The sequence below is a fragment of the Protopterus annectens genome, chromosome 13.part0 (genome assembly GCF_019279795.1).
Source record: "Protopterus annectens isolate FY-2018-M chromosome 13.part0, PAN1.0, whole genome shotgun sequence".
Taxonomy (NCBI): domain Eukaryota; kingdom Metazoa; phylum Chordata; order Ceratodontiformes; family Protopteridae; genus Protopterus; species Protopterus annectens.
This window is the reverse complement of record NC_056747.1, coordinates 995,305,785-995,377,873: the sequence shown is the minus strand read 5'-3', so window position 1 is coordinate 995,377,873 and position 72,089 is coordinate 995,305,785.

Here is a 72,089-nt window from a genome sequence, read left to right as displayed (position 1 = left end):
CCAGCTGCTGTATGTGTGTGTAGAGTTACATACAAAAGAGAGCATTATACTGTATTACTGCTGTAATGAGCTTTGACTACAGTGCTGTGTTATAATACTAAGATCTGAATATGATGGCATAACTTATGATGTGCACCATACATTTGTCCTGGAAGATTATTGAAGAGCGAAGTTAGAAAGTAATGATACGCATTGCAGTTTCTGACATCAACACCCTTACAAGAGCATTCACTACAACATAGTGAAATTTTGATGTTATCAACTGTGTACCTTTCAAAGGCCAATATAAGTCAAAGGTGCAATGACCAGTTCAACAACACAAATTCAGATATACTAAGCACAAAGTTAGCTATGCACCGTGAGCATCAGACACAGCTTTTGTATCCCTGAATCCAAAAGATAGAAAACAGGGATATGGCACAGTTATCATCACTTGCACACAGTATTGTGGTGGTGGGGGGGGGGGCAGGAAGCCTAAGCTGACACAAGTCAGTGAGTGTTTGCAAGTAGGAAGGGAAGAAGGCAGACATTGGAATAAAACAAGAAAGTGTCAGGGAGACTAACTGAGTAACAGTTGTGTGTGTGTGTGTGTGTGTGTGTGTGTGTGTGTGTGTGTGTGTGTGTGTGTGTGTGTGTGTCTGTAGGAGTCCTCCAGGTGAAACTGGTGTGTAAGTGTCAGCATGAACACAGCCAAGCTCTGTGCTAGCTCTATGTCTTGGTCTGTCAGACAGATGTGAGCCATGCATAGTAGAGGTGGCAAGTCATTGCTCTCATCCCTGACCATGACAACTGGCTTAGCCAGGAGTTTCAATGCCATGTCCACACCCATGGACAGATACAGTGCTGCTATCTGAAAGTGACTGATGCCTGCTGGATAAATTCCTTAAACAGGGATGCCCAGGATCATGACCTCATGACCTGCCACTTCTAGATGTCTAGTAGACTCACTGATGGAGCAGTGGACCTACTGCCACTATGGCAGTGTGATCGGTCACTGTCACATTGGCCAACAGCAGATGATGAGGCTGACCTACTCCCATGAGGATGTTGTTACCCTCCCAGCAGATTTGCCATCAAAGACATTGCTCATTCTATGACAGACATCCCTCAGTCTATCACAGACTCTCTTCATTCCAACGTGTCATTCATCCAAGCAGGTGAATTGGCAACACAGTGGAGTTGGTTACGCATGTCACACTGTGCCACATCCACAGCCCTGAGCATTTGTCTGGAGCACTTATGGGAAAGTGCCTGTGCCTTTCCTACATGATGGGCCTAAATATGCACTAAGTGGTACAGGAGGTGACACCTGCACCAGGTGGTGGAGGGACAGCAGGCACCCTGCAAACACCCTTATCAATCCTCCTGTGTGGCACCTCACCCACACTTTGGCTATGGGCAGACTCAACAGGCATTGAAGCCACAGTAGCCATGCTTCCCTGATCAATGTCAATCTCTCCACCTGTGCAATATCTGTGGGCTCAATGGACTAGGAAGGTGTAGACCTACTGGCTGTGACCGATGGAAATGCAGGGGATGGCTGTATGTCAACCTCTGTGTTAGATTCAACCTCTGTACTCCCTGACTGTGTCTCAGTTTGGCCACCATCATCATCAGAGTCTGCAGATCCACTAACATCATGTGGCACAGGGCTCAAACTCCCACTCTCATGATCACCTGTAATAAAAAACATGAAACACAGGAATACATTAATACTTGCAAAACTATAGCGCAATATATGCTAACAAACTAACCGTGCTGCCACTATTGCAAATAGTACAGCAATACACACAAGAGGCCTGAAATCAAAATCACAAAACTACAATATTTCTTTAAATTGCTCAGCTCTGCTGGCATAAAAATATTTGGCTTATCATCTGCAGAAGATATATAGTGTTGGGAATACATTAAGCAAGAGGCAAGGGCAGCATCACCACAATTAATAGTAACACAGGGGGAATACATTTATCCCTGCATATGTGCATTAACAGTACTTTGAACAACTCCAAATTAAGTTTATAACTGTAGCAATCTTCAATACCCCCCAAAAAAGACATGTTGATACAGAATTAACTTATTAATTTCAATTGTTTTACCATACAACAGTATTGTTGAGACATCAAAGCTTACCTGGAAGCTCCTCCTGGGATGTGCTTGCTGTCATGGAAAGTGTTGCTTCCACATTCAGGACATGCTGTACTGCACTCTCTGTGGAGCTGTCTGAATCTCTCAGATTGGCCAGGAACACTTCATTGGGGGCTAGTGGTGGTTCCATAGCACGTTCTACACAGGAACCATTTGGTCATGGACCATTCAGCTGCTTGCCTCTTTGCATATGTTATAATGTCAGTGGCCCTGTGGCACACCAGTTTGTATGTGCTGCCATGGCCACCCACGGCACTGACATCATGAACAATCTACTTCCATATTTGCATCCTACAGACCATATCTCCCTGTGCATTTTCTAGGAGAAAAACTGCATGTTGCCAAAACCCATCAACTATGAAATGATTTTCAGCATCAGTGAAGGGGGGGTCTCCATGGATTGACACACCTGAGTGGCATACTTATCTGTGTCCTAAAAGACAACAGAAATATAATACACATAAGTATCATATAACTACAAAATAACCGTTTCCAGATAAAGCAGAAAAGGTAGACAGTCAGTATTACCCACTGGAGAAACATAAAACAGTCTGGAGATGTGAAATACTGACAACAGGCAGGATGCAAATCAAGGAGAGTAACAAGAGCAACATATCCTTGTTCGTGCCATAGCAGTAAGTCACCTTTGCTCCCCCTGCCAAAAGAACAGTCCATTCTTGTTTGTGCCATAACAGTAACTCATCCTTGCTACCCCACCCCCCACAAAAGAGCAGGCAAATGACCCATTTTGCTAACAAAACATCTTTGAAATGCTACAACTGATATCAAAGGAACTCCCTGACACATTTGTACATATTTATCACACAGCATTTAATTTTCATGTATTGTCAATCATGTGTACTTCTGAAATGACATGACAAACACTTTTAACTAATGCACAGCACACAGATAAAAGTGTAATAGCCTTTGCTTCACACTATTCTTAAATACATTCCAACATATACAGTATGTAGGTGACAAAATGGGAGCATATCTGCTGAAGTTTAGTACTCCAGTGTACAGATATATCACAAAGAAAAAGCATTTTTGTAGTCTTCCAAACATGTACAACTCTTCCCACCATCAGTTTGGCTAGCTACACATTGGCCTTTTTATAATGGCGTATATTATTAATGGATTGTATATGCCTTTGTCTGTGTTTCATAGATGCAAATTACAGCATAAGTAGCAGAATTGCATGCTAATCAACCAATCCAACACTGTGGAGCTATTCAACAAGCTATAAAGCATGCACATAGACTCCATGCTGGTTTTTCCTGCAGATTTCAAAACTTTTGGAGTACAGACATGGAAAGTCTACACAGACAGGCTGTTAGGGGCTGCTGCTACTTTAACCCATTTGTATGTGCTAGAGGCTGAAGTCAGTGCAATTGCTACTGCCAATAGGCCTAGGCTGAGAAGTAGAAGAGTTTGCAGTCCACATTTAGTTTATCACAACCTACATGACATGGAAATTGTAGAGTGCTACAGGGAGGACAAGGACGCACTACAGGAACTCTGTGACCTCTGATGCCCTTAACTCAGAGCCAGAGCCAACTGAGGGGAACCCATCCCACTGGAAACTAAGGCATGTGTAGCCCTTAGAATATTAGCTACAGGTACCTTTCAGAGACCCAAAGGGGACATGCTGGGGTATCACAGCCATCAGCATCCTGGATCCTCCACTAATTCCTGGATACTATGCTCCAACATGCCAGTGAGAAAATATATTTTCCCCATAGTTCTGAGGAGAGGGCCAGAAATATGCAGTAGTTCTACCAGGTATCACACTTCCCTATAGTACTGGGTGCCACAGATTGCACTCATGTAGAAATAAAGGCACCGCCTGGGAAACAGGGTTGGCTGTACACTAACAGAAAGGGCTACCACTCCACCAACTGCTAAGTCAAGTATAATTCCAAGGGAATCATCTTGAAAGTGTGTGCTAGCAACCCTCTGGCAGTTACCATGCCTCACATATCTGGTTCACCTCCCAGCTGTACCAGATGTTTTCTGGGGGGATATCCCACAAGGTCATTTACTGGGGGATGCAGGTTATGCACTGAAACCATGGCTGATGACACCCATCATAAATGCACACACACCCATGGAAGAATGCCATAATGAGGCACACACTCAGACCAGAAATGTCGTAGAGCTTGTATTTGGCATGCTGAATCACAGTTCTGGTGTCTACATACATCTGGTGAAGCCCTGCAGTGCAGTCAATGGACAGGTACAGAAATCATCACAGTATGTGCCATGCTACACAACATAAGCCTTAGGAAACAGCTGCAGCAGAGACAGCAAATGGAAGGGGCACACAACATACCAGCAATGCCAAGGCCATCACAGCCACAGGCAGACAAGGAGTCAGAGGGGGAGCCACTGGCTGATGTGGGTGTAGGCAGACAGAACCATACCTGGTATGCCCTTGCATTGGCTAAGAGGCAATGCATAGCACACTCACGCACCACCTAGGGAACTAAAACCTTCTTCCTACTCACATACATATAGTAATATGGATGTCAGGCAACTCACACAGCCTTTACCTTCCTATGTATTGGCTGTGTACTGTTTGCATCAGACAGAGTCAGCCCTGGACTAACACTGTGGCAATGCTGCATTTACAAGGTAAGTCCTGAACCTGGAGTGTATTGTTTAATAATATTAAGGCATATCCTTGTATTTCATCACTTGTTACAGTAAGAAAGTAGAAGGCGGGAGATTTGTACAAACATTACCGTAACATGTGCAGAAACTTATTTGACTTATATATGTCCATTAATAAATAGTAGTAAGGCATCAAAGATTCACACAGTCACACCTCTCGAAAGTATTGATGATCACTGCATGCCCTTGGTTTAGCACCATAGTTTTTACTGCAAAATCATTGAAGACAGAAGTTAGAAAGTAATGATACACATTGCAATTTCTGACTTTACAACCCTCACAAGGTCAAACAGCAGACAGGATGCAAAAAAAGGAGAGTAACAAGAGCAACATATCCTTGTTTGTGCCATAACAGTAACTCATCTTTGCTCACTCCAGAAGAACAGTCTATGCTTATATGTTTCATTGCAGTAATTCAACTTTGTTCCCCCTTCAACAGAACAGTTGTACCCTTGTATATGCCATAACAGTAACTCACCTTTGCTCCCCCCCAAAAACCCATTCTATGCTTTTTTGTGCCATTCAACCTCCCATTCATTTGTTAGTAAATGCATATGATATTATTGCCAGTTAATATCCTCATGCACTTTAAGGCTAATGATATAGCATGACTTACAGACCTCATGTCTTGGAGTACTGGTCAGATAACTGACAAATGACCAGGAAACACAGAAAGGTAAGACAGAGATGTATAGTTGCAAGAAATAATCATAACAGATTATGTGATTACTAAGTGCACTACATCCAAATACAATAATAAATAGGCTTATATATTAGGACTAGGCTAACTGTCCTTGTGGGCTATTTTAAGCCTAGCCAATTAACCCATTTGAAAATCAAACCCTGTACCTTGTGTTTTTAAGGCAAATATCTTAACCATTATGCCAACCTCTGTTGGGTGGTTTGTGATTTAATATCAGTGTACATTCTGTTGCAATTGTTTGTGTGATGAGCAACTTCAATTCTTTGCTGCAAAGCTGTTTGTGTGGCAAAGAGGGATAATGCACCCCTCCTGTTTTCTGAAGGTGAATTGGCATGAGATAAAATCCAGACCTATGTAGATGTATCACATGTGTACTAACATTTTCTACTATGTTATGTCTATAGACGGCTTTTCCTCCTTTCAAGTATTGCCTGTTTTTTTTTTCTTTTCATTTCTTTTATACTGAATAATACTAAAAACCTGACAGAGAAAACACAATTTGCAAACAAATGAAGAGGAGGTTGTATGTTAATGAAAGAAAACCTGAGAAGTGTGCACTGCTTACTTGCATTTCCAACTTTGACCTACATGTAACACTTACACCCACCTAATGATGTAAGCAATCTCAGTTGCCATCCCATAAATACAAACCACTGAGGAAGTGCCTACATGATGTGAACATCCCTGCGCAGATTCAACTTGTGATTCAGGAATTCTAATGAGTTCAAACCTCATTTGCATATTCACTGTGTTGACAGCCCTGAATCTATAGAGTTAGCAACTGTGGAAGGAAACTGAAGGGGACCAGAATGTTGAACAAAGATGGGAGGTTATTGCATTTAAAAAATGTTCCTATTTTGAACCTTTGTCCCTTGTTTATGTTAAGCTTATCCAGATACCTTGATCTAGCATACCTCTCAACTGTATGGATTTTTGCAGAATGTCCAGTTTTTGCCTCTTATTTTTGGTCTGTTCCTCATAAAATTTTTTTTTTTATAAATCACTGGGATGATCTAAAGATTAAAGCCACTAAATAATGACATGGCATTTGAGTTTCAGACTTCATAACCTTCAGATAATGCATGCTAACAGAAATTCAGTTATTCTATCAACTTTCTAAGTTAATAAGAGCAATATTTAAAAGGTGTCCCTATTTCTGGCCCTTTTCCCTCATTATTTATGGCTTTGTCCAGATGTCTTGCCCTAAGAGGATGAGAGGTATGGTCTGCATTACTGTGCTGTTCTTTTGGCGGCAGACCAGCAAAGCTGCATTTCTGTTCTTAACACAAGCCCTGTTACTTCAGCAAGTTTCTAAGTTAATGAGCAATATTTAAAACCTGTCCCTATTTTTGGACCTTTGCCCCCCCCCCCCATTATTGATGGCTTTGTCCAGATTTTTTGCTCTAACAGGTTGAGAGCTATGCTGTGTAGAATCCTTTCCATTACTGTATTTGAAATGTTTTTGAATACAGATGGAACACCAGCATGGAGTCTACACAGTTGCTTCTAACCTTGTTGAGTCACTCCACCATGTTTCCTGGGTTCATTAGCATGCTATTTGACTGCTAATGCAGCTAATTAGTATGCCACTGTGTTAAACGTTTTCCACTGGGGTGAGCACCTCTACACAGTGCTTACCGAATTCAAACCTTCCCACAGCCATGTTCACATCATGCCATAACATGGACACAGTGAAAAAAAACACTGTGTATAGTTTATTGAATCTCCACCAATATTTCCTTCTTTATGTGATTGGCTAAACTCCAGGGTACCATTTTATTTAACTCCATAGTTTAATGCTCAGTGCTTAAACTCTCAACAAATCAGCTATGAACTTGCATGTAGTCCTGGGCATTGAAAAAGAAAACAATAATTTAACAAAGATGAACAGTTTAATGCTGTTGCTGTTTGGCAGTGTAACTACACCCATAGTTTGTATTCAGTTTAAAAATGTTTCAGCTTAAAATTTGTTAATGAACTACCTAAAACTGCCCATGTGTATTACATGTGACCATGATCTTCTAACCTGAGACAAAAAAAGGAGTTGCAGGAAAACCACTTACTTTGCTAACAGATGTGTAAAATAAAAGAAGGAAGAAACAGATGCAACAGATGTATATTACATTTATTTGGAACTGTAATTATAATTTTTTGTTGTGAAAACCACAAAAGGGTTTAAAACACAGTATCTAGTATCAGCACTAAAATAAAGAAGTGTATTGTAGGCCTGGGTGTATGTGTAGGATGTTGGTAAATGACAGCTTTGAGCAATGTTAATCCTGTTTATGAAGTACTCCATTTGAAAAGAAAACAAACCAAAATTGCCCTATTGTTTCCAATCTACCTGTCTTCTGTAACAAAAAGTTCACTTATCAAAACATCTACAAATCCATATACAAGACCACACCTGCTGAGTGCAAGCATGCCAACCCTGAACAATGATATATATTTTTATTGTTAAGTACCTGAAGCTCAGACAAGTAGCAAGTACTGAGCCATCAATGTAAATGTGTGAAAGTAAAGATGTTTTATGTTTTATTCTGAACAGTACAGCAATAATATTAAACTCTTTAAACAAAATATTTATTTGTTTGAGGCCATCTATCCTTGTTGGGCCTACTCCTGTTTAGCATCTACGTCTTGGAAGTAAAGGCTAATGTCAAAGGCCTCTGGCTCACTAAGTTTGCAGATGACTATAAATAGACAGCTATTATAGATTTCCTCTCATGACACTGGCATCTTACAAGTGGGTATAATGCAAATGAATGACTGGTACTAAAGCCATGGATTAAAACTCAATGTGAAGAAATGCAATACAGTGTCCTTTGGGAAACTGTCCACCCAAGCTAAATATTCCATCAGTAAAATACCCTTAAGAGTTGACCCAGTAGTTAGGGATCTGGGAGCATATTTAGAAAGTAATACAGCCTTTGACCAACATGTAGCCAAGATAGTAAGAAAATCATTCAATTTCACCTAACTCATTAGTAAGGTTATGTCATCCAGGTCAAAGGAAGTTATAGTACCACTCTGCTCAGCCCTTATCTGACGCATCTTTGAGTATAATGCTCCCTTTGATATGTACCCAACAAGACACTTGCAACAACTGGAATGCCCCAAAGGTTCCTCATCAAGAGAATCCAGGGTATGAATACTCTGACCTTCACAGATCACCTTAAGGCCGTATCTCTGTATTCAGTCTCCTACATGTTACTGAGAGGCGATCTATGCCTGGCATATAAGGCATCCTCAGATCCTGCTCTGATGGATCTTTTGCACATCTGCAAAACTAACAGTACCAGAACCATTAGATCCAAGGACCTGAACTTTGCCTGCGGCTGCAACATAAATAAAACATGCTGTAGAGACCAATAAGTGTCTCAAAGGATCCCCTCAGTATGGAATAAGCTCCCCATCCTTGTGAAGCAGAGTTCATCTCTGACCCCATTTGATCATTGGGTGGGAAATCACAAATTCACACCCAGTCTGCCCCATATGTTTCTGATGAACAGATGTCAACAGTATTTAAATTAATCCCCAAATAACATACCCCTACACCATAACCCTCATCTGTCTCATTACTAATATACCCTGCCATATAGGTGTCCAAGGTACTCGGGGATAAAACTGAGTTTGGTTGCACATCTAGGCTTATAAAGACCTTGGTGATCATTTTCTATTATAAACATGTGAACCTCCAAATCTGTACTACTTAACCAACATGCAATAGCTAGACTAGTGTATAGAACTCTGTCACTGACACAGCTGCTTTCTATCCTATACTGCCATCACATGCCCACTGTTAACTGTTATTCTCCATCTTATGTTAGCCTCCATACCTTACTTCATCCTGGAAAATGCTTTACGTATTCAGGACTAACTCTCATTAGTTCATGGCCTTCATAGTACCAAAAGAAACATTTCTGTTAATAGTGTTACAGGATTACAGATACTTCAGTATAACAATATTCTTGCAGATTTGATGTATCTGAATGGGGTTAACAAGCTCTTAAAATTTTAATATGCAGAAAGTCCATTGCAGTTTTAGAGAATCCAGGGAAATTGTCATGAAAGTTTGAACATGAAGCCATAACTCTCAGTTGTCCAGAATTTCACAGAATGTCCAGATTTTTGCCTCATATTGCTGGTCAGTTCCTCATAAAATGCAGCTGTTCTTGTGAATCATTGAATAATAAAGTCTCTAAATAATGACAGAAATTTTCATTCTAGACTTCATATCCTTGAGAAAATGCATGCCAATACAAAACTTACTATTTATTGACTTTTTAAGTTTATAAGAACAGTATTTAAAATCTGTCCTTGATGTTGGGCTTTGTCCCTCCAGTAGTTTTGGTGTTGTCCACAATTCTTGTGCAAAGACGTTGAGAGCTATGCTTGGTGTTTATGTTGAGTTTTAGCATGCAATAGGACCACTTATTTGATGACATATTTCAATATCATGCTACTTCCATGATTTTGGTGAGATTTTCACTCAGGATTGGCACTTTGTTAACTCTAAGGCACATCGACCTTACACTTAAGATATCTATAAATAAAAATAGCTAGATAGATAGATAGGACTATATTTGACTTGTCGCTAATGACAAATAGACTGGGGTTTTTTGTTGCTAGGCATTTCAAGCTGTGTTTGTGCGTGCATGCACACACATGCATGCATGTGTGTGTGTGTGTGTGTGTGTGTGTGTGTGTGTGTGCATGCGTGCATCTTCTTTTACTTTTTTCATAATACATTTGATTTGTACTTCTTTTAGCATTACAGTACACAGATTATTTCCCATTTTTAGGTAGCTGTGATTTATATTGCCATCCAGCTACTGACTTTTGCTACCCTTAAATGTAATTATTATTTGACATTAGTCTACACCAGTGTTTAAACATGGCATCTTCTTTTCTTGCTTGGGGCCTAGTTATGATTTGTTTAACAAGCAGTGATAACTACTGAGACTTGGGATAACATTCATAAAGATGGGTTGTACAGCTGTGCAAAACTTCCAAGTGTATATGAGATTGTGTGGTGTGAGAAATACTCATTGCACATAAATATCCAGGATATGCTTCGGAGCAGCTGTGAAGTAATAATTGGATGTAACAGAACAGAGCAATCTATTTGCACATGGCAAAGCAGAGCAACAAGAACATACAGATTGTACATATGCATCAACTGCATACTTCCTAGCTAAAGTCCAGGTGACTGTTTTTAACAGACTGTGGCACTTTATACCAGTAATCACCATAAAGTACAGTATTCTGGTGAAGTGCAGTGGATAGATATTGCCTAGGTGGTAGATAAATAACAGGTATTATCACTTGTATAGTGGAAAAGAAAGGGGCCTATAAGGCAGTAGTATAGAAGGAAGCAAGAGCAAGCAGAGGAAAGCACTAGGGAAAGATCGGTGTGAAAGGTATGGTACACTGGATATGTTAGGAGCGAAAGGGTGAAGAGTATGAAATGCAGGTAGTGACTGGCTATTGGAAAAGGCAACAAGAAAATGAAAGAGAATTAGTAAACAAACATCAAACAGACAGGTCAACTGGGGTGGTTTTGCACAAAGATGAGATGTCAACAGATATACACAGAGATAGGTTTGACGAAATCCAAGATATAAAACAGAAGAGAGCATGAAGGGGTCATGTCAGTTATTATTTGGGGCAGCAGGGGGGCAGTCAAGGAAGCCCAGATGACTACTTAACAGAAACAATGCCACCTGATTATCCAGTGTAGGCACATAGTGTCATGACCTCATGGCAACTTACAGGTCAGGGCACATTACTCCAGCAAATCTACATTTTAATGCAGGAGACCCTCTATCTGGCCAAGATGTTGAGCCAACCTGATGCCTGACTGCATCCACTACTGCAGCCTCAACCATCTGCTATTGATGTGGTTTGTCAACATGTGGCGTGAATTAGACATCCACCTGAGAGATGTCTTCAGGTCTCTCTGGTAAGCCAACCCCAACCCTATCATGTCATCCTATCACGAGTCACAAGAAATATCAGATAGCGGTGATGACACTTGGGCCTGCTGATATTCATCTTCCTCACTGGGTGGACCTGCAAGGTGGAGACAAAGTCACATGTGACATGTCATTAAAGTACATTAGAATCTAAGGTAGAAAGCAATGATACACTGAGACATACCCTATTTTATGGACAGATATTCTCACGTCCTGTTATACCCTGACCTATTAAGATTTCTGTCTTAAAGAGATGAAAAAAAGTGAATTATCCAAATGTGAATCCAAGGAATTATGTAAAACAAAGCTTTATTCCAAAATTTCAGACCACGCAAACAGGAAAACCAGAAATAAACTGCTAGAACTCAAAAAATATGGAGTTGAACGCTTTCATCCCCCACTAGGGACTTCTTCAGAACTGTTCAAACATTTGTTCCCAGCATTCTTATAGCATTACATTTAAAGAAACATACCCAACACAAACACCATATATTACAAATCCCTAAAAACAACCATAAAAAAATGTCTAAAATTTAAAATTTTAAAATTTTAAATCACATCACTAACCCCCTCTTATTATATATAATAAATAAAATACAAAACAGTATGTTAAAAACCATAAATACTTTTCATTTTCAAATAGCAACTAATATTGACTGTTTCATTAATGCCCGGGTAACTAGTAGCATCCAACATTAATTGCCACTTCATTTCACAAACCTCAAGAACCTTCCTAGGCATATTACCCTGTTCATTATTTTTTATTTACTGCAAAATCAAAAACTTAAATGCATGAACAGGAAACTCAGCTATGTAAATAATAAACTAGCTCAGCTCCTCAGACACTGCAAACTTTAATAGACCAAAAGAGCGAAAAAACACATAATAATTCAATACATATGAAAAGATAACTTAGTGCTTTCACCCACATACATAGTCAGGCATCATCAGAGTAAAAGAGCCCTTCATCTTTGTTGCATTTAAAGATATTAGTTACAGACACACCCCTCTAGGCAACCAACCTCAACCAAAAAGCAATTTATAAATTAAAGTCACAGTAAAACATCACTCCTATGCTTGTTGGAAAGCACAGTTACTTATAACTAGAAAAAATATGGTTCAACTTAAAACACCAGCATTTTAAAAAATCTATATATATAAACATGTTTGTATAAAAGTAGTAAATAAAAATAAATAAAAAATAATAATATAATGCTTAACATTCTTCAAACAAATGTAGATTTGTACTTTAAAATGCTAGAGACTGAAATGTGATCATTAATGCCTGGAGGTCTAGATGCATCCAACCTCAACTGCCAGATACACTCCCTCATCTCAAGTAAAACTTTTAAATCACCTCCTTTGTCATTAAATGGAATTCTTTCTATTACAAAAAAAGAAATCTCTTGAAATTAGGGCAACTCAGACTATGCATATACAAGGCATTGTTAGTTCTTTTGTTCCTGATGTCTCTTAGGTGTTCCAGGATTCTGCCTTACACATTTCATTCCTAGATACTCTGGCATATGTGTTTGTGTCACTCAGAAGACTGTTGGTGTTGTTCGTATTCCAGTATTGGTCTTTGTCGATGACAAAAAGTGCACACATTATTAGTATTTTTTCTTTTCTTTTTGGTTTGCAGTGTTAATCCTATGATTTCCCCTTCCCACATCCAGTTGAATTGATCTATTTAGTCTTTCATCTGATTGAGACTCTTCCAGCAAAGTCATTCCCTGATGGAAGTGAGAGTCAGTTGTTTGGGAGCATGCCACTCTCCAGATCTCTCTAACTGTACTATTCCCTATGCCCTTAGTTACCTGTTTGTGTCTGTGCATTTGTAATTTCTTAACTAAGTGGCACACCATTTTGCAGCTTGTGACTGTACCCTCTTCAAGTTGAAGCTGAACCAGCATTTACCACTCGGTCCTGTCCACCTCTGTCTGGTCTGTCCAGCACCCATGTCACTAGCTGAACTTGTTTTTTCTGGGGTGCAGTCACATTTTAGTACTTCTGTTGGGTTAAGCATTCACCTTGAAGATAAATATAAAATTAAATAACACATACAGTACTTTTCTGGATACTGTCTTCTCACATATTCAGACTTTCGGGACAGAATTAATTCAGGTTATCACATAGGTGTCATCAGGTCATGCTAGACATCTCCTTTTTTGATGGGTCAATCATATGGAGCAGCAAGCTGTTACATGATCTGGGTGTGAAGAAGATGAAGAAATATCTTTGTCTTCTTCACATAACATGCAGAACCCTGTACCGTAAGTGCCACCAATCACATCTACTATACAAGATGCCAAATGCCAACTGCATATCAAAGTGACAGTGTAAATGTGCATGGCTATGAATCTAGTACCGTAAAAGCATTCGCTGCTCAGTTGCACAACACATATGCTTATGTCTAACTTCTACACCCATCTTGGTAATGTGAGAATGCAACAATACTGTCCTTGATAGGCTGCTGATAATGGTGCCATTAGAAAGTGGAACATAGTCATCCATGATAGGAGAAATCATTTTTCCATATATTCCACAGACAGGGTAGACATCTCCGGAATTTACTTTGGTGTCACAATTTTGGTTCCTCATATGCCTTGAACCACACAATACTGTGATTACTATTGTAAATCTTCCTATAGCTGCCGAAATACATGTTTGCCATTACAATTCTCTATTTAAACTACTGCTCAGATATCAGAGGCATGATAGACTAGTAGACATATTTCCCTATATGTGTGTATATGCAACATAATGGTTTCCTGTGCTTCACCAATTTTCCTTTATATTTTAGTGATCACATGGTTAAGTGGGCTGTGTCTGCAATGTCAGCAGACCATCATGGGCTATAATTTGTCAAAAAGGCTTATCTAGTTACACAGCACAATATATAAATCCTGCATACTGCCAATATCCTGTGTGGGAGAAGTTTAACTTACCATATCAGCAGGCAAGTTAACAGGCTACCCACTGTGGATAAATATTACATGGTACTGTAGCAAAATACATGGGTCCTGCATGTTGTGAGCACACTGTTTAATATGGAGATAGTTACACAAAAAGCAGCTGCATTCTCAGTAGCAGTATATATACTCGTAGCAGCATGTATTCTTGTTTTCAACAGGTAAGGGCAGGATTTAGCACATGCACAGGATGCCAGACATGCAGGCTGAAATCTACTTTCCGCTGCAGTCAAGGTACATAGCATTCCAATGGTGAGTAGAGGGGATGTGGACCAACCATTATGGGATGAGGTGTGGCAGTCTGCTTTGTGGGACATAAATGTAACAGGTGGGCACAAATGCACAAGCAGCCATCTTTACCATTGCTTGATTGACATGCTCCAATGTGCATAGCAGAATTTATAGGTGATTACAGAGGAGGGATTAACCATGGGGGGGTGGGGGTGAACTGCCAGACTCATTATGACTAACAGATGTGGAGGAATTCCTTGTATAATGAGGTGGAGGGGATTGAACAAGATTTATGCAAAGCAGAGATATGAATGTATATTTTTCTATATCCTTTATGTGGAACCCATTCCCAATGATAACTGAGTTGTCACTGCTATCCACTGACCCCATAACTGGGTGAGGGCAGTTCATGGTGCAGCCATCACACTACCAATGTAACCCTATCACCAGGTGATAGTAGTTCATGGTACATCCACCACACTGTCAATTTGACCCTGTCACTGGGTGTGAGCAATCCAAGATGCAGCTCATCACACAGGCAGCCAGGAAGAGAATTTTATGATATGGCTCTTATCATGTGCCCGGGATTCTGGTAGTGAAACAGCTTATAATAAAGGATTATGGCCAGTTTGGACTCTGTTTCATTTGATTTTGGATTTGTTCTTATAAGAAGTTTGAGAGGACTCCTTAAGGGAAGCTAAGAGGCTTGTGTTTTGCTAGATTCTGGTAGTGATGTGTACATCTTCAGACATACATACCACATAAGAGTGACTTTCATCAGTCTTGGCATCAAGAAACCAATTCCCTTTAACATTCCATCACTGGAATCATGCAAGCCTTCACTTACACAGGATCAATCAGCCTACTGGGACCACCTATTCCCTCCTCCCCAGAACAGGCAAGCTGGCATAGGCCACTCTATCCATCCCTTCCCTGTTTGGCTCCACCAGAATCCAAGCCACTAACCAAACTCCACTCATCTAGGATATATTTATGCTTTGCAGCTGTATGCCACAGAGCTGAGTGGAGTGTGGAGCTAGCCTGAACCATTCCACTTGTATCTCAGTGGGTGACAGACCAGGTTATTAATGAGAAGCAATGGTTAGTACACACATTTTTTCTATTTTTCTCCCATGCAGCTGCATCAGAAGGGCACTGTGCCTGTCCTCGATTGTTGGGTCTACCTACCCCTTGTAGCCTCACCTAGACTAAGTCTGATTTACTTTGAGGAAATGTGGAAATCAAGACATTACATGGCTGACTCATATTGTTACTGTGGCTGGGGCTGAGGATTCTGTAAGCCTACCCATTTCCACCTACTAGTACACACGCATAACACCTTGTGTGGGGAATCAATGAACAGAAAGTGCCAAGTTATTCCTCATTTCTGAAAAAGCTAAAATTAACAAGCCATCCCATCCACTCTTCTGGAGGCACTCAGTGGTTGGCTGTCAAGCTCTGACAAGGAACTCCATATACTTTGTAGGCCAAAGCAAATGCTCAACCCCCACACCCCCCAGGATGAGCTTACCCAACTGTCTTTGCCAGTATCACAGACACCTGAACTGCTAAATGAACTTGAGTCACTTAAGCCATAGTTAAGGCTTTATCCCTGTATGTTACGGTTATGTCTGGTTTGTATACACATTTGTTGTACTGCTGGGTGTAACCTATCTAAGTAAGCATGGTATTTCTTTTCAAAGCCATGTCAGTATTGGACTAGATTGCTACTACCAGAAAAGGTAAGGTTTATAATTAGGAACTGGGTGTGTTTAGAACCCTATGCTGCATGCTACAAGTGCACCTTGTAGTACATATTATAAAAAGTATTCACTATGGTATTTTCTATTTTATATATTCACAGGCAGTGGATTTAGTAGGTAATGTTGGCTGAGGCAGGACAACTTGCTGATGTACATATCTCAGCAGAGTCTGGCTACAAAACTCAGATATCTGAAGATGTGTTACAATCAGAGGACATGGTAACACTAATACCTTCCCTAGTCCTGGGTATAAAAAAGGGATATACGTATTGCTAAATAAAGTAAAAAAAAAAATCCTTGTTTCCCGCCTTTACTGAACTAGAATAGTCCAGTCTTCAGGTATCGCTGATCTCTGGGCTGTGTCATAGTTCCTGTGTTGTCCATATCCTTATTTGGATAGGAGGAAGCTTCTTTGTTCACCAGTGAGAGTGGGGAGCTCTGAGTAGCCTATCTGTCCCCTGAGGAGTGGTTCCAGCCCAGTGACCTGTAGCTTATGGGCCGTTTTGTGTCATAGTTCCTGTGTTGCCCATATCCTTATTTGGATAGGAGGAAGCTTCTTTGTTCACCAGTGAGAGTGGGGAGCTCTAAGCAGCCTATCTGTCCCTTGAGGAGTGGTTTCAGCCCAGTGACCTGTAACTTATGGGCCGTTTTGGGCCATTTCCTATCTCTTTCTCACTCCCTGCTTTAAAGCCAGTTTTAGCGCACTTTTGCGCTTGTAATTTAAAGTTTGTCCTGTTTTTTGCACTTACCTGTTGAGGCTACACACTCAAGTGCGCTAGCCTGTGTTACATATTTACTGCATTTTCCTGCTATTTGTTGAAAAAAAGAAAAACAAAAAAAAAATTATCCTTGTTTTCCCATCTTTCCTGACCTAGAGTAGTCCAAATACAGGCATTGCTGCATTCTGGACTTTTGGAAAGTTCCTGTGTTCCCATTTCCTTTCTTGGATAGAGGGATGTTTCTTTGTTCACCAGTGGCAGTGGGGAACTTAGAGCAGCCTATCTATCCCTGGAGGAGTGTTCCCAGCACAAGAATCTGGTAGTCTATTGGCCGTTTTGGGCCAATTTCTAGCTCTTTCAAGTCCCCCTGTATAAAACCCGCTTTGGCGAGGTTTTTGTGCTTGTTACTACTCAGCCAAGCTCCTTTTGGTCCGGCAGAGTGGTGCTAGCAGCAGAGAGGCCAAAAGAGCGACTGCTAACCTGATAAAAGTGTTTTTTCCTGCTACTATCTGGGTGACTGTCCGATCTAGCTAAACTGCAAGTATTTCTGCTTCTTGAACTGTTTTAAACTGTTTAAAGTTGTTTTTGCATCTGCACTTTTAAAGTTTGTCCTGTTTGTTGCATTTACCTGTTGAGGCTACACACTCAAGTGTGCTAGCCTGTGTTAAATATTTATTGCATTTTCCTGCTGTTTGTTGCAAAAAAAAAAAACAAATAAATTATCCTTGTTTCCCGTCTTTCCTAACCTAAAGTAGTCCCAATACAGACTTTGCTGTATTCTGGACTTTTGGAAAGTTCCTGTGTTGCCATTTCCTTTCTTGGATTAAAGGAGGCTTCTTTGTTCACCAGTGGCAGTGGAGAGCTTAGAGCAGCCTATCTATCCCTGGAGGAGTGTTCCCAGCATAAGAATCTGGTAGTCTATTGGCCATTTTGGGCCAATTTCTAGCTCTTTCAAACCCCCCTGTATAAAACCCACTTTGGCGAGGTTTTTGCACTTGTTACTACTCAGCCAAGCTCCTCGTGGTCCTGCAGAGTGGTGCTAGCAGCAGAGAGGCTAAAAGAGCGACTGCTAACCTGATAAAAGTGTTTTTTCCTGCTACTACCTGGGCGACTGTCCGATCTAGCTAAACTGCAAATATTTCTGCTTCTTGAACTGTTTTAAACTGTCTAAAGTTGTTTTTGCACCTGCACTTTTAAAGTTTGTCCTGTTTGTTGCATTTACTTGTTGAGGCTACACACTCAAGTGCGCTAGCCTGTGTTACATATTTATTGCAATTTCCTGCTGTTTGTTGCAAAAAAAAAAAAAAAAAAAAAAAGTTATCCTTGTTTCCCATCTTTCCTGACCTAGAGTAGTCCAAATACAGGCATTGCTGTATTCTGGACTTTTGGAAAGTTCCTGTGTTGCCATTTCCTTTCTTGGATAGAGGGAGGCTTCTTTGTTCACCAGTGGCAGTGGGGAGCTTGGAGCAGCCTATCTGTCCCTGGAGGAGTGTTCCCAGTGCAGGAATCTGGTAGTCTGTTGGCTGCTTTGAGCCAATTTCTAGCTCTTTCAAGTCTGCCTGTATAAAACCTACTGTAGCGCGGCTTTGCATGATTTTGTGCATAGCACGGCATGGAGCAGCGCCGCCTATTTGGGTTTGAGCCTTGGAACTGATCTAGTTCTCATAATAAACACCCTATTCCTACACTAAAGCCTAGCACTTGCTCACTAAAGCAGTTATATAAGTCAGCACTAAAAAATTAAAAGCACTACACCCTCACAAACTCCCCTTGAGTAACTTGTTCCCCATTGGCCCTTTTTTTCAATTATAAAGTAATTCCCAATACTATTCTAGCATGTCCAAAGGTCAGTTGTCAATCTCCTCTCTGGTCCAGCTGGTAAACCTGGGAATCTTGAGGCAATGTTACAACTGCCTAATGTACACAGACAACCCTCTCCTCCCCCCAACAAATTCCAACACATGTGAGAGATGCAACCATATAGCCAAACTGGAGGCTAAGCTCTCTCAGCTCAGTACTGGCGTAACCAGTCAGGAGGAGAAGATAACCACACTCACTACAATTCCAGTCTCACATAGACCTACCATGACAGCAAACCAAACACATAAACACACAAAAACATACTTGGAGGCTCTAAATAAAAATCTGCCTAAGCAGCAGAGACCTCCAAAGCAGACACCCAAGCAACCGCTACCCCAAAACAAAACACGTGCAACACATAGCTCACAAAGCCAGTGTGCCAAACAGTCACAGCCCTTAAGGCTAAACAACATACCTGATACACTTGTAATAGGTGACTCTATCATCAGGCACACTGACGTCCCGCTCACCAGGCTGAACAAGGAGAAGGTCACGGTGAGCTGCCTGTCAGGCGCTAGGATCCGCCACATAACACAAGCACTCAGGTCACTCCAAAGCAAGTACAAATATGACTCAGTCATTGTCCATGCTGGTGTGAATGACCTGAGACATACCTCCCTGGACTACATGAAAAGAGACATAGAGGGGCTCTCTGAGCATGTAGCCCAGGCCGGTATGACCCTGACCTTGAGTAGCATCTTACCTTCACCAAGAATGATGCCACAGTATGAAGACAAGATTATCAATTTCAACAATTGGCTTAAGTATTGGTGTCATTCAAAGGGGATCCAATGACTGTCAGCCTGGGATGACATGCTCAACAAGCCATGATGCTTCGCTAGGGACGGCTTGCACCTGTCACCCCTGGGCTTTCGGATATTGGCAAAGGCTAATGCTACCCCCATAGTGCCTTTTTTAGGCAAGGCTCAAAAAACAAACCCACCTCCATAGGTATCACAAGGGATAAGAAACTAAGAGTAATGCTACTCAACGCCAGAAGTCTAAACCTCAAGATGCATGCACTCGAAACTCTCCTTAGCATGGAGAACATTGATATCTGTGCAGTAACAGAAACCTGGTTCAAGGCTCTCGAGAGCACCCCAGCACTACCAGGTTATACCTCATACCATGCTTTTCGGCCCCAAAACTTGGACCGAACCACAAAAGGAGGGGGATTATCAATATTCGTCAAAGATACCCACACCTCCAGGTTGGTGGCACAGCATGAAGCATCAGAGACTATCCATGTGCAACTAACAGTGGGTAAAACTGCCTTCCAGTTTATAGCCTGCTACAGACCGCCCTCCCAAACCCAGGAACCCCATTCGGCCTTCCTGAGAACACTGGAAAATATGAAGATCTCTCCAAACACCATTATATTGGGTGACTTTAACTACCCAACCATAGACTGGGAGCATTACTCTAGCTCCAACACCCTAGCCCAAAGGTTCCTAGAATTTATAGGTTCATAGGTTCATAGGTTCATAGGTTTATACTAGGCTATCTGCCCTAAGGCATTTATAAGCCTAGCCCAGAGTTTTTGTGGCTTACGCCACCCCTTATGTTAAAAAATACTGTGCCCATTAGTTTGTTGTGCCTCGGTCCAGCAGTGACACAGAGATGATTCCCGGGGTAAACCTACGATCTCCCATCCACTGGTCAAGATTTCTCTTGAACAGAGCCAGCGAGGTGCTCTGCCTCACATGGACCAGGATTTTATTCCACAACATAGGGAGTCTCTGGGTGACAAATCTATCCCTCCAGCATGTCCTATTTATATCCGTGCTAAGGTTTAAGTCGCTTGCTCTAGTGGATCTGGTAGACTTGGATGTTTTGAGGTGGAGCATGTCCATTAATTGCGGGTTGAACATGGCCTTGTATGTCAGGCACAGGTCACCTCTGAGCAGACGGTATGTGACTGAATAGAGCTGGAGTTTCTTCAGTCTGGCAGCATATGACAGATTTTGGAGTCCCTTTATCCTTTTGGTGAGGAACTTTTGGGGTCTCTCCAATTGCTGCAGGTGTCGGGTGAGATACATCCCGAATGGGGCATTGTACTCGATCATTGGTCTGATAAGTGAAGAGTACAGGGGAACAATGACCTCACTTGATCTGGATGTGAATCCCTTCATGATCAGGTGGGCAATGTAGAAGGTTTTTCTAACCACTTTAGCAATGTGAGTGTCAAAAGAAAGGCCACTGTCAACCTGGGTCCCCAGGTCCCTGATAACCTCTTCTGTTCTTAGTGGATTGCCACCTATATGGTAGCTTGGGGTTACCTTGTTTTTCCCGAAGGGTATGACTATACATTTTTTGGCATTTAAATTCAGGCCATGGCTCTGGCACCAGCTATCAGTTTCCGTGAGACCCCTCTGAAGGATATCTGTGTCCGATGTACTTTCCACTATGGCTCCCAGTTTGCAGTTATCTGCAAACTTTGTCAGCCATAGTCCTCCTATGTTAGCCTGTACTTCTGAGAAGTAGATGCTGAACAGCAGGGGGCCAAGGACTGAGCCCTGTGGGACACCACTTGTGAACGGCTTGGAGTCTGACATGGCGCCAGCTACTCTAACCCTGTGTGTTCTGTCCTTTAGCCAGTTTGCAACCCATCTTGTGACATATGGGTTTACATTTAAGCTGGTAAGTTTCTCTATAATACCCGAGTGGGGTATTGTGTCGAAAGCTTTTGCAAGGTCAAGGTAGGGTGTATGGACTGCCTTTCCCTCATCAATGGCCTTGGTGACTGTTTCGAAGAAGTCGACCAAGTTCAGAAGGCATGATCTGCCCTTGACAAAGCCAAACTGGGTCGGCTCCAATGTCTGCAAGTCCCCTATGTCTTTGTTTATGAGTTCCATTATGATCCTCTCCATAGCTTTGCAGACCAGGCTTGTTAAGCTTATGGGGCGGTAATTACCAGGGTCCATAGAGGCACCGCCTTTGTGGAGTGGGACCACAGTTGCCGTACGCCACTCCTTGGGCACGTATCCTGTGGTAAGGCTAAGATTAAACAGCTGCCTTATGTGCGGGTTTAGTTCCTCATTGAGTTCGTGTAGCACAGAGCCGGGGACACCATCCGGTCCCATTGATGCTGTGTTTTTAGCTTTAGAGAGAGCAGCTTTCACCTGCGCATTGGAGATGTCTGGGAGGCAGCACTCCGCTGGGATAGTTATCTCTTCTTTTGGGGGGGAGAGGGGGGTGAAGTTTGCACTGAACCTGTCTGCCAGTATGTTGGCAATGTCTGTGGGTTCAGTAATTTTTGTATCATTTTGGACTAATTCTGAGCATATCTGGGAGTTTCCACGCAGGTTTCTAACATAGCTGAAGAAGGCCTTATGATTGTCTTTTGAATCTATGGCAATTTTTCTCTCAAAGTTGGCCTTGGATGATTTTATGAGTGCTCGTATTTTTTTACTAATAATGATCAAAGGTGTCTTCTCTTTTATGGATTTTGCTCTATCATGTAACAGCTTTCTCCTCTTATTGTAAAGTTTGTTTATGGCTGGGGTCCACCAGACTGGACGTTTGCCCTTGGTGGAAAGAGTCTTGGTTTTATTAGGGATTGCCTGATCCATGCAGTCCTGGAGGTGTTCGTAGAAGGCATTTGTAAGGGCTTCCGCAGCTTGGGTTGTGGTTTCCACTGGCTCGGGGGCCTTGAAGGATACCACACCAGTCTTGAGTAGTGTGAAGTTTGCTTTGGAGAAGTTCTTCACTGTGGTCTTTTTTGTTTGGGGTGGGGGCGGGATGTGGATATCCAGTGAGATTAGTTTATGTTCTGATCTCACCAATGAGGGATATACTTCCGGTGTGGAGCATTTTGTCCCCATGTTTGTGATGATGAGATCTAGTATATTTTCTCCTCTTGTGGGAACAGTGACTAGCTGTTCCATGGCATTTGAATTTATGAACTCCAGGAACCTTTGGGCTAGAAAGTTTGGGCTTGAGTAATGTTCCCAGTCTATATTCGGGTAGTTGAAGTCACCCAATATAATGGTGTGGAGATACGTTTATACCCTCCAGTGTCTTCAGGAACACTGTGTGGGGTTCCTGAGTTTGAGAGGGTGGCCTGTAGCATGCTACAAATTGTAGAGCAGTTTTGCCTATGGTTAATTGCACCTGGATGGTTTCCGATGCTTCGTGCGTTGCCACCAACCTGGAGGTGTGGGTATCCTTGATGAATATGGATACACCCCCTCCTTTTGTGGTGGGGTCCGGGTTTTGGAGCCGGAACGCATGATATGAGATAAAACCTGATAGTGCCGGGGTGCTCTCAGGAGCCTTGAACCAGGTTTCAGTCACAGCACAGACATCGATGTTCTCCATACTGAGAAGGGCCTCGAGTGCATGCATTTTGAGATTTAGACTTCTGGCATTGAGCAGCATTACCCTTAGTTTCTTCCCATTTTTGTTTTCTAGGGTGGTAGGTTTAGAATTTGAGCCTTGCCTAAAAAAGGCACTATGGGGGTGGCAAGAGCCTTAGCCAATATCTCTATTGAGTTTATAACTCAATATAGTGAAATTATTGAGTTTATAAACTCAAATGCTATGGAACAACTTGTTACCACTCCCACAAGAGGAGAAAACATACTGGACCTGATCATCACCAACATGGGGATTCTATGCTCCAGACCAGAAGTGTATCCCTCACTGGTAAGATCAGAACATAAACTAATCTCACTGGATATTCACATCCTGACCCCAACCCATGCCCAGAAAACCACAGTGAAAAACTTCTCTAAAGCAAATTTCACACTCCTCAAAACTGAGGTGGAATCCTTCAAAGCCCCCGGGCCTGTGGATAATACGGCCCAGACCACAAAATCCTTTATAAACGCATTCTATGAACACCTTCAGGAATGCATGGATCATGCAATCCCAAATAAAACCAAGACCCAATCCTCCAAAGGCAGATGTCCTGTCTGGTGGACCCCAGCCATAAACAAACTATACAATAGAAGGAAGAAGCTACTACATGACAGAGCAAAATCCCAAAAAGGGAAGGCATCTCTGATCAGTATTAGCAAAAAACTACGGACACTCATAAAATTGTCTAAGGCCAGCTTCGAGAGAAAAATTGCACAGGACACTAAAGATAATCACAAGGCTTTCTTTAGTTATGTTAGGAACCTGGGTGGGAATTCCCAGATATGCTCAGAATTAGTCCAAAATGACAAAAAATACACCGAACCCACAGACATTGCCAACATCCTAGCTGACAGGTTCAGTGCAAACTTCTCCCCCCTCCCCCACCAAAAGGGCAAATATCTATCCCAGCAGAGTGCTGCCCCCCTGACATCTCAGATGCACAGGTAAGAGCTGCCCTCTCCAAAGCAAGAAACACAGCATCAATGGGACCAGATGGAGTCCTGGGCTGCATCCTACATGAACTCCAAGAAGAGCTAAACCCAAACCTAAAACTACTGTTCAATCTCAGCCTTACTACAGGATATGTACCCAAAGAGTGGCATACAGCAACAGTGGTCCCTCTCCACAAAGGTGGTGCCTCAACAGATCCTGGAAACTATCGCCCCATAAGTCTCACTAGCTTGGTCTGCAAAGCTATGGAAAGGATCATCATGGACCTTATAAATAAAGATATTGGGGACCTACAGACAATGGATCCTACTCAGTTCGACTTTGTTAAGGGCAGATCCTGCCTCTTAAACCTGGTCGATTTCTTTGAAACAGTCACCAAGGCCATTGACAAGGGGAAGGTGGTCCACACAGCCTACCTGGACCTCGCAAAAGCCTTTGATACAATACCCCACTCGGGCATTATAGATAAGCTCACCAGCTTAAATATAAACCCCTATGTCACTAGATGGGTTGCAAACTGGCTCAAGGACAGAACCCACATGGTTAGAATAGCTGGAGCCATGTCAGACTCCAAACCAGTTACAAGTGGCGTCACACAAGGCTCATTCTTGGGACCTCTCTTGTTTGGTATATATTTCTCAGAGGTACAGGCCAACATGGAAGGACTGTGGCTGACCAAGTTCATATATGACTGCAAACTGGGCACCATAATCGACTCTCCAGCTGACACAAGCATCCTCCAAAGCGTCCTCATAGAAGCAGACAACTGGTGCCAGAGCCATGGCCTCAAGCTAAACGCCAAAAAGTGTATAGTCATCCCCTTTGGCAAAAACAAAGCGCCCACAAATTACCACATTGGTGGTAATCCATTAAGTACAGAAGAAGTAATTAGGGACCTGGGGACCCAAGTTGATAGCAATCTTTCATTTGACAACCACGTGGCCAAAGTGGTTAGAAAAACATTTTATATAGCCCAGCTAATCATGAAGGGATTCACATCTAGATCAGGGGAGGTCATCGTGCCTCTTTACTCATCCCTCAATAGGCCCATTATTGAGTACAATTCCCCTTTTGGGATGTACCTTACCAGACACCTGCAGCAACTGGAAAGACCCCAAAAGTACCTCAGCAAGAGGATCAAGGGGCTCAAACAGATGCCGTATGCTGCCCGGTTAAAGAAACTCCAGCTCTACTCAGTGGCATACCGCCTGCTCAGAGGCGATCTGTGCCTGACGTATAAAGCCATGTCCAACCCGGAATTAATGGACATGCTGCACCTCAGAAAATCCAAATCCCATCGAGCTACGCGCTCAAGGGACTTAAACCTCAGCACTGAAATGAATAGGACATGCTGGAGGGTCAGATTCATAACCCAGAAGCTCCCTTCACTCTGGAATAAAATCCCAGTCCAGGTTAGGCAGAGTCCCTCATTGACTCTCTTCCAGAGGAATCTTGATGAGTGGATGGGAGATCATAGGTTTACCCCGGGTATCACTTCTGTGTCACTGTTAGACAGAGGCACAGTATACTAATCTCGAAAAAGGGCATAGCAAAATTAATTTAAAATGGGTGGCGAAAGCCATGCACACTCTGGCTAGGCTTATAAATGCCCTAGGGCAGATAGCCTAGTATGAACCTATGAACCTATAAAGTGCTTTTGTAGACAGAGGAGTTCTATTTGGTGCTCTATCAATTCAGGTTATTGGCTTCTATTTTAGAAGCAATCTGCAGCACTATCTCACTCCTTTTCAGTTCTGGCGAACTACACCTGCTCATTAACACAAAGCAGCATAACACTGAGTGTGTGTGTGTGTGTGTGTGTGTGTGTGTGTGTGTGTGTGTGTGTGTGTGTGAGTGTGGGTGTGTGTGTGTGCGTGTGTGTGTGTGTGCGAGGCAAAAACCTAAGAAATACTGAGTGTGTCCCCATTTGGACACTCTGTAGTTAGAATGAAAACTTGATACATATTTTGATATCTACAGGGACACAAAGTACATGTCTTCCTTGAAACTGATCACATATTTAAAATACATCAGCCAAGCTACAGATGATGTCTCCATCCTCTCCGTAGTAATCTACCCTCTGGTCATTAACAAAGGCATGGCAGGTCTGGCACTGGTAGTAATGTATATGAGCTGTAAGTCTGCAGAGATGTACAATCCAGTTAACATAGCTAGCAGCTAGAGAAAAATAAAGATGAGGATAAGGTATGGTCAGATAGAGATCCTAGTCAGAGAGGGGTGATATTCATATATTTATATATATATATATATATATATATATATATATATATATATATATATATATATCTATATACATACAAACCCTTTTCCCATTTTGCACATGAGGTTGGATTGTCACTTTCGCAGTGACAATCATCTTGAGCCAAGGTTTGCACCACTAGGTGGCTAGCCCTGACTTGGTAGTTCATTTGCACCACTCATTCATGCACACACTCTCACCTATGGCCAATTTAGAGTGTCCAGTCCACCTACTGCATGTCTTTGGAATGTGGGAGGAAAGGAAACCCATATACATATATATATATATATATATATATATATATATATATATATATATATATATATGTAGACACACACACACACACTCACACACACACACACACACACACACACACACACACACACACACACACACACACACACACATGTATATACATTACATATATATATATATATATATATATATATATATATATATATATATATATATCTATATCTATATGTTGTTGCTGTGTCTTTCGGCTTTTCCCGGTTAGGGGTCGCCACAGCGGAACTCCAGTCTGCTAATGATTGCCAGTGGATATTTACATGCTGAGTTGCCAGCCCTGACGCACAACCTTCAACGAAGGTACGCCCATTTACGCATGTCTCCACACAGAAGACGCTCTAGCTGAGAATCGAACAGGAAAACGTCTTACTGTGATGCGACAGCGCTACCGCAGCACCACCACCACTACTGCATGTCTTTGGAATGTGGGAGGAAAGGAAACCCATATACATATATATATATATATATATATATATATATATATATATGTAGACACACACACACACTCACACACACACACACACACACACACACACACACACACACACACACACACACACACACACACACACACAAACACACATGTATATACATTATATATATATATATATATATATATATATATATATATGTTGTTGTTGTGTCTTTCGGCTTTTCCCGGTTAGGGGTCGCCACAGCGGAACTCCAGTCTGCTAATGATTGCCAGTGGATATTTACATGCTGAGTTGCCAGCCCTGACGCACAACCTTCAACGAAGGTACGCCCATTTACGCATGTCTCCACACAGAAGACGCTCTAGCTGAGAATCGAACAGGAAAACGTCTTACTGTGATGCGACAGCGCTACCGCAGCACCACCACCACAGTCATATATATATATATATATATATATATATATATATATATATATATATATATATATATAAATATGTGTGTGTGTGTGTGTATGTGTGTGTGTGTATATATATATATATATATATAAATATATATATATATATATATATATATATATATATATATATATATAAAATTAAACTTCTGAATACTGTAAGAATAACATAAAACTGTTAAAATAAAAACACAGGAGTCTCACTAGGTGTGATGAGCTTTTATGTATCAGAACTTCATCAGATGAATCAAATTAGAGGAGCAAAGGAATATAAAACCATGGTGTACTTAACGAATATTAATTAAAATGATTTGACCAATACAGTTAGGTGATTGTCAGGAAGAACAAAATATTTACAATAATCTACAGACCAATACTCTTCAATAAAACAATGAATACATGAATAAATTAGAAGCCCTCTGACTATCACTGTAGAAAGTTGTCTGTTATTTGAACAATAAAAGACATAAAGGCAAGCTGAATGTTAACACATATGACATAATGAAAGAGCAAATATAAGGGTGTAAAAGGAATATTATACCATGACCCCCAATTAATATTCCAAAACGTGCACGCTGATTGGTCAGCATGCACGTTGTAAATCGACTTATACTAATGGAAAAAGTTCCGGTCGCCCGGACTTTTTCCATTAGTATAAGTCTTTTTTAATACACTGTCTCGCTATGTTAAAGGAGTTTAACATAGCGAGACAGATTTAAAAAAAGCAACGGAGATCTACATTGCTTTTTTTAAAGCTGTCTCGCTATGTTAAACTCCTTTAGCATAGCGAGACAGTGTGCAAAAAGCAACGGAGATCTTGCTTTCTCCGTTACTTTTTTCAAAACTGTCTCGCTATGTTAAATGGGTTTAACATAGCGAGACAGCATTAAAATAAGCAACAGAGATTCTCCGTTGCTTTTTAAAATCTGTCTCGCTATGTTAAACCCATTTAACATAGCGAAACAGTAAAAAGCAACGGAGACCATGCTTTCTCCATTGCTTTTGCCCGCAGCTCTGATGTACTGCATAGGCATACGCATGTGCAGTACATCAGAACTGCCGCAGAATACCAGACAGCTGTGGAAGGGCAGCAAGGAGGCATTATACAATGCCATTATTTAAGAAAAGTAATTATTTTTTTTCTTAAATAATGTCATTGTATAATAGCAATAACTCACTTCTGGGTGTGGGTAATGCTGGATTTACCCACGGTTGGCTTTGTTTGGCCATTCGGGCTTCGCCCTCGTGACCATACCACGCCAACCGTGGGTAAATCCAGCATTACCCACACCCAGGCATGGGTTATTGCTATAATAACTACTGAATGAACCACACTTGTAGATAAAATAGTGAATGCATAAATATAAATGAACCCTATATGCAGATAAAATAGTGAATGCATGAATACACAGCTAAAGACACTGTGAGAGGGATCTAGTATCAAGAATAAAAGTGTAGGTTGTGCAAAAATTACTGAAACCATTTAAGAACACATTTTAGATTAGAAGCTTCAAGTCCAGGACAAAATTCAGAATTTAACCACAGTTGCCATTTAAGCTCTTGCACAAGAAATAATATATCTGATTTATTGTGAAAGGTGTTATATAATGGAGTTAAGGAACTAAGGGAATATTTAGGCAGTGAAATAATGTGTTGGATGTTTATATTCTGGAAAACCTTAATGATGAAATATGCTAAAATGCATTGTATATAATAAGTCATGGAAAGTTTATGAAATGTTCAATGATACTTGTTTGTAATATTTTTTTTTTGTGAAGAATGTTGTGGTTGTTTTGGTAAAATTAACTTAAACCACTACTCTTTTCAATACGTACCACGGGATCTTTAACTTCTGCTTGAACTACTAGCAATTTACACAGATGGAACCTTTGTTTAACATCTCATCCAGAGGAATGAACACCAATAAGTGCTGCAATGCAGTGTCAGTAAAAATATTCAATCACCTGGGATGCGAGTAAAACCAACAGCCATTTGATCTTCTAATACCTAACTGAATGTACTGCATGTTCAACTATAGCCACTGAAATAGTCGCCTTAATACAATATGAAGCTCCAGACAGTTTTAAGCAATGCTTAGATTTAGACTACAATATAGAACAATATGGCTAAAGTTCAAAAATCATACGTTAGCTCAACGAAGTAATACAAGCCCATATAAAATATATTTTTAAATAATGCATTCAAAATACATTTTGAGTTTGTTAGTTAATGAATAAATTGATTTTTAGCACATTAAGTACAGATTTGTTTAGCATGGCCTAATTGAATTCAACATGCAATAATAGTTTTTGAGTCTAACAAAATGTTGAATGACAAATACACATTACAATAACTTGGATTGACAAAAAGGACAGTATCCTTAGGATTTTATGTGCAGCCTCATATATAGGAAAAATCCTCTCCATTTGACAAGCATTATGTTGGACAGAAATGTCACCAAAATGTACACAAGTTATTTCTGTCTCTCTCTCTTTCTCTGTCATAGTTACTTTTGCAAGAATGGCACTGGTTGATAAAGTCTTCTCTCTACAATGGTTTCAATCCTAGACAAAAGACAGTCATATGGCAATACAAGCTATCTGCCCAGCTACCCATCACCCTAGGAGTCCCCGAAGGCTCTATATTAGGTCCCCTCCTCTTCTCCATCTTTATTAATGATCTCCATTCTGTCATCCCAAATGCCACCAGCATTCAATATGCAGATGATTCCACTTTGATCTGCTCAGCCTCCTCTCTGCCTGAACTAATGACACTAACCCAAAACACTTTCAACACCATTGAAAATTAGCTCACTAATCAACTACTGCTGTTAAATCCTAACAAAACTAAGCTACTTATTTTCTCCTCTATATATATATATATATATATATATATATATATATATATATATATATATATATATATATATATATATATATATATATATACACATATGTATATATATATATATATATATATATATATATGTAGATAGCTCTCTATGTATATCAAGAGAGATCTATATAGATATAGATAGATTGATAGATAGATACGACTGGATAGCTGTACATCTGAAGTGGTTAGATGACCCTTTTCAGTAAAGACCCAGGCTCATAAGAGACAATATGTGTGTGTGTGTGTGTGTGTGTGTGTGTGTGTGTGTGTGTGTGTGTATATATATATATATATATATATATATATATATATATATATATATATATATCTATATATATATATATATAGGTTTACTATTAAAATTTCGAAACGAACTCCGTCGACTGTACTATCGTCGAACACAGAAGTTTGAAAACGGTAATATCAATGACAAAAAAACAATCTATGAACGGGTTTTAACATGGGTCGAGGTAGGGGAGATGTTTGTAGTTCTGAATAACACTGCACACCTATCTCGACCCATGTTAAAACCTAGTCCTAGATTGTTTTTTTGTCATCGATATTACCGTTTTCGAACTTCCGTGTTCGACGATAGTACAGTCGACGGAGTTCGTTTCGACATTTTAATAGTAAACCATATATATATATATATATATATATATATATATATATATATATACATACATACGGTTCCACTTCTAACCATCAAAATTTCAAAACATCGAAATTCTGATCATCAAGACCAGAACATCGAATTTTGAAATATCGAAGGTTACAAGTGTAACCAAAAAAAAAAAAATAAAAATAAAAATAAATTGTAACAATTGTATGCAGGGAGGCTTCGCCCTCCTGCACCCCCACACCCCCCTACATTAATATTCCAACTCCGAGACCGTACTACAATGGAGTAAAGGGAAATCTCCCATTTAGCGCTATATGCAGAAGCGCTAAATGGGAGATTTTCCATACCCTATCTGTAGTGCCATCACACAGATGGCACATAGAAACACACAGTATGCAGGGCACCTTGGTGCCCTGCAAAAACAGAAACATTTTCCCAACTACACTATCCTTTTTCTTCCCCTTCAAACCTCCGACATTTTAAAACTCGATGTTCTGGTCTCAATGATCTGAACTTCGATGTTTTAAAAGTTCGATGGTCTGAAGAGGAACCATATATATATATATTTATATATATATATATATATATATATATATATATATATATATATATATATATATATATATATATATAAATATATATATAGCTAGATATAGAAAGATACTGAGAGAGATGCTATATTTATATATGTGCACATAAAACATATTTCAAAGTCTATCATATATACTTCCAGGTCTTGTATTCACAAAATTATATTAATTCACTTATAATTTACAGTACCTTGGAGTTAAAATGTCTGCTATTTACAATGGTATTAAGGTAATCAAAATCTTACAGTAGTGCTACATGTCCATTAATTACAAGGCACAAGGCAAAGTTCCATCAGTGTATGCATTTCTGCAAAACAGGACTTAAAATTATGAGCTTATGTTCATAAAGTAAAAGGCACAAAATTCCAGCAAAGCAGAAGTGACACCCTGACCCCATATGCAAAATGGGAAAAGAGATTGAGGATGGACTGATGTGCTGGTATTATGTCTTGCACAAAAGAAAATGTGTTAGATGGTATTTATAATAGTACATAGGTTTAACTGGTCAGTTTGTAATTTGTAAACAGAGGAAGGAGTGATAACAGGACATGGTGGAGAAATGTGATAATAAAGGTTATGCTTATGATGCATTATTTGTTAACTATTACCTCTGAAACATCTGCAGGAGGATTCAGAAAGGAATTATTTAAAAAAATGATTTTTTTAAATTCTCTAGGTAAGTGGTCCCAAATAGAGAAAACTTTTGCCTTGTGTCGTTTTGAATCTTGGTTGTATAAGGACAAAAGAGCTTCTTGATTCATACATAGTATCAATAATAGGAAGTTTTCATTTTAGAGGTTTACAGTAGCCTTGTTTTAGACTTTTTGTGCCTAAGACAAAAGAATCCTATCTGGCACTAACGGACATTTGCATTCTTGAGAGCAGTACAATGGTGGACTATATGGTCTTTAGGAGGCAAAATTTATATATTTTGTTTTCAGATGTTTGTATTTTGTTGATATTGTATGTTGAATGAAAAAAAATAGTAAAGGAAATATGTATTCAAGCTTTAGAATTACTACATTTTTAGCAACTGATAAGAGGAATTTAGGAGAGAGAAGATATGAGATTTTATAGCACAGCTTCACTTCTGTTATAATCTTATTTGTTATAAGATCATATATACTGTAAATGAGTGGGAATGGTCAAGGATAAGCCCTAGGTATATTTGTTCCGAAGCATTGGAAATAGCATTGCCATTAAGATCAGTTATATACAAAGCAGGAATATTGGGCAGTTTCTTAGAAGATGCAGAGTCCATTATACAGGTTCATAGGTTCATAGGAGGTTATTAGGCTAATGGCCCTAGGACCTTTACAAGCCTAGCCGTAAAGCCGTATAATAACCTGAGTACCCTTATTGACCATAGTTAGATGGTCATTGTTTGCAGAGTGGTTCTGTGATCAGCACTGACTGTCTCTGTCCATTGGGGACATAGGTGCCACCCCCAGAGTGAATTTACAGTCAACCATCCAGTTGTCAAGGTTGCACTTGCTTAGGGTCATTGAGGAGCTCTGCTTCACATGGAGTGGGAGCTTATTCCAGAGGAGCTGCAATTGCTGGGAGATATATTTGTCTCTCCAGCATGTTCTGTTTATGTCACAGGCTAGGTTGAGATCCCTGGAGTGAGTTATTCTTGTCCCATTATATTTGTGGATGTGCAGCATTTTCATTAGGGCAGGGTCTGAAACTTCTCTGTAGGCTAGGCACAGGTCATCTCTCAGCAGCCTGTATTACATAGAGTACAGTGACAGAACTTTCAAGTCTTTCCATGTATGTCATGTTTTGGGGCCTTGGATTCTCTTGGTTAGAAACCTCTGAGGTCTCTCCAGTTGTTGCAGGTGTCTGGTGAGGTACATACAGAAGGGACCACTGTACTCAATTAGTGGTCTGATAACGGTCAAGTACAGTGGAGCTATAACCTCCCTGGTTTTGGATCCGATGCCCTCATTCATGAGATATGCAATGTAGAATGCTTTTCTTACTGCTATGGACACATGCTGATTGAAGTTTAGATGGCTAGCAACTTGTATTCGCACCACTGAGTTTGAGCTTAGAGGGGTGCTATCTATATTATAATTAACAGGGGCTACTCCTTTGCCAAAGGGGACAATGAAGCATTTTTTTGCATGAAGTTTTAGTCCAAGAGTTTGGCACCAGTCATTTATTTTTGTCAGCCCTTTCTATAATATGTTAACATCACTGGGGGACTCTATGATTGTGCCCAGTTTACAGTCTTCTGCAAACCTGGTAAGCCACAGGCCATCAATCTTCAGCTGGATTTCATAGAAATAGATTCCAAACAGTAGAGGGTCCAGCACAGATCCCTGTGGTACCCCACTGGTAACTGGTCTACTGATGGAGGTGGACTCTACAACTTTGACGGTGTGCCAGTTCACTACCCATCTAGTAATGTATGGGTTCATCTCCAGATGGTAGAGTTTCTATATGATACCTGAAAGGGGACTGTGTCAAAGGCCTTGGCTAAATCAAGATAGGTGGTATGTACTGTTTTGCCCTCATCCAGGGTTTTGGGGACATTCTCAATCTCAAAGAAGTCCACTAGATTTAATAAGCAAGATCTACCCTTGACAAAACCAAACTGTGTCGGGTCAAGGGTTTGAAGGTCACCTGTGTCCTTGTGGATAAGGTCCATGATGAGTCTTTCCATGGGCTTGCAGATAAAGCTGGTTAGGCTTATGGGTTGATAGTTCCCAGGGTCAGTTGATGGACCCCCCCGCCCCCTTTGTGCAAGGGGATTACTGTTGCTGTTCTCCACTCTGCAGGTTCAAAGCCAGTTCTCAGGCTATGGTTAAAGAAAATTCTGAGTGGTTATGCTAGGTCTTGTTTTAGATTGTTTAGTTAGCAGCCTGGGATATTATCTGGTCCCATAGAGGCAGTGTTTTGGCCTTGGAGAGTGCTTGTATGATCTTCCCTCTGGAGATACTCGGTAGAGAACTGGTGTTAGGAATGCTTTGGGGTATGTCTGATGGGGATGTGGGTGTGAATTTATTACCAAATCTGTTGGCTAGCAGCTTGGCAATTTCCTCAGGTTCAGTGTGAGGGGTACCATGTACTATACGTTTGGCACATAGCTGGGCATTCCCTTTTAGGTTTAGGATGTAGCTAAAGAATTCCTTATGATTGTTTTTAGATAGGAATGCTAATTTAGACTTGTAGCTAGCCTTAGAAGACTTAAGATATCTGATTTGCTTGTTCAAGCTGTGGAGGGTATCCTTCCTCTGTTGAGTAAGTTCTGTCCTGATCTTGGATATCAGTTTCTTCCTTTTGTTGTATAGCTTACTTACACTTACAGTCCACCAGGGTGGCTTGTTTTTTTGGGAAGACCTGGTTTTGTTCCTGTTGGGTATAGCAGAATCAATGCATTTGTTCAAGTGGCTGTATAGGCCATTTGTGTATTCCTCTATATAGGAGTCATTATTGGCTATGTTGGCAGGGGCTTTTAAATATTTTATACCAGTAGGCAATAGTTTGCTTTGGAGACATTTGTCAGTTTTTTTACTCATGTGGGGGTATCAGGTTTCATCTTTACTTCAATCAAGACAGATTTATGGTCTGACTTTACCGGGGAGGGCAACACACAGGGGGAGGTACAGTGACAACCTCCATGTTGGTGAGCACTAGGTCCATGACTTTTGAGCCCCTTGAGAGGGTGTGGACCAATGGTTCAAGGGCATTTGAATTAACAAAGTCCAGGAACCTCATATAAGTTGCTCAATCAATGAAAGGATAGTTAAAATCTCCCATGACCAAGGTGTTTGGCTGTATTTTGAGCGACTCTAACAAGTCTGTGTAGGCAGTGTACTTCTCCTGGTTCATGATAGAAGACCTGTACCTAAAGATGATGTGGAGGGATATTTTCCTATAGTTAACTGGACCTTGAGCAGTTCAAGAGAGTCATACTGTTTCACCAGTCTTGTAGTGTATTTGGATTTAATGAAGATGGCTACACCTCCACCTCTGGTTCTTTCATGCTTGTTTTGAGGTCTGAACATGTGAAAGGTATTGTAAGTTTGTACAGCTCTCAGCAGCCTTGATCCAAGTCACAGTGACTGCACAAACATCAGTATCATCCAAGGTAAGGAGTGCTTCCAAGGAGTGCAGTTTACTGTTTAAGCTCCTATCATTAAACAGCATGACATTGAGTTTGATTTTAATGGATTTCTTTACATTGGAAGTTTTATTGTTTGGACATTGCCTAAAAAGGCACTATGGGGAGGCAAACATCTTTGCCAGTATCCAAAAGCCTTGAGGAGACAGGTGAAGGCCATCTCTGGTAAAGCAGCATGGACTGTCAACCATGTCTTCTCAGGCAGACAGATACTGGATACTCCTGGAGTGACACCAGAAGCTAAGCCAATTATTGAAGTCAATCATTTTTTGTTTGTATTGTGGAATCATCTTAGGTGAAGGTAAAATGTTGCCTGGGACATATAATCTGCAAGTTCAATCATGTCTCTCTTCAATATAGTCCAGAGAGGTATGTCTCAAGTCATTCACACCAACATGTACTATGACAGAATTATAACAGTACTTGTTGTTAAGCAACATGAGTGAGTGTGATTTGATGGATACTGGCACCTGACAGGCATCTGATAATGACCTCCTTGTTTAATCTGGTGAGGGGACATCTGCATGTCTCACTATTAAGTCACCTACGACCAGAACATTAGGTTTTGAGGTGTTTTGCCTTAGTGGCTTAATTGTGGAGACACCGATATGTGTGTTGTTATGTGTAGTGTTGGATTCTGTTTGTGTACCAGTATGTGTATGTTGTTTGTGCTTGGGAGGTCTCTGGTCTTTTGGTAGGCGCTTAGAGAGCACCTCCATGTATGTGGGTTTATGTGTTTTGACCTTATCTTGTGTGAGACGGAATTTGTGTGTGCTGACAACCTGCTGTATGTCTTGTATATTGTTATGTGAGAGGACTGATTATAATTTCATGGTATAGTTACATCTCTCACATGCTGTGTTTGTTTGTTTTGGAGCAAGTGGTTGTCAGTATACATGAGGCAATTACTACATTGCATTAGAATGCCCATGTAAATAAGGTTGGCTGCAGAAATGGTGGGAAACTGTCCATTCATTATGGCAGGTATATATTGTAATAACTAGTGGAGATGGGCTAGATGGACCAGGGTTTGCTTGTGAGACTAACAAAGGTGGCTTTTCTGTGGAGGACTAAGGGTAGAAGACTGTGTCAACATCTCAGAATGTGCAGCTGAGTTGCTCGTCAGGTAGCAATGAGGAACTGTGTTCCTCACAGACAGGTAGTGGAGCTAAGGAGGGTCCTCTAGCAGATAACAAAGAAAATTGTATTTGTAAGCATTTGGTCTAAACACGTCAGTGCTAAACCCTGCAGCCTAGTGCGCAGCTACTCACAAACATGGGGCCTAAACACAAGCAAAGTTAAACAGTTTTAACACAAATTAACTAATAGGAAAGCCCACAACTGAATCTAACCTATGCTATGAAATACAGAAGTGCTAGAAATTCAAAGTGCAGAAAAAACAGTCACAGTAGTAAAAACAGCAAAAATGATGCAGCAATTAAGCAAAACACAGTTCAAAAAAGTGCAGTGCAAGCTTAAATTATACTTCTTTTTTGTTGAACACAGTGGATACCTTAGATTTAGTTCAGATTCACTCTAGATCTCAGTTTTCTTGTGGTTTATTAGGAGTTTTCTGGAATAAGACCAATTTCTCAGCTTAGTGAAGTTTTGTAACAGTTTGCTTTGCAATTCAGATTTCTTATTACTTGATTGCAAAAGCAGTATATCATCTGTGTGTATAATTAGTCTGGGATAGGGAAACCCAATAGGAAGGTCATTGATTAAGAGGGAAAAAAGGAGAGGTCATGCGACAGACGTGAGAGAAACAGACAAATGTAGGTTTTGTAAAACAGGATTGGAAACAGTTGCACATCTTGTTGCTAGCTATGAAATACTGATGGCAGAAGAACTGTATACTGTATACTGAAAACATAACAATGTGGCAAGACTGTTGCACTGGAGATTGTGCAAACATTATGATAATGAAGCAGCTAAAAAAACATTAGAAGCATGAGCCACAAAGCATTATAGAAAATTATAAAGTTTATATCACATGGGTTCATCCATTACCAACAGTTCAAACAATAGATTTGAGTAAACCAGATATAGTGGTCTGGGACAAGAAGACAAAGGTAGCATTGATCATTGAAACTGTTACACCCAGTGACTACAGTGTCTTACATAGAGAGAGACACAACATCATAAAATTGGTCTATATTGAATAATCGAAAATTGAATTCACCGAACGGTATTTACATTGAAAATAACGCTCAGCTAATTCTTATTATTTCGATCACAATACAGTCAAGATCGGAAAATGTTCCCTTTCCTCACTGTAGTGCGATCTCAGAGTTGGCATATATAATTAGCGGGGGGTGTGGGAGGTGCAGCCCCCTACAAGAGCGAATTTGCTGAACGGTATTTTCAATGTAACTATCGTTTGGTGAATTCAACTTTTGATTATTTAATATAGACCCCGTAAAATACCAGAATTTGCAAGCAGAAATGAGGGCAATGTGGAAGAAGTGTACCCAGACAGTCCCAATAGTAGTAGGAGCAATGGGTCTTTTAAAAAAGAATTTACAGTCGTACTTAGATATGTTATCTATACATGTAACTCCATAAGAATTGCAGAAGGAGTCATTACTGAGCACATTGCGGGTGCTGTGAAGAGCAACATCAAAGATTGAAACAATACTAATTTCATGAACATTAATCACACTTTGACTTAGGAATGGGTTCTGTTCCCATCATGGTATTAGAATAAGAAAAGATTTGGAGAAATTAATAAAGAGATCGAGCATTGTTGGACTCCTAAGTTTAAGAGGCTTATTGAGAAGATAGTTATTGTAGCAAACTTGGAATGACCTATTTTGTAGATAGCTCTGTAAGTAATGAATAGCATTGTTGCCAAAAGTAAATTTAGACAGTTTATTGAGAAGGATGTTGTGGTTCACAGTTTTAAAGGCTCTGATCATATCTGTGGAAAGACTTGCTGAGTTGCTGCCTTCATATATTTTAGAATTAATGGAATCTGTAGCTGTTGTGACAACTATGAAGGTGATGAAAGAATTATCAAACTGTGCTATATGTCACAAAGAAGGCCATAGCTGCTTTAGTAGTTGATAACGCAGATGTTTTTTCCAGTATTTTTATAATAGGACAGAGATTCAAGATGGATCTGTAGTCATTAAGTTCTTTTGGAATAGTGACTTTGGGCAGTGGAATGATGAATGACTGCTTGAATGAACTGGGGATGAAAGCAGTTGCTAAGTAAAGTCTAAAGTTATGAGCTAGTGATTTTAGCTATTTTCTCTGCAGATACTTTTTGGACATTAGGATGGAGCATGGAGAAGTTGTTACATGTGCTGTTCAGTTTTTGTAGTAGGGTTTTAATTTGTTTGACTGCTACATGAGAGAAGAAGAATGTTGTGGCATAGGCTGCAAGAGGTTATAAAATATTGTTAGATGAGTAATCTAGATGATGTGAGAGAGGGAATGAAAGTTATTTTTGATGTTAGGTATGGAATTTTGTAAAAAGTATGCATAATCTTTGGTGAAAGCAATGTCATTACTAGTGAGAGAGTTATTTTTGGCTTAATGAAAATTCATCTGTGTAAATGTACTTGTACTTTTAAGAATTCTTTGTACCCATAATGCATATAGTTTCTAGCTCACATCTGAAGAAGAAGCTATGATGGTAACTGGTTTAAGAGTCCTGCCATTTTTTAAACAATTAAAGCTTCATCATAACCTAGAAATCCTTACTGGGTTTCCAGGACTGCGTTTTTATTCCTGCTCTATGAAGCATTCAGAAACATCCTGATGTAAATAAAGAATCTAGTATGAGAAAATCTCTGCATGTATGGCAGCTGCAAGGTCCCAAACCAAACATAATCCAAAGCAAAAAATAGACCAGCAAACTGTGGCAAGAAACCAATATTTAATGATATGTTCTAAAAGCACATAGTAATGTAGGAGAAAGAAACAGACTGGTTTCAGCTTAGTAAATCACATAGGCTTCATCAGTGTATAGAACATGAATAAACTAACTCTTTATATAGTCAATAATACAAGACAACATAATCATGTGACTGATTAAAGGTGCTCATTTAGTCCAGGAGCAAACAAACCCCCCCCAGCTTAATGATCCATTGTTTTTCTTTTTTATTCAGCATCTCATGCCGGCCTGTCTTGTTGGATCTATTGCCCAAAATTCGATCAATAATTATAAAATTAAAGAAAGCATTTTTATGTACTATAGCATGTTTATAGATGGAATTAGTAATTTTTTGATGTTTTATATCACAAAAGTGCTCAGAAATCCTAAATTTGACCGGCCATGATGTTTTCCCAATATAGAAGGCTGAACAATTACAGGTAGCCAAGTAAATCACCCAATCTGTTTGGCAATTGGCAAAAAAAGAAATGTTATAAACCTGGCTAGTGTTTTTACTACTAAAGCACTTAGTCTTCGTAGCCCTTGGACAGTAAGTGCAGTGACCACAAGGAAAGCACCCTACGACTGGGTCGCCCAAAAGTGTAGTTTGCAAATAATCTTTCTTATGACTAGGCCCATGTTTATAATGATTAAAGTAAGAAACCAAGTTCCTACCCTTCCTAAAGGAAAAATGGCATCTATTCTCCAACAGTTCAGAGAGTTTGATGTCTACCAACATGATGTTCCAATGATGCTGGACACTGTCCATCACTGCTCCAGTATTCCTACCAAATGTGGTAATGAAACGTATAATGGATTCCCCATCAACAACCTTATTTTTGTATTGGAGAAGGCTTTCCCTGTCAATGGTATCCACCCTGTTCTTGGCCTGAAGGACATATCCCACCTTATACCCTCTGTTCCTGAATCTAATTGTAAGATCATCTCTGAAATACTGATACGTACTATTGTTTGAGCATATACGTTTAACTCTCAAAAATTGAGACTTAGGAATGTTTTTACAGATATGTGGAGGATGATAGCTGGTGGCATGGAGAAGGGAATTGTATTCTGGGAACGTGTGGTAAACCTCAGAAATTAGGGTGTTATCAGGACCTCCGGTCACCCAAACATCAAAAAAAGGTATCCGATCCATATCATAGTTTACTGTAAACTGTATCCCACTTGTTGTCATTCAGATAACTGACAAAGTCCTGTAAATAATCCACGTCTGATCTCCATACCATCCAGCAATCATCCAAATATTTTTTCCAAATGTCAGTCTCCTCCAGAAACAAATTATGCAAGCTGTCATAAATTATTTGCTCCTCAATACAGGCCATAAATAAGTCGGCATAGATTGGGACAAATGAAGCCCCCATAGCTGCAGCTTGAATCTGTAGGTAGCATTTATCATGAAAGAAAGAAACATTTTTCGTGAGTATGTGCTTGGCTAGACAAATGAGAAATGTATTGAATCTGGGTTGGTATAACTCAGATTTGTACAGCCAATATTCTAAGGCATCAATTCCAGCCCAATGCAGGATATTGGTGTTTAAGCTGTGATGTCCAATGTACAAAGTAACCAACCCAGCTCAAGCTGCATTTCAGAGATGACCTGGAGAAATTCTGTGGTGTCCCATAACCAGGCCCGTACCCATTTGAGAAGTGGTTTGAGGTATTTGGTTAGAAACTGGGACAGTGGTTCTGTTAAAAAAACCCTCCCTAAAACAATGGGTCTGCCAGGGGGGTTTCAAGGGTCTTTGTGAATTTTGGGAAGAAAATAAATATATTGATTGCTGGGATCAGATAACATCAGGTGATGCATAATGGTATCTGCAATGATACTCTCCTCCTTGACTAGAGATAAGAACTCATCAATTTGTTTTTTGAAGAGGGGGGTGGGTTGAGTGTTAAATGTAAATAATATCAACCATCCGAAAGCTGCCTGGTTGCTTCAGTGTCATATTGTGTCCAATCCTGAACTACCACCGCCCCTACCTTATCTGCCATCTGTATAACAAATTGGTGGTCGTTGGCTAGTTTTAGAATTGCTTCCATATCAGTCTTAGAGACATTAGTAGATCTAACCCTAATTTCTCTGGAGTAAAAATGCAAGTCATTAAGGATAGAGATTTTAAACATAAGGACATTGTGATGCATCAGTGGCATAAATGTAGACCTATGATATCTGAACTCCTCCTGAGCATTCAAAGTGTCTCTTCCCTGAAAGAATAGCTTTAGATTAAGATTTCTACAAAATGCTATAAAATCATTTACAAAACTGTCTTCAGACACACAAAAAAAAAAAAAAACAGGTATAAAAGGCAATCCTTTATTCAAAATACCAATCTCCACTGGAGAGAGGGAACAAGATGAAATATTCAAAAATTTTGATTTACTGTTTCTGTACAAACATTTTTAACAGCTCCTCCATGTTGTCTACCTGATCTGTGTTTTCTGCCCCCCACCCCTTGTTTAGATCTAAAGGGGTACTAGAATTTCTTCTCTTTAATGCTGGGGAACCTGTGGAACCTGATATATCAGGCTCAAAACCTGAAGATGAATCCTCCCATGAGGTGTCAACATTGGACGTTGATACTTTCTTGAGTATAGACCTGGGGCATTTCCTCTTAGAGGCATTTCTGTGGAGTTGTGCGAAACAAACATGTTTATCCCTTTCTTTAGTAAAGGGATCCCCCTATCATAATCCGCCAAATCACGAAGGAATTTCTTTTTCTTTCTGTCCTTCAGTTGTTCTTCAAGACCCATTAGGTCCTGACTGAGTTTTTTAAAACAAGAATTATATATGGGCTGACCGTCAAAAACCCTAACACTCTCACACATCTTGGCAATATTCTCAATATCACTATCAATTGTTCTGTCATAGTGTCCAGCAAGAATTTTAACAAAATTCATGGAAGCCTTGTGTTGGGCTTCCACATAAGAGTATCACCTGGATTATTAACCAGAGGCTGTGTACAAACTCTTAGGTCCCTGGGCATGATACCCTTAGTAATATTTGCTTTAAAAAGCTTGTAATGCCAGACATTACCTCAAAGTAACCTTGTATTCTTATTGAGCTTTAAAATCAGTCTTTCACAACTATCATCCATAGATGGTAACATCGTACCATCCCCAGATTGGTTAGTTGTTCCCAGCCCAAAAACGGCGAAATCATCACGATTGGAGGCAAGCCCCCACAATATGTTAGATATCTCCATTGAAAAAAATCAACCATAACCTTCTAAATCAAGCAAAAATCAATAGCCCAAAATTAAAAATGGAATTATCCTATTATAATGTTTGTAACCAGGACAACGCAGCAATAATAATAATAAATCAAATGTTAATCCAGTAAGGATAACCTGTAATTGTTCAGCCTTCTACATTGGGCAAACATCACGACCAGTCAAATTTAGGATTTCTGAGCACTTTTGTCATATAAAACATAAAAAATTACTAATGCCCTCTATAAACACACTATAGTACATAAAAATGCTTTCTTTAATTTTATAATTATTGATCGAATTTTGGGCATTAGATCCAACAGGACAGGCTGGCATGAGAAGCTGAATAAAAAAAAAAGAAAAAATGGATCATTAAGCTGGGGGGGGTTGTTTGCTCCTGGGCTAAATGAACACCTTTAATCAGTCACATGATTATGTTGTCTTGTATTATTGACTATATAAGGAGTTAGTTTATTCATGTTCTATACACTGATGAAGGCTATGTGATTTATCAAGCCAAAACCGGTCTGTTTCTTTCTCCTGCATTACTATGTGCTTTTAGAACCTATCATTAAATATTGATTTCTTGCAACAGTTTGCTGGGTCTATTTTTTGCTTTGTAAACACAGAATCTGTCAGATGCATGCAGTGCAGTGCAGTCCAGAGTTCAACTCATGCCTTTTACCTTTATAGAAAGAGGTGTACTTCCACATCTTAATTATTTATTTCCATTGCAACTAGATTCTGTGACAGCCTCTTTCTTGGTAGCCCTAGCTTGAATACAAAGTTATTTTTTCTTTTTCCAAGCCAGATCTCTGGGGAGTATGGTACAGTCACAGAACACTGATAAGAACTTGCAGCATGCAATATTGTCATGTGTTTATAAGTTTAATTTTTTTTTAAAGTCACAAAACCATTTGCGTGCACTTTCTTTGACTATATCACTACACATTGGGGGTTGGGGACACTAGTGCAAAGCAATGAACTAAATAGCAAAAAAACAGTCCAGTAATGTAAAAGAAAACTGAAAATGTTGGTATGTGTCTGGGGACCGAACCAATAAATAAATGTATGTGCTGTACTTGAAGTAGGGTTTTTGATATGAAGGCAAACATATGAATGTAGTGGCACTATCACTGCAGTCATACATAATTGTGATTCTAGAGTCTTATTTCATGGAGCCCATGTCATGCATTTCTGATTCCAATGCAGGTGTCATATAAGAACACTTTGATAGGCAAGTGAAAACTGGGTATCATAAACTTAGGGATCACACAAGAATTGTTGTACTTAACAGGGCACATCAACACAGCCCATTTTGATCATACATCTCAGCTCTTCAGCTGAACAGAAACAGAATGTTGTGTGGTTCTCCCTATATAATATGTACTTGTGTTCTATTTACCCCTTGTTACAGTGATGTCAGGATCACTGCCACTCATGCTGTGTTTTTTCTCCTGAAACCACACTAATTTTAATCCTTAGTGCTATTTCTCATCACTAGTTTGAAAGCTTGGGCTCCATGGACTTCAATGCCATATTTAGTGGACATTACCTTGTTTTTGGCACTAGTGTTGTGTCTTTACATTAACATCCAATAGCTACAATGAAGTCCATCCACAATAAAAAATAACATAAAGTCAGAAAGTGATAATTTAATATTAACCCAGATGCCTGCATCTGCATTAGCCAAAGTGTTCTAGTATAATGCCTGTTGTCAGAAACTAGACAATGGTTCTTCATGCAGTTTGTACCACAGCAGCAGACTGGACCAGTTCTCTAGGACTTGAAGGCCTGATTGATTTTTACCCTTTTTAACTAAAGTTGAATCACAAATGTCCCTTCTCATAACCTCTACGTCTATTCTCAGCAGACAGGGTCACACAGATTGCAATTAAGGCAGTCTTTTATTTGTTGTTTAATATATAGTGGGTTTAGAATTTTAGAACTACTTTTATCAATTTAGCACTTACTTTGTTTTACTCTACAGTCATAAAATACAACAAAAATTGGAAACCATGTAACAATATCCACAGAATCATGTTTCTGCATCCTAGCCACCCAGTTCTTCAGCGACTGTGATCTGGGCTCAGATCTGAGTCATTGTTTGCAACTATGGATACCTCCTCGGGTCACTTCCAAATAGTGTCAAATAATGAAGGTAACATTTAGGATAGAGATGCATGTGATAAATGGACAGCTCCTCCAAAATAGAAGGCACTGGAGCAAACATTGTAGGACATAATTGCTTTGAATGAATAGTATTGGGCATAATCAGTACAACTGCAGGTATGACAGATCAATTGAAAGAAATTAAAGCTTAGAGGAATAGTTTATGTTTTTAAACTCATTTGAGAGTGCTAAAGGTCTGGTTATAGAACACTTCACCAAACAGTTGTTGATTGTCAGCTTTGCCACAAGGTTATTCTGCCTTGATTTCTTTGTAGGGTGACCTAGTTCAAAGCTATTGATCTTATTGACCTACTCGTCCTTCCCCACTCCCTCCAAGAAATCAGACTTTGCTCTAACTCTGTTACTTTGGTCCAAGATTTCTTAATAAACAGGCATTTAAAACTTATCAAAGGTGAGCCCAAGGACTCTATACTCAGACCGCTATTGTTTTCAGTTTTTATTAACAAACTACACTGACATCTCTAGCCTTTCTATCACTCTTCAAGCTAATGACATGAGTCTCCTTTGATCCATTCCATCACATTCAGCTGTTCAAACCCGGCTTTAGTTTGACCTTCACTCCCCTGATTCTTGACTGTAAAACCGTAAGCTTCTTCCAAAACCCTCCAGAACAAAAATATGTGTTTGGAATCTCTCAAAGCTGAAAAAAAATCATAAAATCTCAGCATTGCAGCTGTCAGTGGTACCCCAATAAAAATAACCACATTTTTTAAATACCTAGGTTTAGGGTTGAATGAGTCACTTAACATCCATAATCACACTGAAAAAAACAGGACAAAATCAACTCTTTTATTCTGGTCCTGGAAAATATCTTTCTTTTTCATCAGACCAGCTGGAGCTGTAAGAGGTATAACACTTCTCCTAATTCAGTTTTAATATGGGTTCCCTGTCAGAGGCACAGCCTCAATATAACTATTTTACTCTGTAGTCATTGAAAACAAAATCAGCTGATTCATTTATAACTCCCCCCTCAAGGAACAGCACGGCACCATACTCTCTGAAGCCAGCTGAGCTACTTCTAGGATCTCTTCTTTTGAAACTACTTTACCCTGGTATCTTCCTTCTTATTACTGTCAAAGTCCATTATAAAACCATCTCCTATGACCTCTAAAAACTTCTCCAAATTGACTCCTTCACTGCAGACCACTCAAACCACATTATATTGTACCAGCAACGCCATCTTCATTTTTGTATTGAAACTTTGACAATTCCTCCACCTCATCTAAAAGAAATCTCTCATTTTCCACTATCAACTCATGATCTGACCGCATGTGCTTTACAGCTGGACATGTCACCTTACTCTTCCCTTACCTGCATCACTTCTTCCACCACCTGTTCTTATCTACTGCATTCCATAAATATTTACCACTAAAATTAATCAATGTTTATTTTTCTCCTTTGTATTATTATATTTGCTTATTGTTTCAACTGTCTGCTGGATGTTATACCTTCTGTGATTACTCTGTTTGTGAATTTTTTTTTTTTTTTTGTGAATTTCTTCATCTAAGTTGTGCCTGCAAATAGTCTGTTATGGACAGTGTACTACCCTGGTAAACAAACTAAATAAATAAATAAACTTTCTATTATATAGAATATCTTAGAACTCATCTCAACACTGCTATGTTCAGAATCTCCATATATAACCTCCATTAAATAATTCCAAAGTTACTATGAAAGAAGGAGTGAATTTCCTTGTTAACGGATAAAGAAATTGCAAAAAATAATCATTTTGCTAATCGGCTAGTCATGGGGAAACAGTTTGTTCTGTTATTCCATCCTTGAAGCACACATGGCTTAAATGTTGCATGTTATGTTCTATAAGGTTAAGAGTATTAAGTACTACATGTAAAACATATTTTTGTTACAGATGTGGAGCCAATGAAAGTTAAAACTCTCAGAAAGTTTTAGCCAAACAAGGGAATGAAGAGGCCAGCAGGTAGATAAGTTGTCATTTGTTAGGCAGCCTTGACAGTCCAGCAGTCTAAATGTCCAGCTTTTAATAAGGCAGACGCAAAGGAAACTGTAGAAGAGGTCAAAACTCTTAAATACCTTTCCACTTAAAGTTTTCTTATAGATACTTTGCTGCCTTTTAATTGTTTAACCAGCGTTTCCCCGACATCTGTTAAGGTTGCATCTGGTGAAGAAACCTTTGTTCTGGCTACTCATACCTGATCGGGTATAGCAATCCCCCCTCCTGGACTAACTAAAAAGTGAACAGAATAAAACAGCTGTAAGTCTCAGCTGCAGAGTAATGTAAATTGATAACCAGTAAGCTAATCTCTACGAAATTCTTATATTACCTGTACTCAAGTATATTCACTAAGAACCAGCACAATAAAGATTTCTTGATTAACATGATTTAGATGACTGATGAGTGCCTTCACTGAATTTAATTAACATAAGAACAAATATTTTATATTTTAATAACAGTATGGTTATGATGGTGCACTTCCAGGAAACGACCACTAAACACATATACTTCTGCCACTTTGGGGGTTAAATGGGAAGGCATCATTGATACAGAAATTAGGGTAGATTCTAGGAGTTTAGTTCTGTCCACACCTACATATTCAGATATACAAATAGATAGGTGTTTGTGTGTGTATGTGTGTGTGTGTGTGTGTGTGTGTGTGTGTGTGTGTGTGTGTGTGTGTGTGTGTGTCTATTTGTAGAAAAAGAGAAAAAATAGAGAAAGTAAGATAGATACTTTACATGCACAGTTATGTATGCATGATATATGTGGAATTCAGTTGTGTAATGCATGAACTACCTTTGCATTACAGGTTTAAAGAATTTCACAATGAGATCTCCGATCTTGTAGTACAGCATTTTATTTATCACATAAATCAGACCTCCTCACACTTCATTTCCATGGTCAGATAATACTGAGGAAAAGACCTACATTAAGGTTTGTACCAAGTATTCTGCCAAAGCAGTTCCTTTCATCTCATACATTAAAACAATACAGACAGAGATTAAACCAAGCTGTGAAATGTAGGAGCTGAAGCTGCTCATTTGTTTAGCTTACTGGGCATTGTGGGCAGCACAGGGAGGCTATTGTTGCCTGTAGCATCACAGATACAAAGCAAAAACCATCAGATGAAGAGAATATATAGAGGCAATTATTCAGAGCAAAGCATGAAGGAAAAAAAATCACTTTTCCTACACAATATTCTATTGAGAATTAACATTTTGCTTGTTATACAGAAAAATGAGACTGCAAATCTTTTTAATCTCCCCTTTAAATGCATTTAGCATTCTATCACCTATCAGTCACTTTCTTTATGTTTCCTCTTATTCCATTTTCCCATTCCCCTCTTGACTTACTCCATTTTCCCATTCCCCTCTTGACTTACTCCATTTTCCCATTCCCCTCTTGATTGCCTCCTTGGATTTCCTCTCCCCAACAGTCACTTTCTTTATGTTTCCTCTTACTCCATTTTCCCATTCCCCTCTTGACTTACTCCATTTTCCCATTCCCCTCTTGACTTACTCCATTTTCCCATTCCCCTCTTGATTGCCTCCTTGGATTTCCTCTCCCCAACAGTCACTTTCTTTATGTTTCCTCTTACTCCATTTTCCCATTCCCCTCTTGACTTACTCCATTTTCCCATTCCCCTCTTGACTTACTCCATTTTCCCATTCCCCTCTTGATTGCCTCCTTGGGTTTCCTCTGCATCATTGATTTCAGTAGATAGTTGTAGGCATCCAGATCCCTTTTCCTGCAAATGCATTTTTGCAGATCTAGGGAGTAGTTGGTGTCTTAATATGCTGCCTGTGTCCCTTCTGCCCCAGTTTTTCTTCCTCAAATGACTCATTCATATGCCTGCAGACTGCATCTCCATCATGTCAGTCTGTGCATCAGAATCATGTCCAGCTGTGTATCTCCATCATGTCCATCTGAGAATCTCCATGATGTCTGTCTATCTGTACATTTTCAATGTGTTTGCTTGTGCATCTGTGTAATGCCCATCTGTACACTTCCATCATGTCTGTTTGGCTGTGCATCTGTGTTATGTCCATCTGTGTATCTCCATCATCCACCTGTCCTTTCTGGACTCATCAACAGACCCATCTGTTACTTTAACCTAACTGGCCCAGTTGTGTATATTGGCAATAAAGTTACTCAGTGGAACTAGGATGTGAGTACAGATTCATTTGAACATTTGAAGAGTCACTGATTAATTTGAAGAACTGTTTTAGTGTTATGGCTTGGAAGACATAAAATGGAGCCCACAAATTAACTGATTATACAAGTAAGAAAAGGTAGCAGCACATTTTTATTCATCGGCATGTGAAGCTGTTCTGTGAAAGTGGTCCCACTATACATTTACACACCTTGTGAATAAATGACTCATGGAAAAAGAATGATGAGAATGAAGATGAGATAGTGACTCTGCTTCTATGGCAACAAATATACATACAGAAAAAAATAACAAAATGGATGACAACTCCTTCTGTAATCCTTCAGGCATTATTAACATATTTGTGAAACCATGAAAGTTACAGCATTCATTTAAATTAATACTCCATTCTGAAAGTTTGATACTATGAGTTATGGTCAGGAAACTGAAACACTAATATGCAGCTGTGATTTACTATGCTGCTATCCACCATGCAAAGTGTGTCCTTCAATGTTAGCCAAGAGTGAGAAAGTTGCTGTGTTACTTTGTAAAATGGAAGAAGATATGCTCCCTCCTGAAGAGGCATTTTGAAGAATTATGGTCTTATGGAAATTATTGACTAACCATAATGTAAAGGCAAACAATTATCAAAATTGTTTTTTCATGGTTTTCCTAACTTATCTATTATCACAATGTAGGAGATGAAACTGTGATTGGTTATGGCATGTTTTGGATATCTGCAGCTACTTCTTTTTACTGCGTGTGTTCCCACAGATCTATATCCAGATGTAAAAGGCATTCTCTTGCTACGCATTGCATTGATGCTGTCTATTATGGTGTTATATAGAACTGTAAACTGTGACTCAGCAGACATGGTTTTGACAAAATGGAGTTTGCCAATCCATGTTTGTAGAAAGAACAGACTTCTTCTCATAAGTGAACATTTCTTAAAATAAGAAGTTAGGTCCACTGAAGAGGTGAATAAATAGCTGTCTGTGACGCTATGTCAAAAAGTGATAGTGTCCAGCTCTCACTATCAGTGTCTTCAGTATAAATGAACATGGTTCATTTATAAAATTAAAATCACTTATCCAAATTAAGAGACCTAAACTCCCTGTAGGCCAATACCTTTACTCTTTCACTGTAGCTAAACTCTGGAATGCCTTTCCACTTTGTCTATGGACTATAAATAATGTCCCATCATTCAAAAAATCACTTTAGCAACATCTCTCCTCTCATTGGCTATGCCCTTGCACCATCCCTAATTCCTCAGTCACCTGATTACTAACCTGACATCTCTCAGATACCCACACTCTTCTTCACTCTTCCTATTGTGCACTTACCCTTAATCACAGCACAGTGTGCCTCATCCTGCCTCACATAGTGTGTAAAAATTGTGTAAGTGCAGGTTATCATTATCTGTCTGATCTATTGAATACCTGGCAAGCACCCGAGTCTTCCACAAAATGTTGCTATACATTGCCTATGTTAGTTCTGACTCCTATATTATTCTATTGTATATTGTTAAATGCTTTTATTACTCTTGTATATTGTTAAATGCTCTTATTAACTCTAAAAATATTTTCTTTATTATGTATATTGTTTTTGGAGCTTTTCTCTCCAAGCCTGCATTGAAAATGGGACTCATATTAGCCCAGTGGACTTTCCTGGTTAACAAAAGCAAATAAATAAATAATGGTTGCAATAATGCACTAGTGATCCGTCAAATCCTTTCCATTAGTGTCAGGATATGGTGAGGACAGTAGGACTATTTTATAAACAGAGATGTATAAAATTGATATATGTCCTGAAGTAATGGGTTTGCAACTGTGAACAAAGTTATTTTTGGTGTTTTGGGGGAGACCATAATTAGCCCCTACATGAAAATATAGGGCACATCTCACCAAAGTTAGGTTTAGTGAAACATTGAGGAATCAGGAGACACTATGTCAGCTTGAGTTATTAGTTAGTAGATCGAGTGTTGGTTGGTGAAATTTTATTCATCTCTTCAGGTCTGTATGCCATCACATACACAGCTTATTTCTTCAGCCTTGAAGGTATGAAGGTGATTGTAGTATTTTCTTGGTCAGTGGTGCTGGTGCCTTCTGACTATAATGCATACAACGATTCTTCATTTAAGCTGCAATACAAAATTTTGTAAACTTTAAATAAAGTGAATAATGCCCATTACCAGACAAAAGACTATTTATGCAACACTTAAGGTAACTGGTGAGCTTGCAAGCCAAGAGTTTGCTGAGTACATCATTTCTGTGGTAACACAATACTTCTATCTGTTGCCCAGGATTATTTAAATTAGGGGACATAACCAAATATCAATATGATGGCTGAATTAATTAAAGAAGATAACTCATGCGCCACATGTACATGGCATGATTTGGAGGTAAATTTGGGTAGCAAGGGGCTTGTGTGCTAGATCAAAAATGTAAACTGGCAAGAATATTCTCCATTTGAGGAAAAAAGTGGGGCATATTCTAATTCACTACCAGTCGCTTTGTCAGCTCTGCTTATGGGTACATATGGGGTGTGTGAAGGTGGAGAAAAATTGGTTTTCTGGAGTGAAACATATCAGGAAATTAAATTATACCCTATTCTCTTTCATTGCCCATCAAACTGGAATAAGTTTTTCTCTTTCAATCTGTATGTCCTGCTTTGCAAACCTTTCCACCCTAGCCATGCAAATGATAGCCATCTCCCTACTTATCAACATATTTCAAACGATATTCTTTCTCTTTTTCTTTTACGTCCTGTCATCCTGGTTGGCATTCAGCCTGCTTCCAGTTTTTAACACAAAATGAAATCTGATCCCAATCGTCATTTTACATTGGTCGCTTTGCTCTGCACTCTCTGGGAGGGTGATATGTTTGTCAAATGCCGTGAACATTTCCATTTCAAACTGCTCATACAACTTGCCATTCTGTGAGCTGTAGAGAATGAGAAATAAAATGTCAGTCATTTGCACACTGCCAGTATTCGTTTCAATCGTTCGTATGAATGTGGCATCCTTAAAATAGTGGATTGATTTTATTACCACTTTGAAAGAGTTAAACATGTAGTGTAGGATTTATATGACACAGCACACTGTTGAACATACAGTGGTTATTCGCAGGCTAGTAGAAAGTGTTGTGTTGCACTATAATATAAGGAGGGAATTATGATGCAGAGAAAATAAACAAATGACAGCACATTGATGTGGAAATCAAGGTGGCTAGGGAAATGAGGCTATAGGCATGCAAATGTGAACAAGGTGAACATAGCCACAATTCATATTTGTAAATGGGAAAATTGGGTAGCAAACTGCTATAGACTATAAAAGAGGAAAGCATGCCAAAAATGTCAGAGAAGCAAAGAGCAAAAATGCTTAAATCACAGAAGTTGCAATTAGTAGGTGTCAGTATCACCTCTTCAGCCTGCATGCAAAAGAAGGCACAGGCAACAACAATAGTGATACTGGCAGTAGATAACATTCCATAACTGTAGTCACCAAGAGATTATTGATAGGTTCCATATAGACCGGGATATTGTAAAGAGCTTCATTGGCATGTATTGACCACATGCAGAAACTGCAGGAATGTTGGCCTTCCTAACCCTAAGGTATGTATAACACTACCTATGAATACCTTTCAGAGACCAACGGATGATGCATTAGGTGTCCCTCATGCTTCTGTCTATAGGATACCAAACAAATTACTCAGAGCTATCTTTCTACATGTGGATGAGCATATTTGCTTTTCTAGCAGAACAGAGGAGAAAGCCACCACTGTGCTTGGCTTTTTTGACATCACTCACTGAGTGCCATAATTTGCACATATGTAGTATTAAAGTCCTCACCCTCTCACAGTCATAGAGGTATAGAAACAGGAAAGGCTACAGTGCCATAAACTGTCAGGAAACATGTGGTGCACACACCCAGGGTGAGTCTATACAGCACTCGAGCAGTTCCCATGATTCACATATATGACATACATCTTAGTTATATTGTCACTTCCTACAAGGTAGCTTTCCAAACAGCCATCTTGTCAGTAAGTGCAGGCATTGAAACTAAATTAAATGTTTATGACTCTATATAGAGTGTGCCCAAGTCTAACAAGCCCAACCCACGTATATTGTGAAAGTGTTGCAACTGATGTTGGATACCTGCTATAGTCCTGGCTAATGAAGTCCATATAGAAGCCACAAAGCATTGACAAACTCCAGTACAATACAGAATATAAAGAGATCTGTAATATCACTGAGCATGTGCTCGGCAGCACAATTCCTGATTACTTTGCCTCGATACATCTGAGGAAGATAGTATGACCTTCTCACATCCTGCAAGATAACTGTAGCATGTACCATGATACATAATATGATCTTGAATAAATAAGCAGGATAAGACCATGGTACCAGAATAGTCATGCCACAGACATAAATGAAGGCATGGAAGGTGCATCTGATGACAGAAAGGGAGCAAACAGCAGCAGCACAACAGCTCCCTCCCTCAGACAGCAATAGGCACAGTACGTCAGTGCAGGCAATGTGGTGATGTCGCCATCCATCCATCCATCCATCCATCCATCCATCCATCCATCCATCCATCCATCCTCAACTCCCTTTCCCATTTTGCACATGGGGTTGGGGTGTCACTTCAACAGTAACGATTATATCAAGTCAAGGTTTACACTGCTGGGTGGCTAGCCCTGCTGGAGTATTTCTTTTGTACCACTCACTTTTACACACGCTTTCATCAATGGCCAATTTAGTGTGTCCAATCCTCCTACTGCATGTCTTTGGAATGTGGGAGGAAACCAGAACACCTGGATGAAACCCACATGACCACTGGGAGGACATGCAGACTCCGCACAGAAGGCACCCCAGCCGAGAATCAAACTGGAGAACCTCTTGCTGTGAGGTGACAATGCTAACCACTACACCAACACAGCCATCACCACGGTGATATCTAGTCCAGAATTATGGACCTTAACAAGTACAAAATGACAGGGCAGTATCATTCACAATAATCATTTGGCATACAATGTTAATTTAAGTTTATAATGGCCAGTGAATTATCATATGACGCTGTGCAGCAGATCCTCAATGGGACCACACAGGAGGGGTGGAGTGGGTCATGGTCTTTATCATGATGTACAAAGGTGTTGTGGGACAGAATGTTATATTGCTGTTCATACACAGTGGGAGTGAACAGATCAATGGAGGTGGGGGGGGTCTCAAGGTAGTGAATACGCTGTGTCAGGAATACCATCCTCCTGCATTTGGTACGGGATGCCATCATGCCAGTATGTAACTGTGACCTGGCTTCATTCCACTGGCTTGTTGCAATAGGAGTCAGGGCATCCCATGACAAGGATAATATAAAACTGTACTGTGTGACTGAAACCTACATGGGGTTCACTGTCTCCTGCTAGTGAAGATGAGTGTTGATGCTCTTCAAGATGAGGAAGAGAAGAGAATCATACACTTCCTGATGCAAATGAGGGCAGTGTAGCCTTCAATAACCTCCTACACAGCATCAACTGGTATGTTTCCTATTCTGACCTCAGACAACACTAATGGTCTAGGAACTGAGGATAGTACTGCCAATTTTCTGCTTGGAGATGGACATGTTAGTGGTAAGTGGTACATGGAGACCAAAGGCCAATAATTACAGAGTTTCTAGACTTCATGTCCTCATGAAGCTACTAGTAGAGTTGGGTTACATCCTCAGGAGTGCAATGCAACACAGTAGTCATCTTCATGTTGGACTAGATAGCAGAAGATTGCACCCAGATGATGCCCTGGCACAGCTGCTGATTGATCCTGAGTGCTACCCACATTTCAGAGGCCAGCTGTGACACATATGAGGAGTGAGGTACTGAGTTGTGCTGTGGTGGGAATATGCACCTGTGATGCAGTGCATTCATCTTATGCTACAGCCATGTGGGAGAATCGTTGGTGCTCAGAACTATGGGGCTTTATAACTTAGGTTCATCTATAAGTGAGGTTGCACCTTCACTCTGTACTGCAGGTGGATGATTACCCAGAATGGAGAAAGCACCTCTGTGATACCAGAGTGTGTCTCAGATATTTGTGCCTCATCATCATCATTAGCAGCCCTGCACAGGTATCAATGTCAGCCTGTAATCCTTCTGTGACAATTGCATGGGTCACCGTAGCAGTATTCTGATCTGTGATATATGAGAAATAACACTAGAGTGGATATGAGTAGCTGTGTTACAACTGCGATCATGTGGCATTATTGCTAAGGGTGTCAATGCAAGAAGTGTCAACCAATTCATCCTACCTCTACTGCCATCTTCAAATGTCTGAATGTCTAATCTTCCTATAACAAAATATAAGCAGTACATGCTGTGGTCAGACAACAGTCTATGTGTGCAGTGCTGCTCTAAACAAGTCTGCTGGAAGTGTTACTCACCTGGTACATCATCCAAGGCAATGTGATGGGAGTTAATACTTCATGATGCCAGTATTCACTTCAACAAAGATGGCATGAGTGCCATAGTTCCTCTGCATGAAAACAAAAATGTGTCTGTTTTTTTTAGCCTACTGATCCCTGATGGTCCTATGTGGCCAGTCCCTCTGATGCTAAGGAGCATCCCCTTGATTTGGCATAGTGTAGTACACTGATGCAACACTTATGACATTAACTAAGTATGCAATGCCATCCCTTCTCCAGCACTGATGTTGTCAACCAGTATTTGCCATACCTTGTCCCATAAAGGCTGGTCAGATCCCCATTTGCTTTACAGATGCTGCATATGAGTCCTGAGTGCTTGTAGCAGGATATCATTTTCAGCAGGGCTAAAACTGTCCGGCCTGTGTTATCCATCTTATCCTCTGGACATGCAAACACCTGTGAGCAAAAGATCTATAGGCTGTATACTGCTGGAACTCAGAGGATGACAACTAGTGATGCAAGGAACTTAGGTTTACCATACTATTATCGAAGGGACAACTATGGGGATGTGCCATCATACAGTCAGATGGATAGATATGGGAACACATACAGCATATGTTGGCACACATGTACCTTACAGGTCTTGGGCTCTTTGTTAAAACCTGAAGGAATTTATAGAGTAACCCTGGTGCCAGCACTAGGGCCTGTAGGGAAACACAAGTGATATAGCTATACAGTACTAAATCTGATGGATGCATATGTGTGGGCACACAAATGCTGTACCCCACATCACAGACTCCCCTACACTGTATGATGTGCAAACCCTCTCCATAAGACCTGATGGTCATGAATAGGTGGAGGTTGTTCTAATTTTGTTTTCTTATTAGTACAGTCCTGTATACATAACTCCTGCTGATACACATATTAGTATTGCTAGTCTTATGTAAAATGAATTGCTGTTCAAGGGTGTATATTTTTAGAAGGTAGACTAAGACAGCTTACCAAATACTTGCAGATTGCTGTACTCTTCTGCAGGGATGCCTGTATGTGCAGAAAACTCTTTTTCTCAAACATTATTACCTAGACCTCAAAACTAGCTTCCAAGTTGTATACATGTTAGTATACTAAAAGGTGGTGTATTCGCCAGATCTGCAACTTATACCTCTTTGTGAGGTATATAAGTATATGAGGTCAAGTAACATGACTGTCTTTAAATGTCCTTATTTTGCTGCCTCACATCTGCAACCTGAATTGCAATTAGGTGCTTTGGCAGATGCTCTGATATACTCTGGTAGCATGCTTATGGAGGAAACCTGTATGTCCATCAGTCCTCTGTGCATCATAAGATTCTGCTGTCCTTGATTCAAAAATGACATTGTACACATGATTCATGAGCTACCATTTTACTCCATATGAACATTCCACCATTGTCTGTGGATATTTACAGGGCAAAGGCTGCATCTGCTAGTGCCCAGCAGAGAGTAACTACTGAGTGAGTGAGTGAGTGAGTGAGTGAGTGAGTGAGTGAGTGAGTGAGTGAGTGAGTGAGTGAGTGAGTGAGTGAGTGAGTGAGTGAGTGAGTGAGTGAGTGAGTGAGTGAGTGAGTGAGTGAGTGAGTGAGTGAGTGAGTGAGACCAAGATCATGCTTTACCCCTTCATGGATGATTCAAGGAGTGGCTGCTGAGTCTCTACAATGGTCCATTCAGAAAACTTAACACCTGATATGGCTTGACTGAGGCACTGACTACAGCCATGGGCATTACCAGGTCAGGGAAATAACCATTATAATGACCTGTGATGCAACCACTCTGATGATCTCCATGTGCGGGAGGCAGACATTAAGCACAAGTGCCCAAATGGTAATGTAAATGGTTGTCACTGCATTTGTCTTGGGGGGGGGGGTGCTTATTTGTTTGTTTACTTCTATATGTTTGAGAACTGTGCCTGTGACTAGCAAATCCTTATCTCAAACTATACAGCACATGAGTTTCTGTATGAGGTGAGCATGCTGGTGATATATAGTTAATATACCAGCTATATTTATATGGGAATCTGCAGGGAAGTGATATTTATATGGGAATCTGCAGGGAAGTGTTGTATAGTGGGGCTATCTGTAATCATCTCAAGTTTGTACTCTACCATGTCCATGTGAGTATCAGGGTCATATAGCTGTGTAGGTCTATTAAGTTGTATACAGGGGATATGTAAACTTTCCTGCTGTTTGGATGGAAGTAAATGGATTTACATATGCAACAGTAGGATGTCAGTGTTGTTTTGGCTTCTACTGATAAATGCTGACCTGTGTTATATGTACTCATTTCACTGGTGAAGAAGGATAAATTAAAATATAGCAAACTTTCCTTCAAATTGTCTCTCCTTTCTGCAGGTCCACTGAATAGATGTGCTCAGCAGATGGCTCTGTTAACAGCCTTCCCTGCCGAAGCTGCAGTTGGGGAGGGTAAAGAAGATCGGAGTGCTTCATCAGAAGGGGGACTCAACATTTCAATGTTAGACGGCCTTGCCCTATTGCCAAAGGTAACCTAGCTATAACTTGAGCAACTGGTGGAAGCTGTTGATGAGAAAGCAATGGACAGGCACATGGCTAGAACAGACAGTCTCCTGAGATGGATTGCAGAGTCATTCATAGTTTCATAGTTTCATAGTATAGTACTAGGCTATCTGCCCTGGGGCATTTGTAAGCCTAGCCATAGTGATGTGGCTTTTGCCACCCCATGAAATGGTGCAAAAATGTACAGAATAAATCTAGAACACTGTGCCTCTGTCTAGTAGTGACACAATGAAGGTCCCTTTATATAATAGAATTAGTTTACTGTGCCCCTGTCTAGTAGTGACACAGATGTGACCCCTGGCCAGCCCCAACAACTGGTCCACCAAAAGAGGGCATAGCCCATAACACCAACCACCCTGTTCTATCAGAAGATGATGACTCACAGAATGTTTCTGGGCTGAAGCAGCAGACTTCAGAATGCTGTTTGCACCTCATTCTACCTCCAGACAGGTATAACCAGTCCTTTTGTGCCATACTCTATACCCTGTGCATTTTCTATCTCTTCCCATCACATCTGTTTTCCCTCAGATAATCTCTGTCCATCCCATATCTCTGCATTCTGGTGTGTGCGCATCAGCCATGTTTGCCTGTGCTATTCTATGTTTATCTGTCTCTTTACATTAAACAGTCCCTTTCCTTTCCTTATTTTTCTGTAATCTTTCCTCCTCTCCCCTTATCTCTCTTTATGGAAAGAAAAGGGGACTATATCCACACAAAACAATGAATACCTTACTTGCCCATCCTGCACACTCATATATGTTGTCTTTATGTGTCCCTTTGCTTGATGCCTTTCCCTTTTCATAATTTCCAATGCACTTTTCTCTTTTCCCTTTTTTGTATCTGACAGGTGTTCATCTGTGTAGACACCATTGTACTTGTTACAAATACTATATAGCAATATATCCTTATGTATTGCTTTGTATCATCCTGTCAGGGAACAATATGTGGTACAGCCTCGGTATAAACTGCTTTATCACTGAATGCAGAATGGTATGTGAAGTAATGTTTTCAGTTCCAAGTTCAACAAGTAGTGCATGGCCTGTATATGGATTGCCCCTTCTGCTTCTGTGTATGTTTCACTGCAGAGATGGCTCTAGTTGCATATTTGCTGCTCCGCTTACTTTTTGCACATTAGAATGCAGAAACCTTAACAAAAAACACTACCTGTCTCAGATGTGCATTTATTGTAGCCACTGCTGCTCAATGCTGCTAACCAGTGCAAGCCTTGCTCAAGTATGCAGTGCATCTATACAAATCCCAGCCATTGTCTTTTCATAAGCTCTGAAAATCTACTGGCTCTTTGTGGGTTAAATAAACTTGTCTGTAAACATTTTAAGCATACATTCCAAAGAACCTAAAATGTGTTCTCCTGCTTCTACCTGACATTATTTTTATTTAAAACAAACATATTCTCAAAATAAGATGAGCACATTATATTATTTTAAACTGTATTATCTATAGCACCATTGTGCTGCATCATTCTTTTATTTTTCCATAACTGGTCCAGACACTTTGCTTAAGACTTTATTACATGAGCTTCTTCTTAAAAGTGTATTATTTAATGCAACATCTGTAGTTGTAACATTTTGGCTTTCTTTTTCCTGAATCAATGGTTTTGTTTATTTAACTGTTCCTTCCCTGGGTTTCAGCAATTCACAATTCTTCCCCATGCACTAAATGTGAATCATCAGACTTACAGAATATATCGTCAGCCTAACCTACCCCCCAGCAGCAATCACCTACTGTACATAACTCATTCTGAGCTGGTGTCACTTTTTACTTAGCTATGTTTACAGAGGTCAGTAGTTTACAATGAGAAACATGTAGTTGAAGTGGTCAACTTCTTTTTTAACAGTTTCTTTGTGTAAACACACACACACACACACACACACACACACACACACACACACACGCGCGCACACACACACACACACACACAAATGCACAGGCAAGCACACACACACAAATACACACAAAACATGTGCACGCACATGCACATGCACACAGATATAGCTGCAAACACAGACACAGATTAAATTCTAGAAGCACTCACTTGAACACAAATGCATATGCACGCAATCATATATGCAAACATACTGACTTTTCATTCACATATGCTTCTACTATTGCATGTTCCCATCAAACATTTGCTTAACATTTCATTTAACATCAGCTTATCACTCACCTTGTGTTACCCATTGTGCCTTTAGCACAGAAGGGTTACTGTTGTTGGCTCAGTGGATGTACCTTAGGAATCATTTTCTCCCTGATTGTTAATTTATCACTGAATTAAAAGAGATGGTGGATATTCTACAGGGGAAAGGAATGACACAAAATATGTACTTCTCTGTAGTTCTCATTATGAGAGTCATACACAGTGGAAAAGCTTCAGAAACATGAAATCCACTTTGGAGTAACTATTCTTCCACCTCCAGTCAAAGTCATGTCAAATATCATGTTTGTATTAAGAAGAGTACTCCTGATGCTGGCGCTGGTGGTATAGAGGGATAAAACCCTCCCTATGATCCAGGTAACCCAAGATCTGTTAGCAAGACTGGGCAGGGGACAGACTGGCAGTTAAAGATAGAAAAGATGGAGGCAGTCTGGAGTTGTTCAATACCACAATATCTCAAAGGAAGGATGTCACTGCAAATAATGGTCCCCCTGTGGGTGTTCAGCCACCAATTCACTTCTGCAGTAGTTGTCTTCACAAGTACATGGTATCATGCATCTGGTTTTGGGAGGACATTGTAGTCCCCACTGTAATGCTGCCCATCTATCCCTCCATTGAGATTAAATGCACCTTCATTGTTGCAGTGTCAGCAAGGAACATGCAGACAACCAATGAGGCTGCCTGTATGATAGCCTCCTATGGCCTGCTCTTGCCTTTACTTGGGAAGAGTTGAGACAGCGAAACAAATCGTCATGATTGATATAGGGAGACTTGATGGTCAGCATGGGTGATGGTAAAAGCATATGAGAAAAAGAAAAGGAGTTCTGTATGATATCACTTTTGGAGCATAGTGTTGTTTACTGCTTGGAAGTACTCAAATCTGAATCCCATCCCACTTCAGTAAGGATATATGTACATGGGTATTTTCTACATGCCCTGTAACCCACAGGGGAGCTCTTGTATGTCACATGTCTTACACTGGACTTCTTCTAGCCAAACCAACAATGGAATACCTGTTATTTATCCTTAGTCTTGAGAGTGGGAAGATGTAGAGAGTGCTCTTCATGCTCATGGCATGTGCCATCTAGCTTTCCCTACATTAATCTTCCGAAATCACCTAAGGTGAGTTTTGCACAGTCAACCACTCCCCCCCCCCCCCCCACACACACACACACACATGCGCCACACACACATGCGCCCCACACACACACACACACACACACACACACACACACACACACACACACACACACCAACCGACCACTCGTGAAATACTTTTCCTGCTCCACTGGTTGAATGGGAGCTTTTCTTTTGCAGTGAGACAACCCCCTGAGGATCAGCACTGCCATATAGCAGAATTTTCTACTATACCACTAAGAACCACAAAGGATTATTTTTTATGTATTTATTTTTAATTAATGTATTTATTTATTAGCAGGCTGGTGGACTAGATAATCTTTTTCAAACAAAATTGTGTTACTAATGCCAGAGTTTATTTGGTTAACAAAAAAATCAGGAATAATAAAGTTATTTCTTGGCTGATTGATTTATTGATTGACTGACTAATCAAGCCATATAATCCAATTAAGGCAGAATGCATTTTCAGTGGCATCCCAAAAACAAAATCCCAGCAGCTACCTAACACAGCCTCTCATTACTTTTACATAAGTAAACATCAGTAAATTAAAATGAAGTCTGATAGGAATAAACATTTTCTAGAAAAGGTACACAATTGCCATGCTGAAGTATCATACAAGACTCAAGTCTTTTCATACAGATGGCAGTTTGAAACTAGTGAAAACTAACAGTTGCAATACTATTACTTGAAACAACTCCTATATACACATAACTCATGTTGCAACATTCCCTATAAGAAAATCACTGAATTAGGTTTAGAGTTTGAGGACCGCCCGATACCTAGAAAGAGCAGAAGGGCTACAACAGGGGGGAATGGGTAGTGTGAGGAGTAAGTGTAAAAAAATAAGTTTTATATGAACTCTGAGGATGGAAGGACAATAGTTATGAAAAGAAGATTTGGGGGAAAAGGAACAGGAAACTAAAATGGAAAGGAAATAGTGAATGGGAAATTGGATAAAAATTATGGAGGCAGCACAATGCAGAAATTTCAGTGTATATTCTTAATACTGGCAAGATGGAAAGTGAGCGTAGCTCAGTAATACAGAAGAGAACTATATACCGCATAGCAAATCAAATCTAGTACCGAACTCATGCCTTTCTTCAATTACCAGTCTGTCTGCACAGAAGATGAAATTTACATTTATTTTAAATTGTGCTAATGCAGATATATTTTTCATATTTGTTATTAATTTGTTTCATAACTTAGCAACATGGAAATAGAACATTAGATTGCCAAAGTAGTTTTTAGCAGTGGAAGTGCTGGTGTAGGCACACCCTAACTCTATCCCTACTACCCCTCCCCCGAGTGCCCCAGTTACTGGAATCACCTGAACAATTCAACGTTCCATGTTGCAATGTAGCATTCTGGTTCATACATATTGTAGCATTCCATTTCCCCTCACTACCTGAACATTCAACTTTCCCTGCTACATTGATTCTGTTTCTCTCTAAACAGAAGTGCTCTTGTAATCCTCTTAAAACCCCCTTTATATGAGTCACGCTAGACATAATAAATTATTATTTATTTATTTATTTTACTTTCACGCCTATAGAATGTAATGCGAGTCATGGGCATCTTGCATAGCTCCCAGAACCTGTTTTCATTTTCACTTTGCTTAAATTATACTGATTTGGGATTTCAGAACAGCTCTTACCTGTTTAACAGTAGTTGTAAATGTTCAGCAAAGTAAACTAGCTGGACTGCACGTAGGCTTCCAATATTTAGTCTAAGTGCTGACAGACCCTCTCCCATGTTTTTCCTGAGGAAGAATTGTAATCATTGTAATCCAGCAGCTGTTAACTGACCACTCCCGCTTCTACTTCAACGATCGTTAAACAGACATATAAACTGATATGCTATTCACCAGGGTTTGCAGTGAAATGTGTGCTTTATCTTTAATGTTGGCAGAATGTGCTAACTGTTTAAAATATTCTTCTTACAAGGCAGCACAGAACAAAGTAAGTCTGGCATTTTGTAATTTTGGTTAATGCTATTTTTTTCTCTTTCTACCGATGCACAAATTTCTTTGTGCATATTTTCCCATTTCTTTTATATTGGTAGCTACACGCTTAACATTTTACACTGTAGCTACACACACGACTTATTACACTGTAGCTACACACTTGACTTGTTACACTGTAGCTACACACTTGACTTGTTACACTATAGCTACACACTTGACTTGTTACACTGTAGCTACACACTTGACTTGTTACACTGTAGCTACACACTTGACTTATTACACTGTAGCTACACACTTGACTTGTTACACTGTAGCTATACACTTGACTTATTACACTGTAGCTACACACTTGACTTGTTATACTGTAGCTACACACTTGAATTGTTACACTATAGCTACACACTTGACTTGTTACACTGTAGCTACATGCTTGACTTGTTACACTGTAGCTACACGCTTGACTTGTTACACTGTAGCTACACAATTGACTTATTACACTGTAGCTACATGCTTGACTTGTTACACTGTAGCTACACGCTTGACTTGTTACACTGTAGCTACACACTTATTACACTGTAGCTACACGCTTGACTTGTTACACTGTAGCTACACGCTTGACTTGTTACACTGTAGCTATACACTTGACTTATTACACTGTAGCTACACACTTGACTTGTTATACTGTAGCTACACACTTGAATTGTTACACTATAGCTACACACTTGACTTGTTACACTGTAGCTACATGCTTGACTTGTTACACTGTAGCTACACGCTTGACTTGTTACACTGTAGCTACACAATTGACTTATTACACTGTAGCTACATGCTTGACTTGTTACACTGTAGCTACACGCTTGACTTGTTACACTGTAGCTACACACTTGGCTTATTACACTGTAGCTACACGCTTGACTTGTTACACTGTAGCTACACACTTGACTTGTTACACTGTAGCATACCAACACTTCACCCAAACCATTATCGATGAGCATGGCAAATCAGTAGTTTTTCTGTGTTGTGAATATTGCCAGAGTTTGTAAGATTATGGCATTCTTTGTTTTTCATGGAGAAATGGTCTTTTATTTTTAAAAGTGGATTATGAGTGAGTTAAACTATATAACACATTATATCCTTTATTGGTATGGTGTTTCAGCATTTTGTTCACATGTCCTATGTGCCTCGCCAGCTAGCTGCTGTACCTCTATTGTTTCTCACCAAGGAAAAGAGTCTGGAGCCACCCCTGTTTTTTTTGATGTTATAGTTTTCGCTATCTGTTTTGTTTCTTACTGAGAGAGCATTGGGTGTATACAGATACATTACCAGCTGTATAACAAGATATTCATTCAACATACAAGTTTTTATTTGGGTAAATCTGAGGATACATGAAAACTCAAGACAAACTGTTTTCCTGTGTAGAACACAATGAAGTGCTCTGGTGGATTTCAAAATAATTTTGCTTGATATTCAGCTGGTCTTTATTTACATGTAGAAGACTGGGTAGCAGAAAAGAGTGGTTTGCTGTTGAATAGCCATGGCATACCTTTCAACCTCTAGAGCTAGAAATCTGGACAAAGACATAAATAATGGGGGACAAATGCCGATAAATAGGGACGATTTTTAAATATCGCTCTTACGCATTTAGAATGTTGATATAATAAAAAGATTTTGCATTAACATTAATTTTTCTGAAGGGTATGAAGTCTGAAACTCAAATGTCAGTCATTATTTTATGACTTCAGTCCTCAATGATTTGTCATTGATTTGCCAGAAAACCACAATTTTATGAGAAATAGACCAGAAATATGAGGCAAAAATCTGGACAGTTGAGAGGTATGAGCCATGGTAGTTAAGGAATGGCATTATGCCATATAACTATCTTAGTGTTTGATCACGCTCTTTTGCAGTTTCAAGTAATAAGTTGGTGAATATTTAGATATGGTCTGTGATAACAATCAACACCTTCAAATTTCAAGTGCCTTGATGTTTATAGCAGAGGAAGACAGAATGCAAAAATTGATAGTTAATTTAGGTCAGATGTCATGTCTGAGCTTAACAGCTGTAAAACTAAAACAGGTGCAGACATTATCACCATGGAAATGTATGATCACAAAAACTGGACCACTAATATGAAAATTCAACCTTAAAACTCTCTTTACATTTGCATCTTCTAATATGAGGGTCTGGGACCCCTGTAACTATGCTACTTATATAACTCCGAGACTGTTATATCTTACAGTAAGATGAATTCTCCAAGATATGGCAATCTCAATCTCACTATACATTTTTTATTTATATTGTCTTTTGTTGCCAGGTAAGTCCCACTAGGCTAGTGGCATTTTTTCAAGGGAGACCTAAGGTTCATAGGTTCATACTAGGCTATCTGCCCTGGGGTAATTATAAGCCTAGCCCGATTTTGTTTGGCTTACGCCACCCCTTGATTTGAGTATACTGTGCCCTTTTTACGGTTTAGTTTACTGTGCCTCTGTCTAATAGTGACACGGAAGTAATCCCCGGAACAAACCTACGATCCCCCATCCACTCATCAAGATTCTTCTTGAAGAGATTCAATGAGGTGCTCTGCCTAACATGAATTGGAATTCTATTGCAGAGCGAAGGGAGCCTCTGGGTTATGAATCTGTCCCTCCAGCAAGTCTTATTTATTTCTGTGCTGAGGTTCAAGTCCCTTGAGCGTGTGGCTCTAAGGGATTTAGATTTACTGAGGTGGAGCATGTCCATTAATTCTGGATTGGACATAGCTTTATATGACAGGCATAGATCGCCTCGAAGTAGGCGGTATGCAACTGAGTAGAGCTGGAGTTTTTTTAACCGAGCAGCATATGGCATCTTTTTGAGTCCCTTGATCCTCTTGGTGAGGTACTTTTGGGGTCTTTCTAATTGCTGCAGGTGTTGGGTAAGGTACATCCCAAAAGGGGCATTGTATTCTATGATGGGCCTGATGAGGGATGAATAAAGGGGCACAATTATCTCTTGATCTAGATGTGAATCCTTTCCTGATGAGGTGGGCCATGTAGAAGGTCTTTCTAACCACTTTGGCAATGTGGTTGTCAAAGGAGACATTGCTATCAACTTGGGTCCCCAGATCCCTAATTACTTTCTCTGTACTTAATGGTTTACCACCTATGTGGTAGTTTGTGGGCACATTGTTTTTGCCAAAGAGTATGACTATACACTTTTTGGCATTTAGCTTTAGACCATGGCTCTGGCACCAGTTATCCATCTCTGTGAGACCTTTTTGAAGGATGTTTGTGTCAGCTGGAGAGTCGATTATGGCGCCCAGTTTGCAGTCATCTGCAAGCTTGGTGAGCCATAGTCCTCCCACGTTGGCCTGTACCTCGGAAAAGTATATACCGAACAAGAGCTGTCCCAGGACAGAACCTTGTGGGTCACCACTTGTGACTGGTTTTGAGTCTGACATGGCTCCAGCAACTCTCACTCTGTGGGTTCTGTCTTTGAGCCAGTTTGTGACCCATCTTGTGACATAGGGGTTTATATTTAAGCTGGATAGCTTATCTATGATGCCCGCGTGGGGTATTGTGTCAAATGCCTTTGCTAGGTCTAGATAGGCTGTGTGGACTATCTTCCCTTCATCTATGGCTTTGGTGACTGTTTCAAAGAAGTCAACCAGGTTCAAAAGGCAGGATCTGCCCTTGACGAAGCCGAATTGGGTAGGATCTAGTGTCTGTAGGTCCCCAATGTCTTTGTTTATGAGCTCCATGATGATCCTCTCTATAGCCTTGCAGACTAAGCTAGTCAGGCTTATGGGGCGATAGTTTCCAGGGTCTGTGGAGGCTCCACCTTTGTGGAGTGGGACCACTGTTGCTGTACGCCATTCTGTGGGCACATATCCTGTAGTGAGGCTGAGATTGTACAGCTGTTTTATTTGAGGAATTAGTTCTTCTTGGAGTTCATGTAAGACGCAACCCGGGACGCCATCTGGTCCCATGGAAGCAGTGTTTTTTGCTTTGGAGAGAGCAGCCTTCACCTGAGCATCAGAGATGTTTGGGAGGCAGCCCCCTGCCGGGATAGACACTTGCTCTTTTGGGGGGGAGGGGGTGGAGAAGTTTGCACTGAACCTGTCTGCCAGGATATTGGCAATGTCTGTGGGTTCAGTGTATTTTTTGTCATTTAGAACAACTCGGAAAAAGTCTGGGAGTTGCATCCCAGGTTCCTAACATAACCAAAAAAAGCCTTATGATTGTCTTTAGTGTCCTGTGCAATTTTTCTCTCAAAGCTGGCCTTGGAGGATTTTATGAGGGATCATAATTTTTTGCTAGTACTGATCAGAGATGCCTTCCCTATTAGGGATTTTGCTCTGTCATGTAGTATCTTCCTCCTTCTGTTGTACAGTCTATTTATGGCTGGGGTCCACCAGACTGAACGCCTGACTTTGGATGATTGGGTCTTGGTTTTGTTTGGGATAGCTTGATCCATGCATTCCTGGAGATGTCCGTAGAATGCATTTACATAGGATTCTGCAGTTTGGGCCGTAGTTTCCACTGGCTCTGGGGCCTTGAAAGATTTCACTTTGGTTTTGAGAAGTGAGAAGTTCGCTTTTGAGAAGGTTTTCACTGTGGTTTTCTGGGCTGGGGGTGGGGTCGGGATGTGGATATCCAGTGAAATTAATTTATGGTCTGATCTTACCAATGAAGGATATACTTCTGGTATGGAGCATAGAGTCCCCATGTTGGTAATGATCAGGTCTAGTATGTTATCCCCTCTTGTGGGAGTGGTGACTAGTTGTTCCATAGCATTTGAGTTTATAATTTCCAGGAACCTTTGGGCTAAGGTGCTGGGGCTAGAATAGTGCTCCCAGTCTATGTTTGGGTAGTTGAAGTCACCCAATATAATGGTGTTCGGAGAGATCTTCATGTTCTCCAATGTTTTCAGGAAAGCCGAGTGGGATTCCTGACTTTGAGAGGGTGGTCTGTAGGATGCTATAAACTGAAAAGCAGTTTTTCCCACTGTTAGTTGCACATGGATGGTCTTTGATACTTCATGCAATGCCACTATACTGGAGGTGTGGATATCCTTGATAAATATGGAAACTCCCCCTCCTTTTGTGGTTCGGTCTGGGTTTTGGGGCCGAAAAGCATGATATGAGGTATAACCTGATAGTGCTGGGGTGCTCTCTGGAGCCTTGAACCAGGTTTCTGTCACTGCACAGATATCGATGTTATCCATACTGAGGAGAGCTTCGAGTGCGTGCATCTTGAGGTTAAGACTTCTGGCATTTAGCAGCATTACCCTTAGTTTCTTGTACCTTGTGCTGTCTATGGAGGTGGGTTTGACTTTTGAGCCTTGCCTAAAAAAGGCACTATGGGGGTGGCCAGAGCCTTTGCCAGTATCGAAAGCCCAGTGTTGACAGGTGCAAGCCGTCCCTAGCGAAGCAACGTGGTAGTAGTATTTATACTACTAGGAGAAATCTGGCCAGGACATCAGGGAACTTCCTGTACTCTTTTTTGATTGGTTCTCCATGACCTTTTACATCCAACTGACCTACCTTCAACTCAGGCAGATGGTGCCCAAATTTAACATTTAATCCAAAAGATGATGCACTCAGGAGTGCAGCAACCCCCTTATGCTACACTGCACTGTCAACAATCCATCTATCTGGCATGGGTATAGAACCCTCAGACTTGTGCACCAAAGGTGTTCACCCTGTTACATCACTGACACTGACAAAGAACAATCTTCACTTGTTTGTGAAAATGCCATAAAGTGTAAATCATTGGTGCATCACATTTATGCCTGGCACCAGAGCATAACATTACCCAAGACATTTTGTGGTAAGAAGCATATCAGACAATGATAGCTATATGCAAGTACTGTTACAGTAAGTTAATAGGTGGGAATATATTTCCTTTATGGGTTTGTTGAGTAAATGAGGGCTGAGTTATCCTCATACTCCATATGATGAGCTGGATGAGAAGCACAGTGCATGCTGTTTGCAAAGATGAATAACAGGAAGCTACAACTGAACATTTGGGGAGTCTGATTTTGATTTGGCCTGTGATAGCCTTCATACCAGCACACAGAATGAGTGACATCAATTAATTATCAGTGAATCCATTTTGTAGCTGCTGGACCACTGCCAGTATCGGATTGGTGTTGAGTGGCAAGTGACCAGGACACTGTAATAATTTCTTTAGAAAAGTAAAAGGAGAGAGCCTACCTATTCTATTAAAGATCATGTGCATAGGTGTTTGTACTGCTTCTTTTTGCTGTAATTCTGTTGTCATCATGTAAAGTCTGTCTTTTGATTCTAAAATATGTAGTTTTAATTCAGTTACAAAACTGGTCTTATATTTGTTAAGATTAAAAAAGCTTATGTTTGCTTTCACTGTATGCCAAGCAGCTGCACAATTACTACCTGATTTTGTGGCATCTGGTAGAACCTTCTGATGATAACAATAGGTGACCAAGTAATATGTAGTTCAGTTTATTAAACTGGTAAATAAAAAGGAGTCCCACTATATGAGGAATATGTAATGAAATAGTCTAACTTTCTATGTTAATGGCTCTCTTTACCTGTTCTGAGCATAGCCCAATCTTACCCAAGAAGTCAGCAGGGCAACTGTGTCCATCCATTGTTCTTTGATGCATTGGCTCTACCTGTATGTCAGACAAATGGTATTTGTAGCAGGCAGTCAAGTCTGATATAGAGGTGCAGCAGCATGGCCATGAGGTTATCCTTTGCCAGAGCTCCATCTGCACAATGGCATGGCAGTCATGCCTTCATTGTCACTATCCAAGACAATGGATGAGTTGTCTGGCCAGCAACACACCAGGCAATGTAATCTATTTTAGGAAAGAGAACAGTGACATCCATCAACACAGGAGGTAGGGGATGACTCACACTAAACCAGGCAATGCATGTGTGTGGGTCCAGGCTCCCCCAACCCACAAATCTTCGGATCTGCACTGCAGCTCCACCTATATGTGGAACCCACTGTTGCAGGCAGTCTGATTTGCCATGTGGTGCAGCCTGCCGTATCTAATCCCACACACAAGTGTAGCTTCTGCCTTGCCAAGAAACATATTAAGTTTAACGAATAGTTTTCATTCTAGCACTAATTCAGTCAATGTGTTAAACACAAAAATGTCCTTTACTGTGGGCTTTCATTGTGGTGATTCACGTATCCTAGTTTTTCTTTCTAAAAAGTGAACATTATATTGTAGCAACTATTTATCACAGTGCTATATTTGTAATTACACTGTATGTAAAAACACCATACTTTAATAAGGAATATTATCATATTCCATTTCTCTTTCCTCACTTTTTATTTAAACATAAATGCATTTTCTTATTTATTGACTCTTTGTCAGATTTCCTGACTGAGTGATGGATTGACTGTGTTGTGGTCTGTGTCACTTTATTCCTGTGACTCAGAAACAGTTTTTATGCCACAATAGCTGATTTTGCAAAAGGAAAAAAAAGTAGCAATATGCAGGGTGGGGTTGATTCAGTGACAGAGTGAGACTGCAGAAAGCTGAGAAATCCCAAGGCTTGTATAATGTGCAAATGACAGTAAAATGAGATATAAATAACTAACAGTATTAAATGAAGTCAATGGCAGAAACAACTGAAAGTAAACAGGTAGGTGGAGCAAATCCATAATATTTATAGTCTGCATAGAGAGAGACACTACTTTCAAGGTTGTTCACCCCAGCAAAATCTTGCTGTTATAGGAGCTAGACCAGTAAAATATGCAGGAGCTAGTTACTGCACTAGTCAATATGTGCATGTAAGAGTCTATTATTACTGCCAGTAGTTAGGGTGTCGCACTTCATCACCCTTTATGGTTATGAGTTATCCATCTGTTCCTGAAGGATTCCTATCAGTTAATTGAACACTTGCATTAGAAAAGCCCAGAATATGGAGCCAAAAAAAATGCAAAATACAAAACACTAAAACTGCAAAAAGCAAAGAAAACATCTGTTTTTTTTTCCAGGGGCAAGCCCGCCTGCACCCCCCACACCTGCTAATTTGATATGCCAACTTTGAGATTTCGCCACACTGGGGAAAGGACCAATCCCTGCTGTGCTGCAATCCCACACAATACAGGTCCCTTTCACTTCCAATGTTTCAGCTCAATATTCTGGGCATTGCTAACATGAGCATTCAATTAAGTGAGAGGGAACAGTGCCTTCACAGCACAGAAACTGTTGACATCTACTGTGTGGACAGACATCATGCATGAGGTTGTGCATATGTGTTATTCTCATATGCAGGCCTGGAGGATCTGTGGAGTGCTTTATCCCTGTGACAGGGATGGAAAGGTATGTGTGGCTTTGACAACACTAGCTACAAGAATCATTACATAACCAGT